The sequence below is a fragment of the Salmo trutta genome, chromosome 8 (assembly GCF_901001165.1).
Source record: "Salmo trutta chromosome 8, fSalTru1.1, whole genome shotgun sequence".
Taxonomy (NCBI): domain Eukaryota; kingdom Metazoa; phylum Chordata; class Actinopteri; order Salmoniformes; family Salmonidae; genus Salmo; species Salmo trutta.
Window position 1 is genome coordinate 16254469 of NC_042964.1, and position 71889 is coordinate 16326357.

At 43.8% G+C, this 71889-nt stretch overlaps 3 protein-coding genes across 8 annotated transcripts; 1 reads left to right on the forward strand and 2 right to left on the reverse strand.

Annotated features, from left to right (window-relative positions):
• Positions 1-5733: 5733 nt before the first annotated feature.
• On the reverse strand, positions 5734-16070 carry LOC115198271 (thyroid receptor-interacting protein 6-like). The gene is made up of 9 exons (XM_029760135.1): positions 15699-16070; positions 15261-15400; positions 14890-15003; positions 14254-14805; positions 14001-14088; positions 13672-13841; positions 13291-13469; positions 6081-6201; positions 5734-5927 (listed from the first exon to the last, which is right to left on the reverse strand). The coding sequence occupies exons 1-9, from the start codon at positions 15910-15912 to the stop codon at positions 5799-5801; spliced, it is 1707 nt and encodes a 568-aa protein (XP_029615995.1). The 5' UTR covers positions 15913-16070; the 3' UTR covers positions 5734-5798.
• A 6249-nt stretch (positions 16071-22319) lies between these two features.
• LOC115198270 (thyroid receptor-interacting protein 6) lies at positions 22320-42079 on the reverse strand. 6 transcript variants are annotated; one of them, XM_029760134.1, is made up of 11 exons: positions 41745-42079; positions 39932-40092; positions 39485-39692; positions 39038-39177; positions 26883-26996; positions 26156-26674; positions 25880-25973; positions 25554-25723; positions 25193-25371; positions 24380-24500; positions 22320-24232 (listed from the first exon to the last, which is right to left on the reverse strand). In XM_029760134.1, exons 3-11 carry the CDS (start codon positions 39681-39683, stop codon positions 24116-24118), a joined length of 1653 nt encoding a protein of 550 aa, XP_029615994.1. In that variant the 5' UTR covers positions 39684-39692; positions 39932-40092; positions 41745-42079; the 3' UTR covers positions 22320-24115. The 6 variants fall into 6 exon arrangements, with proteins under 6 accessions (XP_029615994.1, XP_029615993.1, XP_029615991.1 ...); XM_029760133.1 differs by having other exon boundaries at positions 39928-40092; XM_029760131.1 differs by lacking the exon at positions 39932-40092.
• Positions 42080-46816: 4737 nt separating this feature from the next.
• Positions 46817-51471, forward strand: LOC115198272 (B-cell CLL/lymphoma 6 member B protein). Its single transcript, XM_029760137.1, has 11 exons — positions 46817-46956; positions 47324-47410; positions 47543-47769; positions 47878-48123; positions 48445-48636; positions 48798-49190; positions 49328-49449; positions 49622-49759; positions 49968-50110; positions 50350-50487; positions 50774-51471. The coding sequence occupies exons 2-11, from the start codon at positions 47378-47380 to the stop codon at positions 50912-50914; spliced, it is 1773 nt and encodes a 590-aa protein (XP_029615997.1). The 5' UTR covers positions 46817-46956; positions 47324-47377; the 3' UTR covers positions 50915-51471.
• The last annotated feature ends 20418 nt before the right edge of the window (positions 51472-71889 follow it).

Genomic DNA, 71889 nt, shown 5'->3' on the forward strand with positions numbered 1-71889 from the left:
AATCTTCATCCCTAACTACAACATTTTCAGACAAGATAGAACAGCCAAAGGGGGCGGTGTTGCAATCTACTGCAGAGATAGCCTGCAGTGTTCTGTCCTACTATCCAGGTCTGTACCCAAACAATTTGAACTTCTACTTTTAAAAATCCATCTCTCTAAAAACAAGTCACTCACCGTTGCCGCCTGCTATAGACCACCCTCGGCCCCCAGCTGTGCTCTGGATACCATATGTGAACTGATTGCCCCCCATCTATCTTCAGAGCTCGTTCTACTAGGTGACCTAAACTGGGACATGCTTAACACCCCAGCCATCCTACAATCTAATCTTGATGCCCTCAATCTCACACAAATTATTAATGAACCCACCAGGTACCACCCCAAAGCCGTAAACACGGGCACCCTCATAGATATCATCCTAACCAATTTGCCCTCTAAATACACCTCTGCTGTTTTCAACCAAGATCTCAGCGATCACTGCCTCATTGCCTGCATCCGTAATGGGTCTGCGGTCAAACGACCTCCACTCATCACTGTCAAACACTCCCTGAAACATTTCAGTGAGCAAGCCTTTCTAATCGACCTGGCCCTGGTATCCTGGAATGATATTGACCTCATCCCGTCAGTAGAGGATGCCTGGTTATTTTTTTTAAATGCCTTCCTCACCATCTTAAATAAGCATGCCCCATTCAAGAAATTTAGAACCAGGAACAGATATAGCCCTTGTTTCTCCCCAGACCTGACTGCCCTTAACCAACACAAAAACATCCTATGGCATTCTGCATTAGCATCAAACAGCCCCTGTGCAATGCAACTTTTCAGGGAAGTTAGAAACCAATATACACAGGCAGTTAGAAAAGCTAAGGCTAGCTTTTTCAAGCAGAAATTTGCTTCCTGCAACACAAATTCTAAAAAGTTCTGGGACATTGTAAAGTCCATGGAGAATAAGAACACCTCCTCCCAACTGCCCACTGCACTGAGGATATGAAACTCTGTCACCATCGATAAGCCCACCATAATTGAGAATTTCAATAAGCATTTTTTTACAGCTGGCCATGCTTTCCACCTGGCTACCTCTATTGCAGTCAACAGCACTGCATCCCCCGCAGCTACTCGCCCAAGCCTTCCCTATTTCTCCTTCTCCCAAATCCATTCAGCTGATGTTCAGAAAGAGCTGCGAAGTCTGGACCACTACAAATCAGCCAGGCTAGACAATCTGGACCCTTTCTTTCTAAAATTATCTGCCGAAATTATTGCAACCCCTATTACTAGCCTGTTCAACCTCTCTTTCGTGTCGTCTGAGATTCCCATAGATTGGAAAGCAGCTGCTGTCATCCCCCTCTTCAAAGGAGGGAACACTCTTGACCCAAATTGCTATAGACCTATATCCATCCTACCCTGCCTTTCTAAGGTCTTCGAAAGCCAAGTCAACAAACAGATCACCAACCATTTCGAATCCCACCGCACCTTCTCCGCTATGCAATCTGGTTTCAGAGCTGGTCATGGGTGCACCTCAGCCACGCTCAAGGTCCTAAACGATATCATAACCGCCATCGATAAGAAACAATACTGTGCTGCCGTTTTCATTGACCTGGCCAAAGCTTTCGACTCTGTCAATCACCACATCCTCATCGGCAGACTCAATAGCCTTGGTTTCTCTAATGATTGCATTGCCTGGTTCACCAACTACTTCTCTGATACAGTTCAGTGTGTCAAATCGGAGGGCCTGTTGTCCGGACCTCTGGCAGTCTCTATGGGGGTGCCACAGGGTTCAAGTCTTGGGCCAACTCTTTTCTCTGTATACATCAATGATGTCGCTCTTGCTGCTGGTGAGTCTCTGATCCACCTCTACGCAGACGACACCATTCTGTATACTTCTGGCCCTTCTTTGGACACTGTGTTAACAACCCTCCAGACAAGCTTTAATGCCATACAACTCTCCTTCCGTGGCCTCCAACTGCTCCTAAATACAAGTAAAACTAAATGCATGCTCTTCAACCGATCGCTGCCTGCACCTGCCCGCCTGTCCTGCATCACTACTCTGGACGGTTCTGACTTAGAATATGTGGACAACTACAAATACCTAGGTGTCTGGTTAGACTGTAAACTCTCCTTCCAGACTCACATCAAACATCTCCAATCCAAAGTTAAATCAAGAATTGGCTTCCTATTTTGCAACAAAGCATCCTTCACTCATGCTGCCAAACATAAACTCGTAAAACTGACCATCCTACCGATCCTCGACTTTGGCGATGTCATTTACAAAATAGCCTCCAATACCCTACTCAACAAACTGGATGCAGTCTATCACAGTGCCATCCATTTTGTCACCAAAGCCCCATATACTACCCACCACTGCGACCTGTACGTTCTCGTTGGCTGGCCTTCGCTTCATAATCGTCGCCAAACCCACTGGCTCCAGGTCATCTACAAGACCCTGCTAGGTAAAGTCCCCCCTTATCTCCGCTCACTGGTCACCATAGCAGCACCCACCTGTAGCACGCGCTCCAGCAGGTATATCTCTCTGGTCACCCCCAAAGCCAATTCCTCCTTTGGCCGTCTCTCTTTCCAGTTCTCTGCTGCCAATGACTGGAACGAACTACAAAAATCTCTGAAACTGGAAACACTTATCTCCCTCACTAGCTTTAAGCATCAGCTGTCAGAGCAGCTCACAGATCACTGCATCTGTACATAGCCCATCTATAATTTAGCCCAAACAACTACCTCTTCCCCTACTGTATTTATTTTATTTATTTTATTTTGCTCCTTTGCACCCCATTATCTCTATTTCTACTTTGTACTTTCTACTACAAATCTACAATTCCAGTGTTTTACTTGCTATATTGTATTTACTTTGCCACCATGGACTTTTTTGCCTTTACCTCCCTTATCTCACCTCATTTGCTCACATTGTACATACTTATTTTTCTACTGTATTATTGACTGTATATTTGTTTTACTCCATGTGTAACTCTGTGTTGTATGTTGTCGAACTGCTTTGCTTTATCTTGGCCAGGTCGCAATTGTAAATGAGAACTTGTTCAACTTGCCTACCTGGTTAAATAAAGGTGAAATAAAAATAATAAATATCCAGATACAATTGGTGCCTACTTCCTCTGAAAGTGTTCAGGAAGATCTGAACACAATCAGATAATGCATCTTTTAATCGTCTACTCTATAAAAATGTGGAGAAAATCAGGACAAACGATTCATGTTAGGACTAATGTGAAGTGTTTCTATTCATTCTTGAAAGATAGTCATTGTCAACTCAGACTGTATAACATTTCTAGAAAACTGATCATATTAAATGATCATAACTTCTACTAGTATGTTAAATGAGTTCATGAAGCTTCTGATAATGTTTAAGTACTTGAATAACTGACAGAAGTGGTCCCATGAAAACCCATCATGTTATGGAGTCCAGCAACAAAGATCAAATATACATGGCCATATCCATGGTGCCAGTCAGGTAGTGGTATTTTATTCTGTTGTTTTCTACCCCATTCATTCCCTATAGGACCTCTCCCGCATCCTCCTGCTGAAGATGTTGGACCTGCTGACCACAGCAGCGGGGGAAAACGAGGCCCTCAGGGTGAGGTCGGATGTGGTGCTCCAGCTACCCCTCACCCAACGGGAACACAAGGCAGGATGCCGCAACTTCTTTTGAATGACTTTCACATCATGTTAGTGTGCCAGCACCAAGCAGCCTCTCTTCTTCTTGGATCATTTAAAAGACCCATTTCTTACAATGTCACACAGGTACTGTAAATGACAGCTACTTAATGTGTTGCATTGTTTAAGGTCTAGAAGGTTGGTTATGCTTGACCTCAAATCAAAAAACGTATTTTAAAGTTCTAAGTATGTTGCTTTTCCATAGGTTGGGGGTCTAGTACAGCGGTCTAGCAAAAGACATACACATGGTGTAGTTTGCTGGAAAAAAGGATGGTTTATTGTCTTTGATCATACTACAAATTGGCATTAGAGGGAAGAAAAAAAAAAAAACTACTCATTCACACACCTACTTCAAACACGAGTCAAATTGTACAAACCACCTGCTCAGTTTATTCCTCTCATGGACAAATATGATTATTCTACAGTACTTATCAATAGGATGCTGTGGAACATAAAATTACACAGTGAAAACCAAGTGATGACCCTTAACCTCAATATCACAGATGAACATCGATTTAGTGACAATAGCAATACAACATGAGTTGAAATAAATAAAGTGAAACTCATAGGGCTCAACACAGGGACCTTCATATCATTGTGCTCATTGACCTTTACTATGAGAAGAATCAAGTACTGAAACAAAACATGACTCTGGACAAAGGAAACAATAGAATTGATATTTTAAGGGTCTTGTAGTTGGAAGAGAAGCTTCAAACCCATTAAACCATACTAGCAGTTCTTATATTACAAGACAAAATGAGGACAGCAAGACAGAAACTAAATGGCCAAATTGCAATGTGAATAACTACGTCAGAGTTACTTAAACAAAAACCCATAAGAGGATGTTCTCAGCCCACGTGGCAAGCATGGAGATCCCAGTTTCTCAGCGATTTAAGGGCAAACACTTCATTGCACCTTATTCATCTTCATTGTAACGTATCAAATCAACCCAAATGTTAAAAAGGAAAAAATGTCTGAAAAATACATTCACATTTTAAAAGAGATGGTTTGGACTGGTATAAAAGTAACATATGATCTAAAATGCAGTACACAAATTGCTGTCCTGTGGAATAAAATATTAATGTTATGTTCTGCCATACGGTGCAAGATATATGACAGCCTACATATTGTATTAACATCCAAAAATAAAGCATTGACTTCAGTGATCTCCTTCTCTAACCAATCTTTCTTTCCGTCTACTTTCTAAAAGCTATTCACTGCACAACACTGACTACACCCACTTGGACTCCAATGAAAGGTCTCCAAACACATTCACTACACAACCAAAACCACCTGCAATATGTGAACTTTGCTTATGAGGCAGTTCAGCACAGTTATTGACTTTAGTGGTATACAAAATATATGTTCCATTATCTAGACTGGTCGTTAGCCCACAGCCAGGAACACATTGTATTCCTCGTCATTATCCTCCTCTTCCTCAATATTTATTTTCCATAGAGCTCCTTCCATGTCCCACCTGTGTCTGGCATGGTAGTGTGTGCAACATGCAGGATAGCGTGTGTGAGACAGTGTGCAACTTGAAGGATAGTGCGTGTGTGTGTGTGTGTGTGAGACAGTGTGCAACATGAAGGATAGTGTGTGAGTTGTGCAGTGCTGCAGTCAAGGGTTTGGGAGGGGGGTGCAGATCAGGGGCTCTATCCAGTACTGGTATGGGACTGAGGGGTTGGGAATAGGGTGTAGTGGGAAGGGAGTAGGAATAGAGAATATGTGATAGTATGATGCAGAGAATAGGGGTCAACTGTATTGTCAATCCATGTTTCAATACCCTGTACCAATAAACCTGGTCAAGTGATAATGACTTCATATTGAAGACGGTCAGATTGAGGTTCAATAGTAAGCCTACTACTACTGATTCCTCAGCTTCGGGCATCTGAAGAATAAAAAAAGGCTATGAAAGGATGAAAGTGAAGGGGGATGAAGTTGCCCTTCAAGACTGATCTCAAGTCAGGTTAACATTTCCCCCTTGTGGTTAAGGTTATGAATCAAAGGAGTAGGACTGATTCCAGATCTATTACTTAGGGCAACTTCTACCCCAGAGCAGGTGAAAGTAATGGAAGGGTTGAGGGATCATATGTTAAAGGTACGAGGTGACTTCCTATAGTTGGTGATCAGTCAGTGGAGATATTGTCAGAGAGGTCCTGGATGCGCCGGGCGCTGCAGCCCTTACACAGGATGTGACCGTCGAAGGGGTAACAGCCTCGCCCCTTAATCTCAGACGACAGGAGCAGACCACACTCCTGGAGGGGACAGAGAAAACACAGGGTCAATCCAGGAAAACTGGATTAGGTTCAACTGAGGGGGCTGTGTACATTTGATGTGATAGCCTGCCAACTGTAAACATTATTCAACTTGAGTGACCTGTTTAACTAACACACAGAGTGACCACTCACCTCACACACATAGCAGTTGACGTGGAAGCTGCGGTCCAGTGCCACTATACGGACCGCCGCATCCTGGCCCGGCTCAGGCATGATGGCCTGGCCACACACTGAGCAGCAAGAGGCAAACTTCCTGTGTGGGACAGAAAGCAGGAAGCACTAGTGTCACTTACAGAGCGTGGAAAACTAACAATCAGATATAATCCGTCCAATAGACTCATGTCTAGAACTTAAACTCAAAGTGTAATTCAAAGTTTAATTGATCAAGTCTCCCACTGATCAATTAATCTGTAATTACACTTTACGAGTTTAAGTTTTAGACATGGGTCTATTAGACAGATGATTACATCTGATTGTTGTGCTAGTGTTCTAGTTGATTGCATGCCTGAAGTATAGTCAGTGGCCTCCCGAGTAGTGCAAAGGTCTAAGGCACAGCTTGAGGCGTCACTACAGACCCGGGTTCGAGACCTGTGAGGCGGCACACAATTGGCCCAGCGTCGTCCGTTTTTTTTTATTTAACCAGGAAGGCCAGTTGAGAACAAGTTCTCATTTACAACTGCGACCTGAACAAGATAAAGGAAAGGAGTGAGGCAAAAACAACAGAGTTAACAATGGGGTAAACAAACGTACAGTCAATAACACAATAAGAAAATCTGTATACAGTGTGCGCAAATGAAGTAAGGAGGTAAGCCAATAAATAGGCTATAGTGGTGAAGTAATTACAATTTAGCAATTTACACTGGAGTGGCTGATGTGCAAGTAGAGCAGAAAAACAAAAAGGGGATGAGGCAGGTAGTTGGATGGGCTATTTACAGATGGGCTGTGTAAAGCTGCAGCAATCTGTAAGCTGCTCTGACAGCTGATGCTTGAAGTTAGTGAGGGAGATAAGACTCCAGCTTCAGTGATTTTTTGCAGTTCGTTCCAATCATTGGCAGCAGAGAACTGGACAGAAAGGCAGACAAAGTGTTGCCTTTCGGGATGACCAGTACAATAATCCTGCTGGAGAGCATGCTACGGGTGGGTGTTGGTATGGTGACCAGTGAGCTGAGATAAGGCAGGGCTTTACCTAGCAAAGACTTAGATGACCTGGACCCAGTGGATTTGGTGACGAATATGAAGCGAGGGCCAGCCAACGAGAGCATACAGGTCGCAGGGGTGGCTAGTATATGGGGCTTTGGTGACAAAACGGATGGCACTGTGATAGCAAATTGGATGCAGTCTGAGTAGGCTGTTGGAGGCCATTTTGTAAATGACGTCGCCGAAGTCAAGGATCGGTAGGATAGTCAGTTTTATGAGAGTATGTTTGGCAACATGAGTGAAGGTAGCTTTGTTGCAAAATAGGAAGTCGATTCTAGATTTAATTTTGGAATGGAGATGATTAATATGAGTCTGGAAGGAGAGTCTAGTCAGACACCTAGGTATTTATAGTTGCCCACAGTCTAAGTCAGAACCGTCCAGAGTATTGATGCTAGTCGGGCGAGTAGCTATCGGTTGAAGAGCATGCATTTAGTTTTACTAGCATTAAAGAGCAGTTGGAGGCCACGGAAGGAGAGTTGTATGGCATTGAAGCTCATCTGGAGCTTAGATAAGTGTCCAAAGTGCCAGAAGTATACAGAATGGTGTCATCTGCGTAGAGGTGGATCAGAGACTCACCAGCAGCAAGAGCGACATCATTGATGTATACAGAGAAAAGAGTCGGCCCGAGAATTGAACCCTGTGGCACCCCCATAGAGTCTGCCAGAGGTCCGGACAACAGGCCCTCCGATTTGACACATTGAACTCTATCAGAGAAGTAGTTGGTGAACCAGGCGAGGCAGTCATTAGAGAAACCAAGGCTGTTGAATCTGCCGATAAGAATACGGTGATTGACAGAGTCGAAAGCCTTGGCCAGGTCGATGAATACGGCAGCACAGTACTGTCTCTTATCGATAGTGGTTAAGATACCGTTTAGGACCTTGAGCGTGGCTGAGGTGCACCCATGACCAGCTCGGATACCGGATTGCAGAGCAGAGAATGTCCGGTGGGATTCGAAATGGTCGGTGATCTGCTTGTTCACTTGGCTTCCAAAGACTTTAGAAAGGCAGGGCAGGATGCATATAGGTCTGTAGCAGTTTGGGTCGAGTGTCTCCCCCTTTGAAGAGGGGGATGACGTTGAACAGACTAGTAATAGGGGTTGCAACAATGGCGGCGGATAATTTTAGGAAGAGAAGGTCCACATTGTCTAGCCCAGCTGATTTGTAGGGGTCCAGATTTTGCAGGTTTTCAGAACATCAGGTGTCTGGATTTTGGTGAAGGAGAAGCGGGGGGGGGGCTTGGGCTGCTGCGGGGGGTGCAGAACTGTTGGCCGGGGTAGCGAGGTGGAAAGCATGGCCAGCCGTAGAGATATGCTTACTGAAATTAGCAATTATCATGGATTTATCGGTGGTGACAGTGTTTCCTAGCCTCAGTGCAGTGGCAGCTGGTGCTCTTATTCTCCATTGACTGGTGTCCCAAAATGTTGGGGAATTAGTGCTACAGGATGCATTTGTTTGAAAAACAAGCCTTTGCTTTCCTTTGACTGTATATATTGGTTCCCGACTTCCCTGAAAAGTAGCATATCGCGGGGACTATTCGATGCTAGTGCAGTACACCAAAGGATGTTTTTGTGCTGGTCAAGGGCAGTCAAGTCTGGAGTGAACCAAGGGCTTTATCTGTTATTAGTTCAAATTTTTTTGAAAGGGTCATGCTTATTTAAGATGGTGAGGAAAGCACTTTAACCTGTTGGGGATAGGGGGCAGTATTTGCACGGCCGGCTAAAAAACACGTACCCAATTTAATCTGGTTACTACTCCTGCCCAGTAACTAGAATATGCATATAATTGTTGGCTTTGGATAGAAAACACCCTAATGTTTCTAAAACTGTTTGAATGGTGTCTGTGTATAACATAACTCATTTGGCAGGCCAAAACCTGAGAAGATTCCAAACAGGAAGCGCTCTGACTTTTTCTTGGCCTTCTTGATCATCTCTAACCAAAACAGGGGATCTCTGGCATGACGTGACATTTTCTAACGCTCCCATAGGCTCTCAGAAGGCGCCAGAACGATGAATGGTGGCTTTGCAGGCCCTGGCTGAAAAACATTAGCGCATTATGTAAGTGGTCGATCTGAGGACAATGGGACTGGAGGCGCGTGCACGAGCCGACACCACGTTTACTTTCTCTTTGAACGAAAACAACGACTCCCGGTTGGAATATTATCGCTTTTTTTACGAGAAAAATCGCATAAAAATTGATTTTAAACAGTGTTTGACATGCTTCGAAGTACGGTAATGGAATATTTTGACATTTTTTGTCACAAAACGCGTCGGGCGCGTCACCCTTCTTTACCCTTCGGATAGTGTCTTGAACGCATGAACAAAACGCCGCTATTTGGATATAACTATGGATTATTTGGAACCAAACCAACATTTGTTATTGAAGTAGAAGTCCTGGGAGTGCATTCTGACAAATAACAGCAAAGGTAATCAAACTTTTCTAATAGTAAATCGGAGTTTGGTGAGTACCACACTTGGTGGGTGTCAAAATAGCTAGCCTGTGATGGCCGGGCTATCTACTCAGAATATTGCAAAATGTGCTTTCACCGAAAAACTATTTAAAAAAATATTTAAAAAAAAAAAAAAAAAAAAAAAAAAAAAAAATCGGACATAGCGAGTGCATAAAGGACTTCTGTATCTATAATTCTTAAATTGTTTTTTGTGAATGTTTATCATGAGTAATTTAGTAAATTCACCGGAAGTGTTCGGTGGGAATGCTAGTCACATGCTAATGTAAAAAGCTGGTTTTTGATATAAATATGAACAAAACATGCATGTATTGTATAACATAATGTCCTAGGGTTGTCATCTGATGAAGATCAAAGGTTAGTGCTGCATTTAGCTGTGGTTTGGGTTTATGTGACATTATATGCTAGCTTGAAAAATGGGTGTCTGGGTACTCTGCTGACATAATCTAATGTTTTGCTTTCGTTGTAAAGCCTTTTTGAAATCGGACAGTGTGGTTAGATTAACGAGAGTCTTGTCTTTAAAATGGTGTAAAATAGTCATATGTTTGAGAAATTGAAGTAATAGCATTTCTAAGGTATTTGAATATCGCGCCAAGGGATTACACTAGCTGTTGAGTAGGTGGGCGTCCCACTGGCCCAGAGAGGTTAAAGAACAACCAGGCATCCTCTACAGATGGGATGAGGTCAAAATCCTTCCAGGATACCCGGGCCAGGTCGATTAGAAAGGCCTGATCACAGAAGTGTTTTAGGGAGCGTTTGACCGTGATGAGGGGTGGTAATTTGACCGCGGACCCATAACACTGAGGGAGTGATCGCTGAGATCCTGGTTGAAAACAGCAGAGCGGTATTTAGAGGCCAAGTTGGTCATGATGATACCTATGAGGGTACCCATGTTTACGTATTTGGGGTTGTATCTGGCATGTTCCTTGATAATTTGTGTGAGATTGAGGGCATCCATCTTAGGTTGTAGGACGGGCGGGGTGTTATGCAAATCCCAGTTTAGGTCACCTAGTAGCACGAGCTCTGACGATAGATGGGGGGGCAATCATTTCACATATGGTGCCCAGGGCACAGCTTGGAGCTGAGGGGGGGTGGGGGGGGGGGGGTGTCTATAACAAGTGGCAACAGTGGAGGACTTATTTCTGGACAGATGGATCTTCAAAACGTAGAAGCTGTTTGGGCATAAACCTGGAAAGTATGACAGAACTCTGCATCTCTAAAGTAGATAGAACTGCTGAAGGGGGCAGAATTGCAATCTTGACGGAAAATGTAATTGGGGATGGAAATTTCAGAAGTTTTGGTGGCCTTCCTAAGCCAGGATTCAGACAAGGCTAGGACATCAGGGTTGGAGGAGTGTGCTAAAGCAGTGAATAAAGCAAACTTAGGGAGGAGGCTTCTGATGAAAAACATGAATTAACCCGAATTACCCCATGGCTTTCATGGTTACAGAAGTCAACAAATGAGAGCGCCTGGGGACACAGGGCCTGGGTTAACCTCTACATCACCAGAGGAGGAGTAGGATGAGGGTACAGCTAAAGTCTATAAGAACTTGTCTAGTGCTTTGGGAACAGAATTAAAAGGAGCAGATTTCTGGGCGTGGTAGGCTAGAGTCAGGGCATAGTGTACAGGTAAGGGTATGGTAGGGTGCAAGTACAGTGGAGGTAAACCTAGGCATTGAGTGAAGATGAGGTTGCAGGCGTCAGTTAAGCTAGGTGCGGTCTCCGCATGTGTGACAAAAGGGCTCTGACGCATGATGAGCGGGAATAGGGGCGCCGCAGTAAAGGGCTAGGCATCCCACTAGCGGGACAACTTCCGGTGAAACTGGAGGGCGTGCAATTCAAATAAATAATCAGAATTACAGATATTAAACAATTAGGTACATACAAGTGTCTTATATCGGTTGAAAGCTTAAATTCTTGGTAATCTAACTGCACTGTCTGATTTACAGTAGCTACTACAGCGAAAGCATGTCATGCGATTGCTTGAGGATGGCGCCCCACATCACAATATTTTTCCACCGGCATAGGTTTCATAAATTCAAATAGCGATTACATATTCACTTTTTGAAAATCTTCCTCATTTGTCATCCAAAGTGTCCCAGATATAACATGTGTCGTTTTGTTAGATAAAATCCTTCTTTATATCCCAAAAAGTCAGTTTAGCTGGCGCCATTGATGAGTAATCCAGTCGTTCAACTGCAGAGAAAGGAATCTGACACTCTACTCCTAAACTTTGTTTCAACAAGTCAAAATACATTTATTTACTCCTCAGATACCTTAAAATGTAATCAAACTGCAATATTTCTTACGGAAAGTGGTATGTCTAAACCGACTTTAGCAGGTGCGTCTTGTCTTCATGGTGCGCACAAACACACATTTCCAAGACTGTCCCTGTAATACAACTGATATTTTTTATTCATTTTGGAAGTTACATCCTTGAACATAGACTGTTGACACCCTGTGGAAGCCATAGGAATTGCATCCTGGGAGCAAGAATTGAGTATGCCCTTATACTTGCCATTGTAAGAGCATGGTCTCAAAAACAAATTCTGGAAGGTTTTACTTTGGATTTGTTCCTACCATAACTATTGTGTTATATGCGCCTACATTATTTTAACATTTCTACAAACTTCAAAGTGTCTTCTTTCCAATGGTACCAATTATATGCATATCCTGGCTTCAGGGTCTGATCAACAGGCAGTTTACTTTGGGAATGTCATTCAGGCAGAAATGGAGCATAGCCCTAAGAAGATAAAACAATGAGAGCTGCCCTAAACAACAGTATACAAGGCATATTGACATTACAGAGAGGCATAAAGCAATCACAGGTGTTGATTAGGAGAGCAAAGACAAAGGGTAAATGGCGATGAAGGGGCAAAGAGGGTCAGTTAGCTACACACAGGGCCTGAGTTCGAGGCTGGTAAACAAAATTAAGTACCGTGTTAATGAACAGTCCAGCAGGCATCAGCTGTGTAGCCGAGTGATCATAGGGTCCAATGAGCAGCAATAGATGAAACTGGGAGCCGTTTGGTAGTCGTTACTATGCTAGGCGAGCGGGAGACAAGGTGTAGAGGAAGCTAGCGGGCCGGGGATAGCAGATGGGTCTTCAACATCCACGACGCAGAGGCACATCGGCCGAATTACTTCAGCAGACCAGCCGTGATGGATCGGCAAGGCTCCATGTCGACAAAGGGTCCAGGCCAATTGGCAAGAGAGGTACTGTAGTTGGTGTACTTCGTTTGCTAGCCGGGAGATGGGCCTAGCTCGTGCAACTTCTGGACAAGGGCGTTAGCCACCACAACCAATCAGTTACAGCTAGCTAGCTGCGATGATCCGGTGTAATGGTCCAGAGCTTGCAGCTGGAATCCGGTGATGTAGTGAGGGTAAAAAAAAAAGCAGTCCGATATGCTCAGGGCTGATATCACGCTGTGCAGACTGGCAGGTATTATCCGCGCTGAAGCGGCTGATGTCTGAGCTAAAAAGGTAAAGACCGCTAGCAGTAGCTAACAATGACTAATTAGCTGTCTAGCTTCTGATGGAGGTTCCAGTTACAAGGTCTAAAAAAATCTGTATGGGAGTTGAAGCGATGGGACAAGACTAACTACCAATTGGATATCATGAAATAATTAAGAGTCAAGTCAGTATCTGGCACCGAGTAAGTGTGTTCAATCCGTGTTGCTAACCTGTGGAAATCGTCTAGGCAGTAGATCTGGTAGGTGGCGTCCACGGTGAAGGGCATGCCCTCCAGGCAGCAGCCACAGACCACGCAGTTGAAGCAGGACGGGTGGTAGGCCTTGCCCATGAACCGCAGGATATGGTCCCGGATAAGTTTGGAGCACATGGAGCAGCGCTCTAGGGTACTCTGAGGGGTGAGGGAGAGGGGCAGCACAGGTTCAGACAGAAGTGTGTGCGCTAGAGAGAATCCAATAGATGGAGATAGACGGTGAAAAAGAGCAAAAGATCAACTGATGAATTGAGAATACTGCTAAAAAGAAATGTAGAACAAAAAGAGGGAGAAGAGCCTTCTCAATACAGAAAGAGGACAGTCAGTGACAGCCACTCACAATGTAACAGCTCTTGCAGTAGCTCTGCTTGTCCAGGGCATAGAACAGTTGCCACCCGAGACGGGTGTGGCATTTGACGCAAGTTAAACACTCGACGTGGAACACCTGCTCCATGGCGATACAGCCGCTGCCGTCGGCAAGGATGTTGTCACCGCAACGCGCACAGCGACCTGGTAGTATGGAGGGAAAGGGGAGAAGAGATGAGACAAATGGGAGGGACATAGTGTCATTGAAATGAACTGTGTCGCCCAAGGCGAAATTCAGATGTGTTGACTGGACTGTTATTTACAAAGGACATACAATTTTATTTGAAAGATAGCGAAACGTACCAAAGTATTCTTCTGTAGGGGGATGATTTATGTCATACACCAACTTTTGGTCCAACTCCTCCTCTGATCTCAAAGCTGCTGACCCCTGCTGGACAAATAAATGCACATTTTCCAGAATAATCAGCATAGAGATTTTACTTTCCCATTTAGATCAGTGAAACCAAGAGGCAGAAGATACAAGTACTCAAAAAGGACCATAGTTTATCTTAAAGAGGCACCACAAACAGTTGACGTTTGAACTCCAGACACTCACCTTACTGGGCTGACAGGCGAAGCTTGGTGCTGAGCATAACACTGATTTTTTAGTCTCTGGGCCTCTATTGGACGTGGGGCACTGGGTGACTCTCCCTCCAGACCCTGCGGCACTCCCCTTATAACCCCTCGCAGAGTGCAGCTCCTGGGCTTGGGAAGCGGGGTTGGAAGGGTACCAGCCATGGGGGACAGTCTGATTCTGGGGCGAGGGCCGCAAAGCATGCTGGTGGTGTGGGGGAGGGGAGTAACCCTGCTCAGCTTGCCTACCCATCTGGGAGTAGGTTACAGGCTGGGCTGTTTTGTCCTGGACGCTAAACCTCGGGCCAGTAGGGGTGGAGGAAGGGACAGGCTTGGGGTAGGGTTTGGAGACCTGGGCGTCGGCGTAGTCTGGCTGGGGAAAGTACAGGGGATGTCTGGGGAACGGGGGTGTAGGACGGTACTGGGGTTGGGGGAGACCCATGAACAACCTGCTCTGAGAGGGTGCTCCTGTCTGGGCTGAGGGTTTGTAGCGGTCCCCTGTGATGCGTTTGTTGTAAGGCACGTTGTCGTACAGCTGCGAAAGAATGGAAAGGGAACATTTATATACACATTCTTTACGCATTCCTCACAGTCCCATGTAGTCAGCCAGGTAGCCTACCTGTGTGCTGTTTTGTGAATAGCTGTCCAGATCATCCAGCATGCAGGTGAGCGAGGCAATCTCTGCATCGGTGATGGAATGGTGTCCAACCGGCTTCTCAGGAGGTCCCCGGTGCTGAAATAAATTGAGCAGGATCACATGAAGATGGGTGACTTTATAAAATGTCACAACAGGAAGAGATGGATAGGTAGAAAATGTAGAAATCTGAAAGTGTGTTGTCCCAACACATTTCAATATTGGATATTATGAGCGATTTCTGGCTTCATAACAAAATTAGTACAAATCTTTGCCTAGAAACTACACTAAACACTATGGTGAAATGGACCAATAGTCAGTGTGAAATCCAGGCTACAGAAGCAATTACAACCTACCATCAGCTGGAATCGGTCCATATGAGGGTTCAAGGACTGGTCTTCTTTGAGACCGTGGGGAGGTGGTTGGTGGTAGTAGAGGTCATTAGATTTAGGGTGAAACCTTGGGTCCTCTTGGTGGTGCTGCTGCATGGGCCCAGCTGTAGAACACATACAAAACAGTGCACTTTACATACAAGTCTTACTAATGACAGGGTACACACTTAACATTAACCACATGACAAACATGTATTTACATCAAGATGTTTATTTACGTCAAGTGCTAATCGCCAAAGGTGTTGGTGTACTCAGTAGTGTGTCAGGTCCAACGCTCTACTCCAAGGCTTGAGCTACAGAACTGACTTCTGATTTTCACAATAGTCCATCACAAGTTCATTATAGCAAGGTTTCACACAAGACAAGCCCAGTGTAATGTAAGGCCCACCACCATGTTCTTACCTGTGTGTCCAGATGCCATGTACCTAGAGGCCATTCCTCCTCCTCCTCCTCCTCCTCCTCTGTTCTGGCCATGGACCACATACTTGGGCCGGGTGTCCGAGGAGACCTTCTTGGGCAGCTGTCTGTTCACGGCTGATCCAGAGTCGGATATCTGGGGGACGGGTCTCTCTGGGCTACCCGGAGTCTTCGGAGGAGGCCAGGTAGGACCAGACATGTCAGGGTTCTGAAAAAAAGGTTGTTGTGATTAAACTGTTATACTTTAAAACTATAACAAAACACTTGCATGTTGGTATTAAGGTTCTTATTTTTTTTTTTTAAAGAAAACAGCTGCACTGTCCTATTTTGGCAAGAAGATTTGCCACACCAACATACATTTTTTGTTTTTTGTTATTTTTTCCTTAGCAATACACATCTGATACAAATTATCAAAGCTTGATGAGTTGGTTATTTGAATCAGCTGTGTAGTGCTAGAGCAAAAGCCAAAACATGCACCTGGGGGGTGGGGTCATGACCGAGTTTGGGAAACCCTGGTCTAATTGACTCAGCAACCGAAGAAACATATCTAAGTTTAACTTCCTTAATTTTAATGAACCATTAAATCTTTAGTTATTTCTGGTTGTTTATCAAAGTAGCTGGCTAACTCATTGATCCAGCTATGTAGTATATCACTCTGTTCCACAGAGTGCGCCAACACACACACACTCAAAAACCAAAACACACTCACAAATCCCACATACTCGAGACCTATGGCTTGTCCCACAAGGACAAAGGATGCATGTTAGAACCAGGTATAAACAGGGTTAATGTGTATAGCGTTTTTATTCATTCTTGAAAGATATTCTGTAAAATATTATTTAACCAGGTAGGCCAGTTGAGAACAAGTTCTCATTTACAACTGCGACCTAGCCAAGATAAAGCAAAGCAGTGCGACAAAAACAACAGAGTTTCACGTGGGATAAACAAACCTACAGTCAATAACACAATAGAAAAATCTGTATACAGTGTGTGCAAATGAAGTAAGGAGGTAAGGCAATAAATAGGCCAATAGTGGCAAAGTAATTACAATTTAACAATTTACACTGGAGTGATATATGTGCAGATGAGGATGTGCAAGTAGAAATACTGGTGTGCAAAAGAGCAGAGAAACAAAAACAAATATGGGGATGAGGTAGGTAGTTGGTTGGATGGGTTATTTCCTCCAAAGTTATACAATTTCAAGAGGACTGGTCAGATTAAATAACCATAACTTCTACTTGTATGTTAAATGATTTGATGAAGCTTCTAATGTTTTGGTCCTTGAGTAACTGACAGGGGTCCCATGAAAAACATGTTATGGAGTCCAGCAACAAAGAAGTTCAAATATCCACCGTAATGTCCATGGTAATTGCCATGGTACCAGTCAGTTAGTTGTTTTTGTAGTTATATTTTATTCTATTATTTTCTACTCTATTCGTTACTTACAGGACCTCTCCCACATCCTCCTGCTGAAGATGTTGGACCTGATGACCACAGCCGCGGGGGAGAACGAGGTACTACCGGACCTGGAGGAGGCACTCGGGGTGAGGTCGGAGGTGGTGCGCCAGCTACCCCTCTCCCAATGGGAACGCAAGGCAGGATGCCGGAACTTCTATTGGAAGACCTTCCCATCATGTTAGCGCGCCTCCTCAACATCACCAAGCAGCCCATTTTCTTCTTGTTGGATCACTTAAATACCTATTTCTTACACTGTCACACATGTACCGTAAATGACAGCTACTTAATTGTTTGCGTTGTTTAAGGTCTAGAATGTTGGTGTATGCTTGACGTCAAATCAAATAAACTTAATGTTCTACTAAGTATTCTGCTTTTCAAATCAAACTATTTTTATTTGTCACATGTGCCAAATACAACTTGTGTAGACCTTAAAGTGAAATGCTTACTTACAAGCCCTTAACCTTAAGCCCTTAACCAACAATGCTTTAAGAAAATATGTGAAATAAAAAATAAAATGAACAAATAATTCGACAGCAGCAGTAAAATAACAAGCAAGGCTGTATACAGGTAATACCGGTGCAGAGTCAATGTGCGGGGGCACTGGTTAGTTGAGGTAATTTGTACATGTAGGTAGAGTTAAAGTGACTATGCATAGACTATAAACAGAGAGTAGCAGCAGTATAAAAGAGGAGTCTGGGTAGCGCTTTGACTAGTAGTTCAGGAGTTTTATGACTTGGGGATAGAAGCTGTTTCGGTACCACTTGCCGTGCGGTAGTAGAGAAAAGTCTATGACTAGGGTGGCTGGAGTCTTTGACAATTTTTAGGGCCTTCCTCTGACACCACCTGGTATAGAGGTCCTGGAAGGCAGGAAGCTTGGCCCCAGTGATGTACTGGGACGTACACACTACCCTCTGTAGTGCCTTGCGGTCGGAGGCCGAGCAGTTCAAATCAAATTTTATTTGTCACATACACATGGTTAGCAGATGTTAACGCGAGTGAAGCGAAATGCTTGTGCTTCTAGTTCCGACCATGCAGTAATATCGAACAAGTAATCTAACAATTTCACAACAACTACCTTATACACACACACACGTGTAAAGGAATGAATAAGAATCTGTACATATAAATATATGAATGAGCGATGGCCGAACGGCATAGTCAAGATGCAGTAGATGGTATAGAGTACAGTATATACATATGAGATGAGTAATGTAGGGTATGTAAACATTATATAAAGTGGCATTATTTAAAGTGTCTAATGATACATTTTTTACATCAATTTTTCATTATTAGTGGCTAGAGATGAGTCAGTATGTTGGCAGCAGCCACTCAATGTTAATGATGGCTGTTTAACAGTCTAATGGCCTTGAGATAAACAGCTTCTATCGGTCTCTCGGTCCCTGCTTTGATGCACCTGTACTGACCTCGCCTTCTGGGTGATAGCGGGGTGAACAGGCAGTGGCTCGGGTGGTTGTTGTCCTTGATCTTTTTGGCCTTCCTGTGACATCGGGTGGTGTAGGTGTCCTGGAGGGCAGGTAGTTTGCCCCCGGTGATGCGTTGTGCAGACCTCACTACCCTCTGGAGAGCCTTACGGTTGTGGGCGGAGCAGTTGCCGTACCAGGCGGTGATACAGCTCGACAGGATGCTCTCGATTGTGCATCTGTAAAAATTTGTGAGTGGTTTTGGTGACAAGCCGAATTTCTTCAGCCTCCTGAGGTTGAAGAGGCGCAGCTGCGCCTTCTTCATCACGCTGTCTGTGTGGGTGGACCATTTCAGTTTGTCCGTGATGTGTATGCCGAGGAACTTAAAACTTTCCACCTTCTCCACTACTGTCCCGTCGATGTGGATAGGGGGCTGCTCCCTCTGCAGTTTCCTGAAGTCCACAATCATCTCCTTTGTTTTGTTGACATTGAGTGTGAGGTTATTTTCCTGACACCACACTCCGAGGGCCCTCACCTCCTCCCTGTAGGCCGTCTCGTCGTTGTTGGTAATCAAGCCTACCACTGTAGTGTCGTCTGCAAACTTGATGATTGAGTTGGAGGCGTGCATGGCCACGCAGTCATGGGTGAACAGGGAGTACAGGAGAGGGCTGAGAACGCACCCTTGTTGGGCCGCAGTGTTGAGGATCAGTGGGGTGGAGATGTTGTTACCTACCCTCACCACCTGGCGGCGGCCCGTCAGGAAGTTCAGGACCCAGGGTCTTAAGCTTAATAACGAGTTTGGAGGGTTCTATGGTGTTAAATGCTGAGCTGTAGTCGATGAACAGCATTCTTACATAGGTATTCCTCGTGTCCAGATGGGTTAGGGCAGTGTGCACTGTGATTGCGTCGTCTGTGGACCTATTTGGGCGGTAAGCAAATTGGAGTGGGTCTAGGGTGTCAGGTATATGGTCCTTGACTAGTCTCTCAAAGCACTTCATGATGACGAAAGTGAGTGCTACGGGGCGATAGTCATTTAGCTCAGTTACCTTCGCTTTCTTGGGAACAGGAACAATGGTGGACCTCTTGAAGCATGTGGGAACAGCAGACTGGGATAAGGATTGATTGATTGAATATGTCTGTAAACACATTGCCTTGCGGAGGGAACAGCTACACTGTTTGTATTCGGTCATGTTTCCGGTCACCTTACCCTGATTAAAAGCAGTGGTTCGCGCTTTCAGTTTTGCGCAAATGCTGCCATCAATCCACCGTTTCTGGTTGGGGAATGTTTTAATAGACGCTGTGGGTACAACATTACCGATGCACTTGCTAATAAACTCGCTCACCGAATCAGCGTATTCATCAATGTTATTGTCCGACGCTATGCGGAGCATATCCCAGTCCACGTGATTGAAGCAATCTTGAAGCGTGGAATCCGATTGTTCGGCCCAGCGTTGAACAGACCTGAGCATGGGTGCTTCCTGTTTTAGTTTCTGTCTATAGGCTGGGAGCAACAAAATGGAGTCGTGGTCAGATTTTCCAAAAGGAGAGCGGGGGAGGGCTTTATATGCGTCACGGAAGTTAGAATAACAGTGATCCAGGGTTTTGCCAGCCCGGGTCACACATTTGATATACTGATAAAATTTAGGGAGCCTTGTTTTCAGATTAACCTTGTTAAAATCCACAGCTACAATAAATGCAGCCTCAAGATCTGGTTTCCAGTTTGCATAGAGTCAAATGAAGTTCTTTCAGGGCCAACGATGTGTCTTATTGGGGCGGGATATACACGACTGTGATTATGATCGAAGAGAATTCTCTTGGTAGATAATGCGGTCGGCATTTGATTGTAAGGAATTCTAGGTCAGGTGAACAAAAGGACTTGAGTTCCTGAATGTTGTTATGATCACACCACGTCTCGTTAATCATAAGGCATACACCCCCGCCCTTCTTCTTACCAGAGAGATGTTTGTTTCTGTCGGCACGATGAAGCCGGGTGGCTGTACTGACTCTGATGACGTATCACGAGTGAGCCATGTTTCCGTGAAACACAGAACGTTACAATCTCTGATGTCTCTCTGGAAGGCAACCCTTGCTCGGATTTCATCTACCTTGTCAAGAGACTGGACATTTGCGAGTAGTTTTCTCGGGAGCGGTGCGCGATGTGCCAGATTATGGAGCCTGACCAGAAGACTGCTCCATCTGCCCCTTCTGCGGCGCCTTTGTTTTGGGTCGCCGGCTGTAATCCGATCCATTGTCCTGGATGGTGGACCAAACAGAGGATCTGCTTCGGGAAAGTCGTATTCCTAGTCGTAATGTTGGTGAGTTGACGTTGGTCTTATATCCAATAGTTCCTCCCGACTGTGTAATAAAACCTAATATTTCCTGGGGTAACAATGTAAGAAATAACAAAAAAAACTAAATACTGCAAAGTTTCCTAGGAATACGAAGCGAGGCAGCCATCTCTGTCGGCGCCGGAAGTACAGGCAGTGATGCAATCAGTCAGGATACTCTTGATGGTGCAGCTGTAGAACCTTTTGAGGATCTGAGGACCGATGCCAAATTTTTTCAGTCACTTGAGGGGGAATAGGCTTTGTCGTGCCCTCTTTACAACTGTGTGTTTGGACAATGACAAGTCGTTGGTGATGTGGACACCAAGGAACTTGAAGCTCTCAATCTGTTCCACTAAAGCCTGTCGATGAGAATGGGTGTGTGCTCAGTCCTTTTCCTGTAGTCCACAATAATCTCCTTTGTCTTGATCACATTGAGCGAGAGGTTGTCCTGGCATCACACAACTAGGTCTCTGACCTCCTCCCTATAGGCCGTCTCATCATTGTCGGTGATCAGGACTACCACTGTCATCAGCAAACTTGGTTTTGGAGTCGTGCCTGGCCATGCAGTCATGAGTGAACAAGGAGTACAGGACAGGACTAAGCACGCACACCTGAGAGCCCCCAGTGTTGAGGATCAGCATGGCGTATGTGTTGTTCCCTACCTTTACCACCTGGGGGCAACCCGTCAGGAAGTTCAGGATCCAGTTGCAGAGGGAGGTGTTTAGTCCCAGGGTCCTTATCTTGGTGTTGAGCTTTGAGGGCTCTATGGTGTTGATTGCTGAGCTGTAGTCAATGAGCAGCATTCTCACATAGGTGTTCCTTTTGTTCTGGTGGGAAAGGGCAGTGTGGAGTGCAATAGGGATTGCATCTGTGGATCTGTTGGTGCGGTATGCAAATTAGGAGTGGGTCTAGGGTGTCTGGGATAATGGTGTTGATGTGAGCCATGACCAGCCTTTCAAAGAATTTCATGCCTACAAATTTAAGTGCTACGGTCAGTAGTCATTGACAGGTTACCTTAGTTTTCTTGGGCAAAGGGTATATGGTGGTCTGCTTGAAGCATGGTTTTACACACAGACAAAGAACGGTTGAAAAGGTCAATGAAGACACTTGCCAGTTGGTCAGTGCATGCTCGGAGTACACGTCCTGGTAAGCCGTCTGACCCTGCAGCCTTGTGAATGTTGACCTGTTTGAAAGTTTCTCACATCAGCTACGGTGATCGTGATCACAATTGTCAAATCAAATTGTGCGGAACTGCTGGTGCTCTCACGCATGCTTCAGTGTTACTTGCCTCGAAGCAAGCATAGAAGTAATTTAGCTTGTCTGGTAAGTTTGGGACAGGTGGTCCTGTGTAATGATACTGAATAGGTACAGCATTCTAGCAAAAGAAATACACGGTGTAGTTTGCTGAAAAAAAAGGATGGTTTATTGTATTGATCACATTCTACAATTGGCATTATGGAAGAAAAATAGCTAATCACACACACTTCAAACTCAAATCAAACTGTGCAAACCACCTGCGCGGTCTATTCCCCGGCATGGACAAATACAATTATGCTGCAGTACTTTTCAATAGGATGTTGTGGAAGACAAAACAATTACAGTGAACACAGTGATGACCCTTAACCTCAATATCACAGATAAACACCGTTTTAGTGACAATAGCAAGCAGTACAACAGGAGTTGAAATAAATAAAGTGGAAAATTCAACTCACAGGGCTCACAGGGACCTTCATATCATTGTGCTCATTGAACGATACTCTGAGAAGAATCAAATACTGAAACAAAACATGATTCTGGACAAAGTAAACCAAGTAAATTAAAAGCACAAATCAAACTCTAAGGCTAAACTTAAACATAAATCCATAATGAACACAAGAGGATGTTCTGAGCCCATGTGGCCAGCATAGAGAAACCGGTTTCTCAGTAAGACAAAAGCAAACATAATTCATTGTGCCTTATTGATTTTCATTGTAAAGTAGCAAATCAACCCAAATGATGAAAAGGAAAAATATCTAAAAAGCACCTTCACATTTTAAAAGAGGGGGTTTGGACTGGTATACAAGTAACATTCTCTGAAATGCAATAATTATTATACAAATCACTGTCCTGTGGAATACAATATTGATGTTATGTTCTGACATGTGGTGCAAGATATTATAAGACAGCCTACATACTGTATTAACATCAATGAGAGCAAAGCATTGACTTTACTGATCTTGTTCTCTAACCGATCTTTCCTTCCTTCTACTTTCTAAAAATTATATTCTTATTCACTGCACAACACTGACTACACCCACTTGCTCTCCAATGAAAGGTCTCCAAACACATTCACTCCACAACCAAAACCACCTGCAATATAAACAGTCACAGAAATACCTTGCATATGTGAACTTTGCTTATGAGGCAGTTCAGCACTGTTATTGACTTTAGTGGTATACAAAAATATATGTTCCATTATCTGGACTGGTCAGTTACCCCACAGCCAGGAAGACTTTGTATTCCTCATTATACGCCTCAAGATCCCCTCATTTTCCTACTTATCCTCCACATTGTCAATATCTATCAATCATTTTCCATAGAGCTCCTTCCATGTCCCACCTGTGTCAGGCAGGATAGTGTGTGTGAAAGTATGCAACACGCAGGATAGTGTGGTTGAGACAAGCAGTGGTGCAGCCCCTGCTGCCTGCAAGTCAGGGGCTCTATACAGTACTGCTATGGGACTGAGGGGAAGGAGGTTGGGTGGAAAGCATAGTGGAAAGGGAGTAGGGGTAGAGGATAGCGTAAAGCAGAAGATAAGGAATATGGGTTGAACTATTGTCCATACATGTTTCAATACCCTGTCTTGAACCTGTACCAACAATCCTGGTCAAGTGATATTAAAGAATGACTTCATATTGAAGACTGTCAGGTTGAGGTTCAATAGTAAGCCTACTACTACTGATTCCTCAGCTTTGGGCATCTAAAGAATAAAGAAAGGCTATGAGAGGATGAAAGTGAAGGGGGATGAAGTTGCCCTTCAAGACTGATCTCAAGTCAGGTTAACATTTCCCCCTTGTGGTTAAGGTTGTGCATTAGAGAGGGGTAGAAGTGATCCCAGATTTGTTCCCTAGGGCAACTTTTACCCCAGAGCAGGTGAAAGTAATGGAAGGGTTGACAGGTCATAGGTAAGAGGTGATTTTCCCTGGTTGGTTAGCAGTCAGTGGAGATTGACGGAGAAGTCCTGGATGCGCCGGGCGCTGCAGCCCTTACACAGAATGTGACCGTCCAGGGGGTAACAGCGTTGCCCCTCAGGCGACAGGAGCAGACCACACTCCTGGAGGGGACAGAAATCACAGGGTCAATCCAGGAACACTGGATTAGGTTCAACAGATTGGGCTGTGAACATAACATGGCCTGCCAAACTGTAAACATTATTCAACTTGAGTGACCTGTTTTACTATCACACACAGTGACCACTCACCTCACACACATAGCACTTCACGTGAAAGTTGCGGCCCAGCGCCACTATACTGACCGTCTCCTCCTGGCCCGGCTCGGGGATTATGACCTGGCCACACACTGAGCAGCGAGGGGCAAACTTCCTGTGTGGGACAGGAAGCACCAACGCTAACATTAAGAGCTCAGAGGGTGGAAAACTATCAATCAGATATAGTAATCCATCCGATAGACTCACGTCTCAAACTTGAACTCAAAGCGTAATTGATCAAGTAATCTCTGAATTACAATGGGAGACTTGATCAATTAAAACTTTAAATTACGCTTTGAGTTCAAGTTTTAGACATGAGTCTATTGGACAGACTATTAGATCTGATTGTTGTGCTAGTGTTCCAGTTCATTACATGCCTAAAGTACAGTCAGTGGCCTCCCAAGTAGCACAGCGGTCTAAAGCACTGCTTGAGATGTCACTACAAACCCGGGTTCGAGATTCGTGAGGCGGCACACAATTGGCCCAGTGTCATTCGGTTTAAGGGAGGGTTTGGCTAGCCGAGATATCCTTATCCCATTGCGCTCTAGCGACTCCTGTAGCAGGCCGGGAGCATACACGCCGACACCCTTGCCAGTTCTACGGTGTTTCCTCCGACACATTGGTGAGGCTTGCTTCCGCGAGCAGTGTGTCAAGAAGCAGTGCGGCTTGGCGGGGTTGTGATTGAGGACGCACGGCTCTCGATGGGACAAAACTACCAATTGGATATCATGAAATTGGGTAAAAAAAATAATATAAGTACAGTCAGTATTTGGCGCCGAGTAAGTGTGTCCTAGCCGTGTTGCTGACCTGTGGAAGTCGTCTAGGCAGTGAATCTGGGAGGTGGTGTCCACGGTGAAGGGAACGCCGTCCAGGCAGCAGCCACACACCACGCAGTTGAAGCAGCGCGGGTGGTAGGCATTGCCCATGGCCCGCAGGATACGGTCCAGGATGGGCTTGGAGCACATGAAGCAGCGCTCTAGGATACTCTGAGGGGGGAGGAAGAGGGGCAGCACAGGCTCAAACAGAATAGTGTGAGAGAATCCAATAATTATGGAGAAAGAGAGCAACTGATGAATTGAGAGACAACTGCTAAAAAGAAATGTAGAACAAAAAGAGGGCGAAGAGCCTTCTCAATACAGAAAGAGGACAGTCAGTGACAGCCACTCACAATGTAACAGCTCTTGCAGTAGCTCTGCTTGTCCAGGTCATAGAACGGTTGCCCCCGGAAAGGGGTGTGGCAGGTGACGCAAGTGAAACACTCCACGTGGAACACCTGCTCCATGGCGATACAGCCACTGCCGTCGCCAAGGACATTGTCACCGCAACGAGCACAGCGACCTGGTAGTATGGAGGGAAAGGGGAGGAAGAGATGAGAAATGGGAGGGACATATTGTGGAATTTAAATTAACTGTGTCGCCCAATGGGTAATTAAGATGTGTTGACTGGACTGTTATTTACAAAGGACATACAATTTTATTAGAAAGTGGAACGTACCAAAGTATTCCTCTGTAGGGGGATTATTCAAGTCATACACAAACTTCTTTATGAGCCCGTCCAACTCCTCTTGTCTCGGAGCTGCTGTCCCCTGCTGGACAAATAGATGAACATTTCCCAGGAAAAAAATTAAAATCTACTTTTAGATTTCACTTTCCCATTTAGATCAGTGAAACCAAGAGACTGGAGATAGTAATATTAAAAAAGGACCATAGTTTACCTTAAAATAAAGAGGCACCACAAACAGTAGTAGATGTTTTAACTCCAGACACTCACCTTGCTGGGCTGATAGGTAGAGCTTGGTGCCAAGCCTGACCCTGATTGGTGAGTCTCTGGGCCTCTTTTGGGACTGGGACTGTGGGAGGCCCTCACTCCAGACCCGGCAGCACTCCCCTTGTAGCTCCCCTCAGAGTCCAGCTCCTGAGCTTGGGAAGCGAGATTCTGGGGCAGGGTCCGCAACGTGTGCTGGCATTGTGGGGGAGGGGAGCAACCCTGCTCAGCTTGCCTACCAGTCTGGGAGTAGGTGACAGGCTGAGCTGTTTTGACCTGGACACTGAACCTCGGGCCAGTAGGGGTGGAGGCGGTAGTGTAGGAGGCAGGGACAGGCTGGGGGTAGGGTTTGGAGACCTGGGCGTCGTCTGGCTCGGGGAAGTACTGGAGACCCTGGTGGGGATCACTAGGGTTTGGGGGTGTAGGATGGTCCGTGGACAGAGGTGGGAAACCCATAGACGGCTCTCCCTGAGATGGGGCTCCTGGCTGGGCTGAGGGTTTGTTGTAAGGCACGTTGTCATACAGCTGCAAAAGAATGGAAAGGGACCATAAATATATACATTTCTATATCCATTACTTACAATGTAACTAACAACTGAGGCCTAAATATTCAGAGGGACCAGTGATACTGTGTTCATATCTGTCTGAAAGTGTAAACAAAGTCATAGGTTTCTGTATTAAGTCTAAGAAATCCTTTATTCCTCAGTCCCATGTAGTCAGTCAGGTAGCCTACCTGTGTGCAGTTTTGTGAATAGCTGTCCAGATCAGCCAGCGTGCAGGTGAGCGAGTCAATCGCTCCATCATTGTTGGAGTGTTTTCCAGTCAGCTTCTCAGGAGGTGCAAGGTGCTTTAAAAAAAATTGAGCAGGATCACATAATAAAGAAAGGTGCCTTTATAAAATGTCACAACAGAAGGAGATGGATAGGTATAAAAAAAAAGTAGGAATGTGCAAGTGTGTCCTTTAAACCAATACATTTTTATATGAAAATTGGACATTGAGCAATTTCTGTCTTCATAAAAAAAAATTACATTACTACAAATCTTTGCCTAGAAACTACACTAAAAACCATGGAAAAGTGGACCAATAGTCAGTGGGAATTCCAGGCTACAGAAGCAATTACAACCTACCATCAGCTGGAATCGGTCCATATGAGGGTTCAAGGACTGGTCTTCTTTGAGACAGTGGGGAGGTGGTTGGTAGTAGAGGTCATTAGATTTAGGGTGAAACCTTGGGTCCTCTTGGTGGTGCTGCATGGGCCCAGCTGTAGAACACATACAAAACAGTGCACTTTACATACAAGACTTACTAATCACGGGGTACACACTTAACATTAACCACATGACAAACATTTACATCAAGATGTTTATTTACATCAATTGCTAATTACCAAAGGTGTTGATGTACTCAATAGTGTGTCAGGTTCAACGCTCTACTCCAAGGCTTGAGCTACAGAACTGACTTCTGAGTTTCACAATAGTCCATCACAAGTCCTCGTAATAGCAAGGTTTCACACAAGACAAGCCCAGTGTAACGTACGGCCCACCACCATGTTCGTACCTGTGGGTCCGGTAGCCATGTACCTAGTGGCCATTCCTCCCCCTCCTGTGATCTGGTCATGGACCACATACTTGGGCCGGGTGTCCGAGGAGACCTTCTTGGGCGGCTGTCTGTTCACGGCTGATCCAGAGTCGGACATCTGGGGGACGGGTCTCTCTGGGCTACCCGGAGGCTTCGGAGGCAGCCAGGTAGGACCAGACATGTCAGGGTTCTGAAAAAAAAAGGTTGTCGTGATTAAACTGTTATGCAAGTGTTTTGTTATAGCTTTAAAGTATGTTGGTATTAATAAGTTTCTCATACAAAAAAATAAAACAGGTACACTGTCCTATTTTTGGTCACAGGTAAGCCCAATGATGCTTCAACCTGGATTTCCTGTGTCAACGCAGATTAACAATAGTCTTATAGTTGAGAAGCAGCAAGAGAGCACCATTACCAACCATAAGGGAATTCCAGCAGACAAAGACACAAGAGGGTTATACCACAAAGCAGGATCAATGAGTTAGCCAGCTAACTTGAATAATTATTCAGAAAGAACTGTATTCTTTGGAAAGAAACTTAAAATGCGCGTGGCCTGATTCAGGGATGCCCTGGGTGCACGTTTTTCTTATTGCTCTAGCAATACACAGCTGATTCAAATTAACAAAGCTTGATGAGTTAGTTATTTGAATCAGCTGTGTAGTGCTAGGGCAAAAGCCAAAACATGCACCTGGAGGGGGAGGGCTGGGGGGGAGGGGGCATGACGAGTTTGGGAAACCCTGGTCTAATTGACTCAACAACTGAAAAAACGAATCAAAGTTTAACTTCCTTAATGAACCAGAAAATCAATAGTTATTTCTGGATGTTCATTACATTTGGCTGGCTAACTCATTGATACAGCTATGTAGCATACCACTATGTTCCACATAGTTCACACACACTCAAAAAACAAAACAAGCGCACAATCCCACAGGTGCGAGATCTATGGCTTGTCCCACAACAAAAAAGGACACATATTAGAAGCAGGTATAAACAGGGCTAATGTGCATAGTGTTTTTATTCATTCTTGGAAGATTTTCTGATATATTGTCAGCTCAAAAGTTATACAATTTCAAGGGGACTGGTCAGATTAACTGGCCATAACTTCTACTTGCTAAATGATTTGATGAAGCTTCTGATAATTTTGTCCTTGAATAACTGACAGAAGAAGTGGTCCCATGAAAACCCTCATGTTAACAAAGAAGTTCAAATATCCATGGTACCTGTCAGGTAGCTCTGTTTCTGTAGTTATATTTTAATCTATTGTTTTCTCCTCCATTCATTCCCGAAAGGACCCCTCCCGCATCCTCCTGCTGAAGATGTTGGACCTGATGACCACCAGCGGGGGAGAACGAGGTACTACCGGACCTGGAGGAGGCACTCGGGGTGATGTCGGAGGTGGTGCGCCAGCTACCCCTCTCCCAAAGGGAACGCAAGGCAGGACGCCGGAACTTCTTTTGGAAGACCTTCACATCATGTAAGCGCACCTCCTCACCATCACCAAGCAGCCCCTCTTCTTCCTGTTGGATCACTTAAAGACCTATTTCTTACAATGTCACACATGTACTGTAAAATGGTACCTACTTATGTTTTTGCATTGATTAAGGTCTGGAATGTTGGTGTATGATTGACGTCAAAAATCAAATAAACTTATTGTAATGTTCTAAGTATGTCGCTTTCTCATAGGTTGTCATGTGTAATAATACTGAATAGTTTTAAGGTTGGGGTCTAGTACAGCAGTCTGTACTAGACAGGTATCATTTTACCCCGAGTGCCTCCTCCAAAAGACATACAGTTGAAGTCGGACGTTTACATACACCTTGGCCAAATACATTTAAATTGAGTTTTTCACAATTCCTGACATTTAATCCAAGTAAAAATCCAAGTCTTAGGTCAGTTAGGATCACCACGTTATTTTAAGAATGTGAAACGTGCAGAATAATAGTACAGAGAATGATTTATTTCATCTTTTATCTCTTTCATCACATTCCCAGTGGGTCATAAGTTAACATACAGTACACTCAATTAGTATTTGGTAGCATTGCCTTTAAATTGTTTAACTTGGGTCAAACGTTTCGGGTAGACTTCCACAAGCTTCCCACAATAAGTTGGGTGAATTTCGGCTCATTCCTCCTGACAGAGCTGGTGTAACTGAGTCAGGTTTGTAAGCCTCCTTGTTTGCACACGCTTTTTCAGTTCTGCCCACACATTTTCTACGGGATTGAGGTCAGGGCTTTGTGATGGCCACTCCAATACCTTGACTTTGTTGTCCTTAAGCCATTTTGCCACAACTTTGGAAGTATGCTTGGGGTCATTGTCCATTTGGAAGACCCATTTGCGACCAAGCTTTAACTTCCTGACTGATGTCTTGAGATGTTGCTTCAATATTTCCACATAATTTTCCTTCCTCATCATGCCATCTATTTTGTGAAGTGCACCAGTCCTTCCTGCAGCCAAACACCCCCACAACATGATGCTGCCACCCCCGTGCTTCACGGTTGGGATGGTGTTCTTCGGCTTGCAAGCCTCCCCCTTTTTATCCAAACATAACGATGGTCATTATGGCCAAACAGTTCTAAATTTGTTTCATCAGACCAGAGGACAGTATGACGGCTGCGTGGTCCCATGGTGTTTATACTTGCGTAGTATTGTTTGTACAGATGAATGTGGTACCTTCAGGCTTTTGGAAATTGCTCCCAAGGATGAACCAGACTTGTGGAAGTCTACAATTGTTTTTCTGAGGTCTTGGCTGATTTCTTTTGATTTTCCCATGATGTCAAGCAGAGGCACTGAGTTTGAAGGTAGGCCTTCAAATACATCCACAGGTACATCTCCAATTGGCTGAAATAATGTCAATTAGCCTATCAGAAGCTTCTGAAGCCATGACATAATTTTCTGGAATTTTCCAAGCTGTTTGAAGGCAGTCAACTTAGTGTTTGTAAACTTCTGACCCACTGGAATCGTGATACAGTGAATTATAAGTGAAATAATCTGTCTGTAAACAATTGTTGGAAAAATGACTTGTGTCATGCACAAAGTACATGTCCTAACCGACTTCCAAAAACTATAGTTTGCTAACAAGAAACTTGTGGAGTGTTTGAAAAACTAGTTTTAATAACTTCAACCTAAGTGTATGTAAACTTCTGACTTCAATGGCGTAGTTTGCTGGGAAAAAAGTATGGTTTATTGAATTGATCATATACTACAATTGGCATGAGAGAAGAAAGATAATCATTCACACATACCTACTTCAAACTCGAGTCAAATTGTACAAACACCTGCTCAGTCTATTCCGCTCATGGACAAATAAGATTATTCTGCACTTATCTGTACGATGCTGTGGAACATAAAACAATTACACACAGTGAAAACAGTGATGACCCTTAACCTCAATATCACAGATAAACATCAACTTAGTGACAATAGCAGTACAACATGAGTTGAAATAAATATAAAGTGGAAAATGCAACTCACAGGGCTCAACACAGAGACCTTCATATCATTGTGCTCATTGACCTATACTCTGAGAAGAATCAAATACTGAAACAAAACATGATTCTGGACAAAGGAAACAATTGGTATTTTAAGGGTCCTGTAGTTGGAAGAGAAGCTTCAAAACCGTGAAATCATACTACCAGTTTTTACATTACAAAACAAAATGAAGACAGCGGGACGGAGAATCTTAAGGACAAATTACATCAACACAATGTGTGAATAATTCCAATGTCGCAGAGTTACTTAAACATGGCCGATAGTGCTATGAGGGAAGGGATTAGCAACACAAATCAAAGCTAAGCTTAAACAAAAACCCATAATGAACACAAGAGGATGTTCTCAGCCCAAGTGGCAAACATAAAGATCCCAGTTTCTCATTAACCTCTACGGGATCGGTGACCCCCCCCCCCCCCCCCACCGATTAACAAGAACATTTCCCAGGACATAGACAAATCTGATATGGTCAGAAAGCTTCAATTCTTGTTAATCTAACTGCACTGTCCAATTTACAGTAGCTATTACAGTGAAAGAATATCATGCTATTGTTTGAGAGTGCATAGTTATGAACTTGAAAATGTATCAATAAACCAAATAGGCACATATGGGCAGATGTGATTTTTTTTTTTAAATACAGAAATGCAATGGTTCATTGGATCAGTCTAAAACTTTGCCCATACATTGCTGCCATCTCGTGGCCCAAATATACATTTTGCCTAAACTGGAAAAATACTTTTTGGGTTTCTCTTGCATTTCAAAGATGGAACAAAAAAATATTTAAAGAATCGCATGTTTTTTTCTTTGTATTATCTTTTACCAGATCTAATGTGTTATATTCTCCTACATTAATTTCACAATTCCACCAACTTCAAAGTGTTTACTTTGAAATTGTATCAAGAACATGCATATCCTTGCTACAGGCAGTTAGATTTGGGTATGTCATTTTAGGCGAAAATTGAGAGGTTTAAGACAATGGCAAGCATACTTCATTGCACCTTATTCATCTTCATTGTAATGTATCAAATCAACCCAAATGTTAAAAAGGAAAAACATCTGAAAAGCATATTCACATTTTAAAAGAGTGGGTTTGGACTGGTATACAAGTAACATTCTCTGAAATGCAGTACCAATTATCATTATACAAAACGCTGTCCTGTGGAATACAATATTGATGTTATGTTCTGACATGTGGTGCCAGATACCATTATATGACAGGCTACAGTGCATAAGGGCTCCCGAGTGGCGCAGCGGTCTAAGGCACTGCATGAGGCGTCACTACAGTCCCTGGTTTGATTCCAGGCTGTATCACATCCAGCCGTGATTGGGAGTCCTATAGGGCGGCGCACAACTGGCCCAGCGTCGTCCGGTTCAGCTGGGGTAGGCCGTCATTGTAAATAAGAATTTGTTCTTTACTGCCTTGCCTAGTTAAAAAAAAGGTTGCATTTAAAAAAAATATATATATTGTATTAACATCCAATGAGAGCAAAGCATTGACTTTACTGATCTTGTTCTCTAACCAATCTTTCTTTCCGTCTACTTTCTAAAAATTCTATTCTTATTCACTGCACAACACACTGACTACACCCACTTGCTCTCCAATGAAAGGTCTCCAAACACATTCACTCCACAACCAAAACCACCTGCAATATAAACTCAGTCACAGAAATACCTTGCATATGTGAACTTTGTTTATGAGGCAGCTCAGCACGGTTATTGACTTTAGTGGCATACAAAATATATGTTCCATTATCTGGACTGGTCAGTTACCCCACAGCCAGGAAAACTTTGTATTCCTCGTCATTATCCTATTCTTCCTCAATATCACCTAATGTTCCTACTTATCCTCCACATCGTCAATATATATCAATCATTATTTTCCATAGAGCTCCTTCCATGTCCCACATGCAGGATCGTGTGTGTGAGACATGATCTGTGTTCGAAATACCCACACTAACATACTGTATAGTACATACTTAATGAGTATGTACAAACGATTAGTTAATTTCAGTATACTGTAAACGAAACGAATCCTTACAGTTGAGGGTACTAGCTCTTCGCCTGTCTACCGGAAGTTGTGAATGTTGCAACCTCTTACTAGCTAGTTATAATACATTTCTAGTTAGACATTTTACGACTTCGGGTGTGTTCTTAAACTCAATCTGGAGTGGCAGACTGCGCTCGTAAATTCAGAGCATCGCGCTCTTGGAGCGCACACTGGATGCTCGGGCCAAGGAGTAGGGTTTATTTCAGCGTTCTGACTAGAGGTCGACCGATTAATCGGAATGGCCGATTAATTAGGGCTGATTTCAAGTTTTCATAACAATCGGTAATTGGTATTTTTGGACGCCGATTTGCCTTTTTTATTTTTTTATTTTTTTACACCTTTATGTAACTAGGCATGTCAGTTAAGAACACATTCTTATTTTCAATGATGGCCTAGGAACGGTGGGTTAACTGCCTTGTTCAGGGGCAGAACGACAGATTTTTACCTTGTCAGCTTGGGGATGCAACCTTATGGTTAACTAGTCCAACGCTCTAACCACCTGCTTTACGTTGCACTCCACGAGGAGCCTGCCTGTTACGCGAATGCAGTAAGAAGCCAAGGTAAGTTGCTAGCTAGCATTAAACTTATCTTATAAAAAACAATCAATCAATCATAATCACTAGTTAACTACACATGGTTGACAATATTACTAGTTTATCTAGCCTGTCCAGCGTTGCATATAATCGATGCGGTGCGCATTCGCGAAAAAGGACTGTCATTGCTCCAACGTGTACCTAAGCATAAACATCAATGTCTATCTTAAAATGAATACACAAATATATATTTTTAAACCTGCATATTTAGCTAAAAGAAATCCAGGTTAGCAGGCAATATTAACCAGGTGAAATAGTGTCACTTCTCTTGCGTTCATTGCACACAGAGTCAGGGTATATGCAACAGTTTGGGCCGCCTGGCTCGTTGCGAACTAATTTGCCAGACTTTTACGTAATTATGACATAACATTGAAGGTTGTGCAATGTAACAGGAATATTTAGACTTATGGATGCCACCCGTTAGATAAAATAAGGAACGGTTCTGTGTTTCACTGAAAGAAAAAAAAAAAAATTGTTTACGAGATGATAGTTTCCATATTCGACCATATTAATGACATAAGGCTCGTATTTCTGTGTGTTTATTATATTATAATTAAGTCTATGATTTGATAGAGCAGTCTGACTGAGCGGTAATAGGCATCAGCAGGCTCGTAAGCATTCATTCAAACAGCACTTTCGTGCATTTTGCCAGCAGCTCTTCGCAATGCTTCAAGCATTGCGCTGTTTATGACTTCAAGCCTATCAACTCCCAAGATTAGGCTGGTGTAACCGATGTTAAATGGCTAGCTAGTTAGCGGGTGCGCGCTAACACCGTTTCAAACGTCACTCGCTCTGAGACTTGGAGTAGTTGTTCCCCTTGCTCTGCATGGGTAACGCTGCTTCGAGGGTGGCTGTTGTCGATGTGTTCCTGGTTCGAGCCCAGGTAGGAGCGAGGAGAGGGACGGAAGCTATACTGTTACACTGGCAATACTAAAGTGCATATAAGAACATCCAATAGTCAAAGGTATATGAAATACAAATCGTATAGAGAGAAATAGTCCTATAACAACTACAACCTAAAACTTCTTACCTGGGAATATTGAAGACTCATGTTAAAAGGAACCACCAGCTTTCATACGTTCTCATGTTCTGAGCAAGGCACTTAAACGTTAGCTTTCTTACATGGCACATATTGCACTTTTACTTTCTTCAACACTTTGTTTTTGAACATGTTTCATTATTTATTTGAGGCTAAATAGATTTTATTGATGTATTATATTAAGTTAAAATAAGTGTTCATTCAGTATTGTTGTAATTGTCATTAATAAAAAAATGTAAATAAGAAAAATCTTATTTACAATGACGGCCTACAGGGGAACAGTGGGTTAACTGCCTTGTTCAGGGGCAGAAAGACAGATTTTTACATTGTCAGCTCGGGGATTCGATCCAGCAACCTTTCGTTTACTAGCCCAACACTAACCTCTAGGCTACCTGACACCCATGTGCTATGTGGGCCAGCGTATCTAACAAATTGGCGGCCAACATAAGGTGTAAGGTAACTATTTAAAAAGTAATTACATTGATCAACATTTGTCATAATTAGTTATAGCAATGAATTTGTATCCGCTCTCACTGTACTTCGGCTGCATATTTTCTGCCATTTTCTTCAAATCTGAAAACGATGTGAAGCCACGCCCATTTCATGAATTGCATTATGGGCCTTAAAGTACGGGAACCATGTCCTCTGCGTGTATACTTCTTATTTTGGTGCAATATACCATTTAGTATTTAGTAAGACATCCAGGAACATTTGGCATACTAACTATATCCATACTATGACCAATAAGCATACTATATACACAATTCATGTGACAAATAGTATGGTTAGTATGAGTACTCAAACACAGCTATAGTGTGCAACATGCAGGATAGTGTGTGAGATGAGCAGTGGTACAGTCAAGGGTTTAGGGTAGTGCAGCCCCTGCTGCCTGCAGGTCAGGGGCTCTATACAGTACTGGTATGAGACTGAGGGGTAGGGGATAGGGTGTAGTGGAAAGGGAGTAGGGGTAGAGAATATAGAGGATAGGTGATAGTGTAAAGCAGAGGATAAGGAAAGGGGATAGGGGTTGAACTTACTGTCAATCCATGTTTCAATACCCTGTCTTGAACCTGTACAAATAAACCTGGTCAAGTGAAATTAAATAATGACTTCATATTGAAGACGGTCAGATTGAGGTTCAATAGTAAGCCTACTACTACTGATTCCTCAGCTTTGGGCATCTAAAGAATAAAGAAAGGCTATGAGAGGATGAAAGTGAAGGGGTATGAAGTTGCCCTTCAAGACTGATCTCAAGTCAGGTTAACATTTCCCCCTTGTGGTTAAGATTATGAGTCAGAGGGGTAGAACTGATTCCAGATCTGTTCCTTACGGCAACTTCTACCGCAGAGCAGGTTAAAGTAATGGAAGGGTTGAGGGGGTTAAAGGTAAGATGTGACTTCCCCTGGTCAGTTAGCAGTCAGTGGAGATTTTAGCAGAGAGGTCCTTGATGCGCCGGGCACTGCAGCCCTTACACAGGATGTGACCGTCCAAGGGGTAACAGGGGGTAACACTCCTGGAGGGGACAGAAATCACACAGGGTCAATCCAGGAACACTGGATTGGGTTCAACTGATTGGGCTGTGAACATTTGACTTGATGGCCTGCCAAACTGTAAACATCACTCAACTAGAATGAGATGAATAACTAACACACACACAGTGACTACTCACCTCACACACATAGCAGTTGACATGGAAGCTGCGGTCCAGCGCCACTATCCTGACCGTCTCCTCCTGGCCCGGCTCGGGCATGATGGCCTGGCCACACACTGAGCAGCGAGGGGCAAACTTCCTGTGTGGGACAGGAGGCAGAAAACTAACAAATCAGATATAATATTCTGTCCAATAGACTCATGTCTAAAACTTAAACTCAAAGTGTAATTCAAAGTTTAATTGATCAAGTCACCCATTGATTAATTAATTAATCTCCGAATTACACTTTGAGTTTAAGCTTTAGACATGGGTCTATTGGACAGATGATTATATCTGATTGTTGTGCTAGTGCTCTATTTGATTACATGCCTAATTTACAGTCAGTGGCCTCCTGAGTGGCGCAGCGGTCTAAGGCACTGCTTGAGGCGACACTACAGACCCGGGTTCAAGACCCATATGATGGCGCACAATTGGTCCAGCGTCGTCCGGGTTAGGGGAGGGTTTGGCTGGCCAGGATGTCCTTGTCCCATCTCGCTCTAGCGACTCCTGCAGCAGGCTGGGAGCATGCACGCTGACACGGTTGCCAGTTCTACGGTGTTTCTTCCGACACATTGGTGCGGATGGCTTCCGGGTTCCGCGAGCAGTGTGTCAAGAAGCAGGGAGTCTTGGCGGGGTCGTGTTTTGGAGGACGCATGGCTCTCAACCTTCACCTCTCCCGAGTTCGTACAGGAGTTGCAGAGATGGGACAAGACTAACTACCAATCGGATATCAAGAAATTGGGGGTAAAAAAATAAAAATACAGTCAGTATCTGGCGCCGAGTAAGTGTGTTCTGTGTTGCTGACCTGTGGAAGTCGTCTATGCAGTAGATCTGGTACACTCCACGTGGAACACCTGCTCCATGGCGATACAGCCGCTGCCGTCGCCAAGGACGTTGTCACCGCAACGAGCACAGCAACCTGGTAGTATGGAGGGAAAGGGTAGAAGAGATGAGGCAAATGGGAGGGACATATTGTGGCATTGAAAGGAACTGTGTCACCCAGGGGGAAATTAAGATGTAAATAACAGTCCAGTCAACAGAAAGGACATCCATTTTATTAGAAAGAAAGCGGAACGTACCAAAGTATTCCTCTGTAGGGGGATGACTCATGTCATACACCAACTTCTTGGTCAGCTGGTCCAACTCCTCCTCTGGCCTCGGAGCTGCTGTCCCCTGCTGGACAAATATGAACTTTTTCCATAAAGATCAACAGAGATTTTACTTTCCCATTTAGATCAGTGAAACCAAGAGACTGAAGATACGTATTCAAAAAGGACCATAGTTTACCTTAAAAATAAAATAAAAAAGGCACCACAAACAGTAGTAGATGTTTTAACTCCACAGACACTCACCTTGCTGGGCTGATAGGCGGAGCTTGGTGCCGAGCCTGACCCTGATTGGTGAGTCTCTGGGCCTCTATTGGATGTGGGGCACTGGGTAGCTCTCCCTCCAGACCCTGCGGCACTCGCCTTGTAACCCCTCTCAGAGTGCAGCTCCTGGGCTTGGGAAGCGGGGTGGGGAGGGTACCAGCTCTGGGGACCAGTCTGATTCTGGGACGGGGGCCACAACGCATGCTGGCGTTGTGGGGGAGGGGTGTAAGCCTGCTCGGCTTGCCTACCAGTCTGGGAGTAGGTGACAGGCTGGGCTGTTTTGACCTGGACACTGAACCTTGAGCCAGTAGGGGTGGAGGCGGTAGTGTAGGAGGCAGGGACAGGCTGGGGGTAGCGTTTGGAGACCTGGGTGTCGATGTAGTCTGGCTGGGGGAAGTACTGGAGACCCTGGTGGGGATCGCTGGGGTATGAGGGTGCAGGAGGGTCCTGGGACTGGGGTTGGGGGTAAGGGGGGAATCCCATGGACGACCTGCTCTGAGAAGGTTCTCCTGGCTGGGCTGAGGGTTTGTAGCAGTCCCCTGAGATGTGTTTGTTGTAAGGCACGTTGTTGTACAGCTGCGAAAGAATGGAAAGGGACTAATATATAATATATATATATATATACATACACACACACACACACACACACTTTTAAAGCATTCCTCAGTCCCATGTAGTCAGTCAGGTAGCCTACCTGTGCGCTGTTTTGTGGATGGCTGTCCAGATCAGCCAGCATGCAGGTGAGCGAGTTAATCTCTGCATCGATGTTGGAGTGGTGTCCAATCGGCTTCTCAGGATGTCCCCGGTGCTTTAGAAAATTGAGCAGGATCACATAATAAAGATGGGTACATTTATAAAATGTAACAGAAGGAGATAGATAGGTAGACCAAATGTAGAAATGTGCAAATGTGTTTGTCCTTTGTCCCAATACATTTTTATTTGAATATTGGATATTAATGAGCAATTTCTGGCTTCAATACAAAATTACATTACAACAAATCTTTGCCTAGAAACTACACTAAACACCATGGAGAAGTGGACCAATAGTCAGTGGGAATTCCAGGCTACAGAAGCAATTACAACCTACCATCAGCTGGAATCGGTCCATATGAGGGTTCAAGGACTGGTCTTCTTTGAGACAGTGGGGAGGTGGTTGGTGGTAGTAGAGGTCATTAGATTTAGGGTAAAACCTTGGGTCCTCTTGGTGGTGCTGCTGCATGGGCCCAGCTGTAGAACACATACAAAACAGTGCACTTTACATTTACAAACAAGACTTACTAATGACAGGGTACACACTTAACATTAACCACATGACAAACATTTATTTACATCAAGATGTTTATTTACATCAAGAACTAATCACCAAAGGTGTTGGTGTACTCAATAGTGTGTCAGGTCCAACGCTCTACTCCAAGGCTTGAGCTACAGAATAACAGACTTCTGATTTTCACAATAGTCAATCACAAGTTCATTATAGCAAGGTTTCACACAAGACAAGCCCAGTGTAATGTAAGGCCCACCACCATGTTCTTACCTGTGGGTCCAGATGCCATGTACCTAGTGGCCATTCCTCCCCCTCCGTTCTGGTCATAAACCACATATTTGGGCCAGGGGTCCAAAGAAACCTTCTTGGGCGGCTGTCTGTTCACGGCTGGTCCAGATTGGGACATCTGGGGGACGGGTCTCTCTGGGCTACCCGGAGTCTTCGTAGGCGGCCAGGTAGGACCAGACATGTCAGGGTTCTGAAAGAAAGGTTGTCGTGATTAAACTGTTACAATTTAAAACTATACCAAAACACTTACATGTCGGTATTAATAAGGTTCTTATAATAAAAAGAAAACAGGTGCACTGTCCAATTTTGGCAATTAGATTTTTTTAAACTGCCACACCAACATACTTTCTGTTTGCATATTTATGTCACAGGTAAGCACTGTAAACCCAGAGATACTTCAACCTGGATTTCCTATGTCAACTCACATACGTGGTTTAACAATAGGCTTATAGTTGAGAAGCAAGAAGATCCTGACACGTTGCATCACCGCCTGGTATGGCAACTGCTCGGCATCGGACCCTAAGGCGCTACACAGGGTAGTGCATACGGCCCAGTACATCACTGTGGCCAAGCTTCCTGCCATCCAGGACCTATATAATAGGCAGTGTCAGAGGAAAAAAACATAAAATTGTCAGAGGCTCCAGCAAGCGGTACCAGAGCGTGAAGTCTAGGACCGAAAGAGGCTCCTTTACAGCTTCCACCCCCAAGCCATAAGACTGCTGAACAATTAATCAAATGGCCACCGGACAATTACATTGACCCCCCCCCCCCCCCCCTCTCTATTGGTTTTGTACACCGCTGCTACTCGCTGTTTATTATCTATGCATAGTCACTTCACCCCTACCTACATCTACAGATTACCTCAACTAACCTGTACCCTCCCACACTGACTCAGTCCTGGTTATTGTGTTACTTTTTATTACCTTTTACTTTAGTTTATTTGGTGAATATTTTCTTAATGTCTACACTTGTTGTATTCGGCACATGTGACTTATAAAGTTGGATAGTGCCATTCCCAACCATAAGGGAATTCCAGCCAACAGAGACACCAGGGGGGTATACTACAAAGCAGGATCAATGAGTTAGCCAGCTAACTTGCCTAAATATTCAGAAAAGACTGCATTCTTTGGAAAGAAACTTGAAATGCACGTGTCCTGATTCATGGTTGTACGTTTTTCTTTTTGCCCTAGCAATACACAGCTGATTCAAATAATCAAAGCTTGATGAGTCGGTTATTTGAATCAGCTGTGTAGTGCTAGGGCAAAAGCCAAAATTTGCACCTGAGGGGTCCATTTAACTTTTTTTAATGAAGCAGAAATCTATAGTAATTTCTGGTTGTTTATCAAAGGTAGCTGGGTAACTCATTGATCCAGCTATGTAGTATACCACTCTGTTCCAGAGTGCGCCAACACATGCACACTCAGAAACGCACACAAATCCCACAGGTGTTAGACTTATGGCTTGTCCCACTATTACCCATGGGTCTGTATCCACTACAATAGTTATTGTCTCTGATGTTTACACTCAACTCTAAATGATCCCAAACTAAGTTGTAGCAACAAAAACAAGGAAATGTTGTGTAATGATGCCTCTGCTTAGGCACCTGGACCTGGTTCATAACAATATACACATTACACAAGGCAGTGGAAAAAACAAAACCACTGACTGGTAGGGTACAGCTGTAAGGATGGGACTGTCATTAGGCCTACAATCTTATTAGGATACAAGACATTCTTCTCCAAACTTTGACCATGACAGCCCCTATGGTGATAATCTACCTTACGCCTCATATTTATAAACTATAAAATGTATCTAACGTAGTTCGCATTATGATAACTACAAGTTAATGACTGGAGTCATATGTTACGGAGTAACTGTCCTTCCTCCCACCGATCTGATTTAAACCTAAATCCGGCTGAGCCCACACTCAAATCCGAGGATTCCTGGGCCGGAAAATGTATCACGGCGGCGTTATCATTCTGTGATTTAAAGCAATTTGTTTTAGTCTTACGGTGGATCACAAGACCACTAACCAAATTGATATCAGTTGCCTAATCGTGATAACCGCACTTTTGATTTCAGCGAACTGTCAAACGTAAATTGAATTGGAGAGCTAGAGTTGATACATTGTTGCAATTCCAGCCTACCAAAATGTAGGCAATTAAAACAATAACACGACTACTGCCATTGGGACGTAGGTATTGGAGGCTACGACGAATAGGCTGGAATTAAGATGTCCTACCTCATAAAATCCCAAAGCATTCGGTCTCCTCGTCTTCATACTCATTTACAAACGAAACATATTTCAGTGAATATGAGGCTAGATCACGTACAAGCAATGTTAAATCTTATAGCCTACTTGCACCGCAACTTTATACACGATCAAATGCAGAAACTATTGCTTTGTCAAATTACGCTGAGGCAAAGACCATGGATCAAATGTAGAAACTATTGCTATGTCAAATTACGCTGAGGCAAAGACCATGTGTAGGCTAACCTATTTATGTCTAGAAAATGATTCACTTTTTCAGTTTTAAACCAATTTCGGTTGCTGCAACGTCAATGTCGCCTAGCTAGGGATTTCAAATTGGTCAGTTGCACTGACGTCTACATGCGAGAATGCATGGACATTAAAACAATTACCGTAATGATATGTTTGTTTACTTGTTTGGGCTCCACATGAAGGATAGCCTACACTTGTTGAACACAAGCACGCGAAATTAAACGTTGAGTTATTCGGTGTACAATAAAAGTAGCTCTTTAAAGTTAGCTACTTCTTTTTTTCGTCTAGTAACCTACTTTCTCATTGATCCTGCTTTTATCACAGGCCTTCAGCTGGCTACGTCATCATAGCCTTTCAAATGTGTGACGTGCGTCAGCCTAGTGGTCGAACTTCGTGGTGAACCATGATTGTGTTGATTTATTATTCATAAAAAATGTAAATACAAAAATGGTGGACCATGAGCACATTCCTGAAGTAGGAGGATGGGGTATGACGTGCTGCATGTTGTACTGTACATTACAGAGGGATTAGCCAGTTGTGAAGATGAAAATGTACTACTTCAAAATGGAGATTACCTCAACTGCACTGCTCATGCTGTCACAGACGCTGTAATATTAGAGACTCTCCATGGCACAGTCTTTGATCAGTTATGACCCAATGCATAGCCCATGTCCATTTTGTTAGCTGATCCTGCTTTAGGACACCCCTCTCTTACAAAAAAAACTACTTAAAAAAACTTGTGAGTTGATTCAGATTCTTAGAATCTAAATTAAATTCTTAGCCTTACATCTGCACCTGATAGGCTTATAGGAATTTGCAATTGACAAACAATGTTCTTCATGTTGCAAAGAAGCCTTTGCAAAAAGGTAGATAGATAGATGCAGTGCATTCGGAAAGTATCCAAACACCTTCACCTTTTTCACAGTTTGTTACATTACAGCCTTATTCTGAAATGTATTAAGTATATGTTTTTCCTCATCAATCTACACACAATGTCCTATAAACAAAGCGAAAACAGAAATACCTTATTTATATAAATATTCAGACCCTTTGCTATCAGACTCGAAATTGAGCTCAGGTGCATCATGCTTCCATTGATCATCTTTGAGATGTTTCTACAACTTGATTGGAGTCCACCTGTGGTAAATGTAATTGATTGGACATGACTTGGAAAGGCACACACCTGTCTATATAATGTCCCACAGTTCAAAGTGCATTTCAGAGCAAAAACCAAGCCATGAGGTCAAAGGAATTGTGTGTAGATTGATGAGGGACTATTTAATACATTTTAAAATAAGGCTGTAACGTAACAAAACGTGGAAAAAGTAAAGGGGTCTGAATACTGTCCGAAGGCACTGTATCTCGCTCTCTGTCTCGCCCACTCTGGTCACCCCCAAAGCCAATTCCTCCTTTGGCCGTCTCTTCTTCCAGTTCTCTGCTGCCAATGACTGGAACGAACTACAAAAATCTCTGAAACTGGAAACACTTATCTCCCTCACTAGCTTTAAGCACCAGCTGTCAGAGCAGCACACGGATCACTGCACCTGCACATAGCCTATCTATAATTTAGCCCAAACAACTACCTCTTCCCCTACTGTATTCATTTATTTATTTTGCTCCTTTGCACCCCATTATTTCTACTTTGCACTTTCTTCCACTATAGATCTACCATTCCAGTGTTTTATTTGCTATATTGTATTTACTTTGCCGCCATGGCCTTTTTTGCCTTTACCTCCCTTATCTCACCTCATTTGGTCACATTGTACATAGACTTATTTTTCTATTGTATTATTGACTGTATGTTTGTTTTACTCCATGTGTAACTCTGTTGTTGTATGTGTCGAACTGCTTTGCTTTATCTTGGCCAGGTTGCAATTGTAAATGAGAACTTGTTCTCAACTTGCCTACCTGGTTAAATAAAGGCGAAAAAAAGAAGAAAAAAATGTCCCCAGACAGTGCTTCAAAGGAAGGTCTTTTTCAATATGTTATGCTTTTTTGTTTTTAATTGCACCGGTTTTCTGTTACTTTTTTCTAATTCCTACCACCATCTAAAGGAGACAAAATTCCTAATCCCCTCCCTACCACCCCTCCCTCCCTCCCCAACCTCTAACCTCCTCTATCAGGATAGTGCTTACAGCTTGCCCTTATTTGTCCAGAGTGCTCGGCAAGCACAGGAAGACACAGTTTATATGAATCTGTGTTATTGTTTCAGGCGCTTGTTGTCAACACTTTTGCATCAGCTATTGAATTAGACTGTCGGTGATTGAGTATCCGCGTTTGCCTTTTAAGGTATGCAGTAAAGTAGTTACCCAAGCAACAAAGCGACAGCCCAATCAAGGGTTTCCCCGCTATTGCATTTTTTGTGCTTTAGAACCAGAAGCAAAATAGGAAATATAGTCAAACTTGGAATATTTCATTGTCAAATGCATTATGAAAAATATGCATAATCAAAAAGCTATGTATTTTAGAGTGATCTTTAAATTGTACTCTTGAACTCTGTCTTGTTTTATTTGGTGAGATTCTTGACCTTTGTCCTTGATTATATAACCATAATGTTACTGTCCGGGGGTGATGTTTCACCCAACCGGTCTCTAGTCCTGTACATACAGTGTCAGAACGATAACCATAGCACACCACAATAACCACAACACTCCAAATTGACGTTTTTATGAAGCTCCTATCACTTACATGGGCATAGTAGTGGAGACTGACAGATTGGGTGAACAAGGGGAAGTCTCCATTAGCTTAGCAGAGCCTTGCCAACTGGACAGACTGAATGGCTTCCGCTCATTGGCGAACCTGTTAGTAATGTTCTCACTTTTCCTCAACCGCCCCCCTCTTCCGTTCCTCTCACAATGCCTGGAAGTATCTTAGACCCAGGCTACATACATTTTCTCTGTTTTCTTAAATGTTGTTTTTCTTTCATCTTTTTTTTTCTGGCCTCCTTCAAAACAAACACAAGCACAAGGACACACACACACGCACTCAACACCCCTCGCAAAACACTCTGCTTCCGACTCGCATTTACACTATGGGTTTATACCCAAACATGGCCATATTGGTTGATTTGTCGTTGTTTGCAGCTTGTACACATATATTTAAACTCCTACAAAATTATTTTTCACTGACAGAAAAATGGGATTAACATTGGTCTCCTTTTAAAGGGAAGTATTTTTCTTCTATTTGATTTGGGTTGGCTTCAACAGTTCATGAAATAAGTAGAATTTGTTGTTTCATGCATAATAACTTTAACACCCTATTACAGAGATTCAATAATACGAATCAGGGAGTATTATCTGTATCATCTTGACAGATTCAAAGCTTGTTTTGCTTAAATGGTGGAAAACCTACCCTCGCTCACTGCTTATAAAACCACGAAACGATAAAAAGAAATACACATTCAACAGAAACTGAAATCTCAGGTTTGCAGTTCGCATCATCCCTGTGGACTCTCTGCTGTTTCTGCAGGGGCGGGCCTCTCTCTCTCTTGACTCTTATCTCCTTCTGGTCTTGACTGACCGACAGATGCCTTGAAACTCGCTCAAGGTCCTCCAGTTCTGTCAGAATTATTTGATCTGAAGGAAATGCAAGTTCATGGTGCACTGAAGAAGCCCGTCTATTAGATCTGTGTGTTGTAATGTCATGCACCTCTTTGTGAACCAAGGCTGTGCTTGTGATGGTCACTTTTCCACTTGTTTTTTAGTTAATGCTGACCTTTGTCGTCGTCCCCCCTTGCATCCCTCCCTCGTCCCCTCCCCATGTCTCCTGCTTCACTTATTATTGACGGATGTCCTGCGCAGGCATTTTCCTCCTCTTCTCGGTGCGCCTCGCAGGATGCATTCATATATGGTGTGTGTGTGTGTGTGTGTGTGTGTGTGTGTTTCGGCAGTTCCTGCGCATCTGTCCTCTGCTTTTCTAACAGTCTTGGCGGTTGTTGTTTTGCAAGCCAGGGAGAGAGTATCTCCCATATCGCACCCCTGCCTCCCTCCTCCCCACACTCTCCCGTTTCCTTCCTCTAAGTTCCCATAACACGTTGGCCCCTCCCCTCAGGCAGTAGGCCAGAAGCTTCCGGAAGACTTTATGGAGCGCTCATAACTTTACGTTCACCTGGATCTGTCACCTCAGAAATATACTCTTTATGACTGCATGACTAAGAGGTATACATGTCATTTAGAGTCTCTGTCTGTAAAATAGCACAGGTTTTGCTGTATGCTCACCCTAAGTTGCAGTGAGTTGAGTAAGGATACTATATGCGTCTGGTGTGAAAGAAAATGTTCCAGCCTGATGTATGTGGAAGTGCAACATTAAATCCATCAAGTCAATGGCTTCTGCTCTGTCTATACAATGTAACATTTCAAGAATGATCCCTTCTCTGACTTCTGAAGAGCCTCAGTCCCCGAGGGGCACGTTTTGAGTTTGCAACAAGGTTTGTTTATCTAACATGTAGGTGTTCTTTAACTTCCTGGAGAGGGTTCATGGGGAGGAAGGCGTTGGTGGTGGAGGATGGAGGACGGTCTTCTCTGACCCCAAGGTCCAGCTCCTGGAGAGCCTCACCCTCAGCAACATAATCCCTATTCCCTTCGGATCCTCATATATATTTGTTCTACTCACACCACTTTCCTGCCATTACTTTGTTTGCAGAGACTATGGGGTTAGAAAAACTAATAGTCCACTAAAAATACCCTACCCGGCTGGCCTTTTCCTGCAGGCAGCACAGCTTCCAGGGTACGTGTGGGCCGTTGAGGGAAGAGGACATGAGTGGAGCTGGTCTGCATGCGGCTTCCTGCTCTATGTTATAAAGACTCCCCTCCCTCCGGCTAACCTCCACAGTCTTTCTCGGACAACTGTGGTAGGTGATATCTTGAGCTAGCTATATTGAGGTACCTGACAGTTGAACTGAGGGTTGCGAGGTCAGCATTGTGCACATTGGTTCTCGTCCCTGCTGGTCGGGGTGAGTGGTTACCTAGATGTTTTGTTGATGTTATTTAAGGGTTCGATCGTGCTTCATGATGTTTGATAACGTTTAGGGATTGCCTGGATTGGTGTGATTGAAACCGGCGTCAGGGATGTTCGTTGTACCGCTTTTCTGTCTAAAAGTACACTCTTTCAACATGGTTTCACCTGGAGGGCGAATTGTGTTGTCGATAAGAATCTATTTTTGTGGCTACAGTTTTCCTACAACATGACAGATATTTAATCCTATAAATGGGGATGTATTGACATTTCAAAGGTATTTTTCATGATGTAATGAGATCCATGTCTTGTGCATGAAGTGTTTCGCATTATGTTTCAGTGTCGTCATATTTTGCTTCCTGCAGGTACGAGTAGGGAGCTGGTCTCACCTAACAGAGGCGTCCAGGAGACTGCCCTCTATGTATTCTCTAGCTGGTGCCTTCCTCAACAAGGTAGGTCAATGTGAGGGAGCTGCACTTTGACTGGGACAGTACATTGTACATTTTAGAAACTTCAATAAAATACATAGTCCCATTGCAACTCTACCGTTATATATTTTTTTTCCTTCCTCTCCAAAACAAAAGATGAGCAAGATCCAGGTGGTGGAGGGATACCAGGTTGGAGGAAGGCGTGCGGTGGTGGCGTCTGATGCGGCTGCTGCGGAGGGATATGTGAAGGAGTTTACGCGCCACTCCAACGACGTCCTGCTGAATCTGAATGAGCTGAGGCACCGGAACATTCTGACCGATGCCACCCTCATGGTGGGCACTGCCCAACTGCAGGCACACTGTGCTGTGCTCATTGCCTGCAGGTCAGCTCAGTTGATAATATGCACTGTAATTTTCTTGTTCTTGTTCTTCTTGTTCTTTTTCTTCTTGTTCTTGCACTAAATTGCACATTCTGTCTCTCTCTCTCTCAGTGGGTTCTTCTACTCCCTGTACAGCCATCGGGTGTCCTCCCCCGTACAGAGTGGTGCTGGAGGCCAGGCCCTAACCCTGTCTCTCCCTGACTCCCTGGACCCCTCCAGCGTCTCCCTGCTCCTGGACTTCATGTACACCTCCCGGCTGCCCCTCACATCACACACCGTCCCCGGGGTGCTCGCCGTCGCCACCTACCTGCAGATGGACCACGTGGCCGACACCTGCAGAGCTTTCATGTTACACATGTGAGCCCCTTTTTTCTATAAGTCTATGGGTGAGCCTTGGGGGGTGGGAGGCAAGAGAGTGGTGATGCTAGCTAACAGGATAACTAAAATCACCCATGGGGAAAGGAATTTACTGAAATACCATGTCAGCTAGAGACTTTGGGGTAGACTTGAATAGGCAGTTAGCTGTAAACGTTTTAAGCTTTAAATAGGCTTCTAAATCTGTCCTACAGGTGCCATGGCTGCTGGTCGAAACTATGTTAAAGAATCAATGACCTATGGTCTATAGTTAATTGGTTTTGACTGGCGTTACCTGACAGTTCCTTTTGTTTCCGAACACAGTGAGAGGATGAGAGGGACACCCCCTCAAGTGGAGCTGGACTCCACGGTGTCTGCAGTGTCTGAGGCACCCTCAGGGGGAGTTCCTCCCAATCCCGCTATCAATGGAAGACCCCGCCCATCTGTTCTCGCTGTCTCCACCCCCTCACAGCCCGCAGCGGATGCTGAGGGCCACATTTGCCCTGACTCAGCCAGGTGAGAGAGAGAGAGAGAGAGAGAGAGAGAGAGAGAGAGAGAGAGAGTGTGTGTACATGTGTCTGCTTATCTCTTTGTCAGTACCGTGTGTGTGTTTGTCTCTATGTGCCATTGTCTATGTTCAGTTCGCTCATTACATGAGTTCCTTTTTTCTCCTGCAGGGTCCCTGGAGACATCCGGGCCTCTCTGCAGCCAGGAACTTTCCTGACCCGTAAGCCCAGGTCAAAGGAACTAAAGCTGGAGCCTGAATCCCCTCTCCCCACGCCCTCTCCAGAAAGCCCATCCCGCTCCAGCTGCCAGCCCAACTCTCCTGCTGAGTCCAAAACCTGTAACCTGGGTGAACCCAAGAGCAGCCCTTACCCTAAGGCTTGCAACTGGAAGAAATACAAGTACATCGTCCTCAATCCCCTCTGTGCCATAACCACGGTGAAGGAGGATGAGCCTGAGGAGGTCCAGCAGCAGCTTAGGCACACCCCCACCTCTGATAGGATGGAGGTGACATTGAAGCCAACTATAGAAGCGTGGCCAGGGGAAGGATCCGGCCAAAATGACAGGTGTGTTGTCAATATTATGCAATACTGGTATTTTAAAACCAACAAGTCATATTGACCAAATAAACTATCCAAGGAGATAGTTTAAGTGGGCTAACTTGGCACTGATGTTGACAATATGACTATGTTCTGTCTTCCAGGCAGGGGCACGTCTCCTGCTATGAGGTCCCTGGCCATAGCCCTCTTCTGGTGCCCCTCACAGGGCTGTCAGCACACTCTGCGGACCTCCCCATGGAGCCTCCCACCCACAAGGAAGGAACAGGTACTACAACCTTACTACCTCGGCAGCAGCAGATATGACATGTCAAATACTTATTTTCTCCAGCTAAACAGTGAGAGATCATACTTGTGTTGTATGATTACAATGTACATACGTGTCACATGTAAATATATGAGATACGTATTGGTATATATTCTCTGCCCCTCCCTCTCAGCCTCGCCTTGCTATCTGGCACCCCACCCATTGGAGCCAGAGGCCGTCCATCACCGCCAACACCCAATCAAGCGCAAGAATAACGGCTTGCCATTCCGTTACTCTGGCAACCTGAGCGTGATAAAGGCTGTCTGCACAGGTGAGGCAGTTAACCAATGACATCTGATGATGTGGTCATTTGACACACACACCTCCATGACATGATGTTTGAGTGCCATTTATCATCATAGTAACGAACGGAGGCATTGCAGCAGTTTGGACAGTTAGGCATTATGACTACAGTTGATTATCTCCACAGGTAGTTGATGTGCGTGTTTCATTGAACTTCTCTTTCCCTTCTATTCCAGCCCCTGCTGCAGGCAACAAGCCGTACCGCTGCGAAGTGTGTGGCGCCCAGTTCAACCGGCCCGCCAATTTGAAGACTCACTCCCGCATCCACTCTGGAGAGAAGCCCTACCACTGTGATACCTGCGGGACCCGATTCGTTCAGGTGAGGATCCACCACAGATGAGGGACAGGTGTTGAACAGAGGGTGTGTGTGTGTGTGTGTGTGTGTGTGTGTGTGTGTGTGTGTGTGTGTGTGTGTGTGTGTGTGTGTGTGTGTGTGCAGGAACAAAGTGTAAGGTCGAAGTCAAAGTTGTTGGTTTATGTTATAGCTATACCTTGTTATGTTATACGTTATTTATCAATGTTCACTTGGCTGACCCGTGCATGTATGTTATCCTACAGGTGGCCCACCTGCGAGCCCATGTTCTGATTCACACAGGGGAGAAGCCCTATCCCTGTCACACCTGTGGCACTCGCTTCCGTCACCTGCAGACCCTGAAGAGCCACCTGCGTATTCACACTGGCGAGAAGCCTTACACTGTGAGTATATCACTCACACATTACAAAGAACTGCATTGTTGGTTTGAGAGTAAGTATTTCATGGTAAGGTTGTATGCGGCACATGTGACAAATCCAATTTGATTTGACACACACATACGTGTGCAGACAGACACACATATGCACGCAGGCACGCACACCTCTTGTGTTTGACCTCTTGCAATACAAACAGTTGTTCCATTTCGAAATAGATCATTTGTCTGTTTACAACCATCAACAACATTATGATGCCATGACATTGCCCTCTTCCCTCTTCTCTCTCTCCCAGTGTGAGAAGTGTGACCTGCACGTCCGCCACAAGAGCCAGCTGCGTCTCCACCTGAGGCAGAAGCACGGCGCCGTCACCAACAACAAGATCCACTACAAGGTCCTGGCCGACCCCTACCAGTCCATCCTGCAGGCCTGTTAAATGTTTTCCCTTTGAACCCGGACCTTTAACCCCTAACCCCAAACCCAATAGATACCAGCCATGACCCTAACATTTCTGTCAATCAAATCCTGATCGTTTATCTGTTTCCACCCTAGTTTCTCCTGTGTTATTATGGTCCATGGCTGAATCCCAAATGGCACTCTATACCTTATATAGGGCACTATTTTTTACCAGGGCTGGGTGCCGTTCGAGACTGCCTGTCTGTATTTTTCTCAAGTATGTTTCACCCACTGCCTAGGGAGGCCATTATAACACCTAAACATATAGTTTGAAGTACATGTGTCCTGTATGTGATTAGCCAATCAAGCCATGATGTTCTAATATGATTTGGGGAAAGACGGCAGGACCAGAGATCTGAGCTGATATGTAGATAGCATGCTGATGCCTTTCCTCTACATGCTGTCAGTGAGGTATTGGGCTCGTATGAGTTAGGTCAGTATGACGTGGATCTTGTCAAGAGAGCTGACGAGAGTTACTGGGAGTAGTATGGAATGTTTTTGTAACCCATCAGTTTGAGAGAGAGAGAGAGAGAGAGAGAGAGAGAGAGAGAGAGAGAGAGAGAGAGAGAGAGAGAGAGAGAGAGAGAGAGAGAGAGAGAGAGAGAGAGAGAGAGAGAGAGAGAGAGAGAGAGAGAGAATGACAGTTAAGAACATGAAATTGGGATTTGACTGTATTAGAGTGATAGAGAGAATGATGTAGTAAATTGCTATGAGGTTGGGAGCTGTAGAAATGGATAGAGCAAGTGAAAGAAAGTTTTCTGTGCCATTGTTTTATTTATTTTCCAGTCCCACAGCTATTTTTAGGGACTGGGACACATTGAGGATCCGTTGAGTATTTGGAAGGGATACTACAAAGATGTCATTGCGTAACAATATAGACAGAGATAGGTCAAAGGTTATAATGCCCTCAGCACTAACGTGTGAATAGACTACCCCGATTGTGACAGCTTTAAATAGCTTTTTTTAACTAATGTTTCTTTTTTACATACTTGGGGCCTTTGTATAATGTGACGTGTCATATTGGTTCAGATATTTTGCCCGTTACATCCCTGCTGTGTTTTTCTAAAGCTTTTTATTTAAATGTAAGATTATAATCCGTGATTAATTATGCTATTTCGGAGTCCAAGCAGGCAAAGGACTTCCGTCTCTTGTATATGAAGGAATATGTGCTCTCAGAGCATAAAAGCTAGATAATGCTACTGTAAAAAAATGGATGAGAGATGATATTGATATCTGAAATTGTATGGTGTTCTTTTGCTGGACAAAGACAAGGACTGTTTTATACGAATTAAATGAAATTGATTGCCATTAACTACAAACGAGTTGTATCTTTTTAAGTTGTACTGTGTTGAACGTGTGAGGACTAAATAATATAACCCCTGGAGATGGCTTGTGTATGCCTAAGTACCTGTACCACCGTTAAGGAAACAACGATATCGTACTACTGTATTTATCTGAAAAGATTCAGACATAAGATATGGATGCAACCTAAATATTCAATATCATTTTGGACTCATTCTACCTGCCATACTAATATTGAGTGATTTAGGAATTAGGGATGTAGGACTTTCTAAATCCACACATACACCCACACATTTGTTTTACTATCCTTGTGGGAAACAAACAATTGATTCCCATTTAAAATCTTATTTTCCCCTAACCCTTAGCCTAACCCTAACCCTAAACCCCTAACCCCTAACCTAATTGTAACCCTAAACCTAACCCCGAAGTCTAAAACAATAATTTTCCTTGTGGGGACTGGCAAAATGTTTTACTATCCTTGCAAGGACTACTGGTCCCCACAAGGATAGCAAAACCAAAAACACACACATCTCCTCCCTAGACTTCCTTCCTCCCATTAACTCACCCTTCAAACCCCCATGACTCACTTCTTGTGCAGAGGTGCCAACAATGACTCAAACCGCTCTCTGGGTCCGGCTGTTGGTGAGGGAAGGAACAATAGAGTCCTGGGCACCTGTTTCCGGCAGGGCTGTAATGCGGAGTGCACACTGCCATCCACTATGTGATAGCATACTGCTTCCTGTGGTGAAGGGGGCAGTGGCCCCTGCTGAACTCTCCAACCCTCTGTCACCCTCAGTTCCTGCTCTATGATGGGCTTGTGGCAGGCAGAAGGACCTGATGATCTCATCTGTGACACCCTATACAGTGCACTACTTTTGACCAAGCCCTAGTCTGACCAGAGCCCTGGTCAAAAGTAGCGCACTGTAGGGGATTGAGTGCTATTTCGGGTGCAACCTGTGTGAATACAAGCTGTCTAATCCTTGTTTCCACCTTCCTTGATTCCTCTCAAAGCTCATTGGAGGACGAGGTCTGAGGGAGGGACCTTAGATCCACTCCTCCAATGCGCTCCTTTGAGAGTCATTGAGGAAACATGGATGGCGGATGCATTACGTTTGCAGACACAGCCATTGTCTGTGAGGGAACGGCAGCGAGGAGAAGAGACATTTGGAGAAATGTTGGAAATGAGACGGGACTTTCCAACCCCTCCCCCCAGCATTTCCATCAACGAGATAGTCACTGACACGCCATGGCCTACCATCTGTAAATCAACAGACATTTCATCTGCTAACCCATATTAGTTCTTGACACTGGCAGCATCCTCACACGTCAATGCATGTTTCACACGTTACAGGCTATCTATCAATTCATCATTCATTCTATACTCCATAACCAGTGCTGACTATTCTGTTACCCATTTTTTTCAATCACGTTTGCACATTTTTCAGATGTAAGTGGTATATTTTAAAGACTCTAAGTACAAAACTCTAAACCGATAACACTACCCACTGTGCAAAAAGTGATTGAATCAACGTGGAAAACTGACTGGATTTGCAAGAAGTCATCAACTTAAGGGAATTTTGTCTTTTTTTTTCACCCAACTTTTTCCAAGGACATGGTGACATTTATTTTTTGTTGATTACATTTTTAATTCACGTTGACATCTCAACCAAATGTAAATCAAAATAAGAAGTTGAACTGACATCTGTGCCCAGTGGTTAGTAATGTCCCCTATCTTATGTGCAGAACCTTTGGTTGTGCATTCATGGGGGTTTCACACATCTTTCACCCCTGAGACATTCATACAAAAGTTTTCCGTGAAATACCATGAGCATGGGCCTCCCGAGTGGCGCAGTGGTCTAAGGCACTACATCGCGGTGCTAGCTGTGCCACTAGAGATCTGTGTTCGAGTCAAGGCTCTGTCGCAGTTGACCGGGAGACCCATGGGGTGGTGCACAATTGGCCCAGCGTCATTAGGGGAAGGTTTGGCTGGCAGGGATGTCCTTGTCCTATCGCGCACTAGCGACTCCTGGCACAGTGCACGCTGACACAGTCATCAGGTGTACGATGTTTCTTCCAACACATTGGTGCTTCTGGGTTAAGTGGGCATTGTGTCAAGAAGCAGTGCAGTTGTGTTTTGGAGGACGCACGGCTCTCAACCTATTTCTGTCCTGAGTCTGTATGGGAGCTGCAGCGATGAGACAAGACTGTAACTACCAATTGGGGAGAAAAGGGAGTAGAAGAAATACCATGAGCACATTTTGTTTAGTCATCAATACATAATTTAATTATAGGCTCACCATTTTGTCATTTTAACTACCATTTAATCCCATAGCAAAAAAATACAGATATACATGTACTGCTGAATAGAAAGAATAGTAAATTGTAAATATAATTGTCCATACAGTATTTGACTAGAACTTGACATTTTATCCTATAGCAGGATGTGTGCATGGTGAGAAATATGTCAGTCTTTCAGTTTCATTATTCTTATGTAGCACGGCATTGTATGGCATTTCTGCCCCCCCATGCAACATTGTACAAGATCACCTTTTTTTTACTTGACTTGTCAACTGATACAGTATCGCCTGTCTCTCTGCTTGAAATTCATCAGCTTACAGTGAATGAAATGCATAAAATATGACTGGTCGGTAGGGTAACCTCCATGATAACGCTTCTTCACGGTCCAGTGCTCTATGCCAGCCAGTTACCGGAACGCATCTTACCACCGAGTTCACGGGTGTTCAAAGTGTTGTCTCCTGTATGTGAGCTCGATGAAAAGTGTTCCTTCTCCACACATGGTTGTCAAGAGTGGTGGAAATGGAACAAGAACCAATCTCTCCCAGTCCACAAGGTGGCAGCCCACCCTTTCAGATGGCACTTCACGGGTGTCTCGCTGTCTGCTCCGACCAATGGCACGCCTGAGCAGTGTCGCCCTGGATCATGCCAACTGTGATGTCAGGATACAGGCTACAATTTGTTGTGTCCCCCATGCTTCTGCAGCGTCATCACGCTGACGGTTCCTGAGGCCTCAGTGGCCATTTTGAGGGAGGAATATCCTCCCGTATCCAGAAGCAGGCAATCCGAGTGGTTCCCATGTCGAAATCCGGGACTGCTGGATCTTCAACTTTGTCTCCCATTCTAGCAAGCACCTCAGTCTATAAACTCAGAATGCTCAAGAACCACTGGTGGCTGCGAGGGGGCAAGCAGTGTTACACACATCCATTCTACTGTCCCATATTCAGACTCTAGGCTTCATAAGAAACCAGAAAAGGAGCTGTCTGACTCCATCTCGGCGCATTCCGTTTCTGGGTCTCGAGCTAGACTCACTCACGTATCACGCTTTTCTATCCCCACAGAGGGTGTCCGGGTTCGGGCTCTGCCAAATTTTGTTTGTGTCACACAGTGCGTTTTTTGCCAGTGCCTATGCCTACTGGGGATGATGGTTTCTGTGAAGGAAGTTGTTCCCGTGGGGCTATTGTTGATATGGCCCTTCTAGCGCTGTGCTAGCCACTCACCTGGACGCATCTCACAGTCTAAGTCGGTCACTTCGAGTGTCCCTGTCAGGCCTACGGGCTATGGCCCAGTGGTGGGACCCTCTGCTATTGTCAGGGGGCTCCCATGGGCTGAGTTGTATCCTGCAAGGTGATCATGCCAGAAGCATCCTCCCCGGAGGGTGGGGTGAGCTGTACGAAGGCAACTCAATTTGGGTGGTTTGGACACTGGTGAGGAGCGCACTGTATTTCAATTACCCAGAGTATCTGGTGCTCAGGCGCTTCCCCCTGTTTTTGTCAGGCCGGCTTGTGCTGGTCAGAACCAACAATGTGTCACTGGTGGTGGGTATCAACAGATGGGGACAGACTATCTCTCTCCCGCCTAACATTGACTCGCTCCCTATCGCTGGGCAGCAGTGCACACATGCTTTCGGTTTGGGCAACGCATGTCTCCGGTTGCCTCAACTTGGATGCAGAGGTTTTATCCAGGTGGGACGCTCTCTCTCAGGAGTGGAAGCTCTCCCAGGTATGTGACATTTTCGGCAGGTCCAAAGTAGATCTTTATGCATCACAAGAAAATGTGCAGTCTAGTTTTCTCGACGAGGGACCCGAGTGGCCCGTTGGGAACGGACGCACTGGCGATTCTTGTGGTTCACCATTGGCCCAGGCAGCCTTGGTTCATGCAGATAATTTGCCTTTTATGTGGGGACCCGTGAAAACTCCCGTTGCACAGGGATCTGTTGTCCCAGGCGCACGGCATGTTTGGCTAGCGAGGCCAGAGATTTGATTCCTTTGGGCCTGGCCCCTAAGAGGGCCAAACTGATGGCTAGAGATTTACCTCTGAATGTTATTGTTACCATTCAGTCTGGAAGGGCGCCCTCCACGAGAGGGCTGTATTCATATAAGTGGCAAGCGTTTGAGCTCTGGAACCAAGATAAAGGTCTTGTTCCTTTTCAGTGCTCTGTGCATTCTTCACTTAAAAGTGTACATGGCCGCATCTCAGCGAGTCATGTGGAAATTGATTGAAACTTACCGGGGGCTCACCCCCTGGTGGTGTGGTTCCTGAAATGTCTACGTCATCTCAGACCAGTCTCTAAACCTATTGCACCCACATGGGATTTGGCGCTGGTATGGAGGCACCGTTCCTTTCCCACAAAACTTCCCTGCTCAGCGCTTTGGCATCGACTAAACGTGTTGGGGACCTCCACGAGTTATCCGTACACCCTTCCTGTACTCAATTCGCCCCGGGCGACTATGGTTATGTTGTGTCCAAATGTGGCCTTCAATATACAAGTTCCCATAGTATATTGTACCGAAGTTGAATGACTAAAAAGGGAACGTAGCGTTATAGCTACTGTTCCCTGCAGGAGGGCAATGAGGTACAACACCTGTTTGGCCCCGCACCAACCATTCCTGGGCTCGGTGAAAAGCGGTATTAAATGAAGGAATGAATCTGAGCCTCACGCTTACAGTTTCACCTGTACGGATTTCATTGGCCTTGTCAGGCGCGGTGGTGTAAAGTACTTAAGTAAAAATACTTTCAAGTGCTACTTTTTGGCGTATCTGTACTTTACTATTCATATTTTTGACAACTTTTACTTTTACTTCACTACACTCCGAATGAAAATTATGTACTTTTTACTCCATTCATTTTCCATGACACCCAAAACTACTCATTACATTTTAATTGCTTAGCAGGACAGGAAAATGGTCCAATTCACACACTTATCAAGAGAACATAACTGGTCATCCCTACTGCCTCTGATCTGGTGGACTCACTGAACACAAATGCTTCGTTTGTAAATTATGTCTGCGTGTTGGAGTGTGCCCCTGACTATCCATAAATAACAAAAACAGAACATCTGGTTTGCTTAATGTAAGCAATTTGAAATTATTTTTACTTTTACTTTTGATACTTAAGTATATTTAAAACCAAATACTTTTAGACTTTCACTCAAGTAGTATTTTACTTTCACTTTTTTGAGTTATTTTCTATTAAGGAATCTTTACTTTTACTGAAGTATGACAAATGGGTACTTTTTCCACCACTGATCAGGAGTGATTGTATATCCTTCAACCGAAGCCGCGAGAGTGTGACTCCCCATAGTATATGGTACCTCGATTCCCTCCGTCAGGGAACATTAGTTATAGTCATAACGCTACGTTATGAAACTATATACAGTACCAGTCAAAAGTTTGAACACACCTACTCACTTTTTCTTTATTTTTACTATTATCTACATTGTAGAATAATAGTGAAGACATCAAAACTATGAAATAACACATATGGAATCATGTAGTAACCAAAAAAAAGTGTTAAACAAACCAAATAGATTTGAGATTTGAGATTCTTCAAATAGCCACCCTTTGCCTTGATGACAGCTTTGCACACTCTTGGCATTCTCTCAACCAGCTTCATGAGAAAAGCTTTTCTAACAGTCTTGAAGGATTTCCCACATATGCTGAGCACTTGTTGGCTGCTTTTCTTTCACTCTGCAGTGGCTCAAACGCATTAAGAAGCAAAGAAATTCCACACATTATCTTTTAACAAGGCACGCCTGTTAATTTGAAATGCATTGAAGCTGGTTGAAAGAATGCCAAGAGTGTGCAAAGTTGTCATCAAGGCAAAGGGTGGCTACTTTGAAAAATATAGTTAAAAATATATTTTAATTTGTTTAACACTTTTTTGGTCACTACATGATTCCATATGTGTTTTTCCATAGTTTTGATGTCTTCACTATTATTCTACAATGTAGAAAACTGTAAAATTAAGAAAAACCCTTGAATTAGTAGGTGTGTCCATACTTTTGACTGGTACTGTAGGCACCTCATCATTTCGGTTTAGTAGCTATCAATTTTGAGCAGATTAATGAAGTGATAGTTAATTGTATTATTAACAAATTACAAGAGAATCATTGAAAAAATGAATTGAATTTTGCATTTTTAATAGCAGATACTTAGATTGAATACCTATTCAAATTGAAAGACTGATTTGATACAGTGGATTCATGAATTTCTTTGTTGTACTCAGTAAATTGAAAATGTGCTCAAAGTTTTGAAACTTGAGACATTTTGATGATCTGCTTTTATTTTTGTGCTTAGAGTTGGAAATGTACCACATACTTGCAAAAATTAAACAAAAACGTATAGAAAAAAATATAGATTTTTTTAAATTGCACTGCTTATTGTTTTGCCAGTCTGATAGAATTGAGGTTGGGGCCAATTGACAAAGGTGAAAATGTACATCATTTTTCTGGGAGGCAAATCCACTTGTTGGTTGTGATGTTGGAGAAGTGTGTGTGTGTGTGTGTGTGTGTGTGCGCGTGTGCATGTATGTGTACCCAACAGTACAGGACACAATGGGTTGAGTTACTCTCTACATGAGTTAAAGTGTTCTTTTACTTCCCTCTAGTGTTGGTTTCAGTTAGTTGGTAAAACTGCATTTTAGAGTCACAACTAATCTCGGTTAACCCCATAGAGAGTGATAGAGGACTGTTGTGCTCAAAAGTCTATTTTAACATGGGCAGCGTCATTGAGGAATTCCAAATTTTTTACGTAGTCAACTGGGTGGGACTTCCTATGGGTTAAGAAAGAATCACATAATTTCATCCAGGTCATCAGGAGGGACAAGCCAATGAATTATACTCGAGATCAAACATTACATAACTGCAGGTGGCAGGAAATGGCCAATCTTGGCTTTATATCTGTTCAAACAACACACTCCAGGTGGCATTATGCACCATTTCAGTTTGTTCACCAACTCAGAGGTAGTAGAAAAAGGAAATGGACTACTTAAAAATGGAGATGGGCTCAATCAATGGTGCTGCCCGTGTGCTCACAAACACCATAATGGGACAGATACAATGATGAGTCCTCTATCATTCTTTACGCTTAACCCAGAACTAAAGTCTGGTTCCTCTGGTTGGTTGGCCATTCCTATGGTAGAAATTAATGGGGAAAAAAGTTGGGTTTTGGGATATATGCCGAAAATAAGGTCTGAGGTTAAGGTTTAGGATATCTTATTTGTTTTGTTCTATGAGATAATATCAGTCATTTTAGCATGACCTTTATGAATGATGAAGCCTTTATGTCATTTATGTACTTGTTTTGATTACATAAATGCTTCAACATTCACAAAAAGTTAGCTGATGAAGATTATACCATAAAATGTATAAGAGCTAAGAGGGGACTTGAGTTTAAGTGACTTGAGCTTTCAGACAAGTAAAAAGATCAGTCCTACTTGTCAGACTAATGAGTTAATGTCAAGCCAATGTCAATGTCTCTAGCCACCGCTCAGCCACAAGCAGCGACCCAGTAGGACTTGACAGACGCCTACCATTGGATCCCACCCACCATTGGATCCCAGCACCACAACCAGAAAAACTCACGGTAAAGAACACTTAACCAATTCAAATGAATATACAGACTCACACAGGAGAGAAATCATTTAGCTGTGGTGACTGTGGAAAAAGTTGAATCAGAAGGGACACCTGAAATTGAACATATGGATTCACACAGGAGAGAAACTCTTTAGCTTTGGTGACTGTGGGAAAAGCTTTAGTCAGAAAGCTTATCTGCTGAAGCATATGAATAACGTCCACAAAGAAAGAAAACAGAATGAAAACAGAAAGAACAAAGAAAATGAGGATAAAAAGGTCTTCTGTTAGAAGATGGGACTAAAAAGGTCTTCTGTTAGAAGATGGGACTAAAAAGGTCTTCTGTTAGAAGATGGGACTAAAAAGGTCTTCTGTTAGAAGATGGGACTAAAAAGGTCTTCTGTTAGAAGATGGGACTAAAAAGGTCTTCTGTTAGAAGATGGGACTAAAAAGGTCTTCTGTTAGAAGATGGGACTAAAAAGGTCTTCTGTTAGAAGATGGGACTAAAAAGGTCTTCTGTTAGAAGATGGGACTAAAAAGGTCTTCTGTTAGAAGATGGGACTAAAAAGGTCTTCTGTTAGAAGATGGGACTAAAAAGGTCTTCTGTTAGAAGATGGGACTAAAAAGGTCTTCTGTTAGAAGATGGGACTAAAAAGGCAGGATGTGGATTTTGATTTAATTTGATTTATTAGGATCGCCATTAGCTGACGCCAACGGCGACAGCTAGTCTTACTGGGGTCCGAAACAAAACAAAAAAGACATTACAGAAAAAAGACTACAATTTACATAACACGTAGAATGTGTGTGTATCTATCAGTTACACATGTCAGCACAGTCGTGGCCACATGTTTTGAGAATGACATAAATATTAATTTCCACAAAGTTTGCTGCTTCAGTGTCTTTAGATATTTTTGTCAGATGTTACTATGGAATACTGAAGTATAATTACAAGCATTTCATAAGTGTCAAAGGCTTTTATTGACAATTACATGAAGTTGATGCAAAGAGTCAATATTTGCGGTGTTGACCCTTCTTTTTCAAGACCTCTGCAATCCGCCCTGGCATGCTGTCAATTAACTTCTGTGTCAAATCCTGACTGATGGCAGCCCATTCTTGCATAATCAATGCTTGGAGTTTGTCAGAATTTGTGGGTTTTTGTTTGTCCACTTTCCTCTTGAGGATTGACCACAAGTTCTCAATGGGATTAAGGTCTGGGGAGTTTCCTGGCCATGGATCCAAAATGTTGATGTTTTGTTCCCCGAGCCACTTAGTTATCACTTTTGCCTTATGGCAAGGTGCTCCATCATGCTGGAAAAGGCATTGTTCGTCACCAAACTGTTCCTGGATGGTTGGGAGAAGTTGCTCTCGGAGGATGTGTTGATACCATTCTTTATTCATGGCTGTATTCTTAGGCAAAATTGTGAGTGAGCCCACTCCCTTGGCTGAGAAGCAACCCCACACATGAATGGTCTCAGGATGCTTTACTGTTGGCATGACACAGGACTGATGGTAGCGCTCACCTTGTCTTCTCCGGACAAGCTTTTTTCCGGATGCCCCAAACAATCGGAAAGGGGATTCATCAGAGAAAATGACTTTACCCCAGTCCTCAGCAGTCCAATCCCTGTACCTTTTGCAGAATATCAGTCTGTCCCTGATGTTTTTCCTGGAGAGAAGTGGCTTCTTTGCTGCCCTTCTTGACACCAGGCCATCTTCCAAAAGTCTTCGCCTCACTGTGCGTGCAGATGCACTCACACCTGCCTGCTGCCATTCCTGAGCAAGCTCTGTACTGGTGGTGCCCCGATCCTGCAGCTGAATCAACATTAGGAGACGGTCCTGGCGCTTGCTGGACTTTCTTGGGCACCCTGAAGCCTTCTTCACAACAATTGAACCGCTCTCCTTGAAGTTCTTGATGATCCAATAAATGGTTGATTTACGTGCATTCTTACTGGCAGCAATATCCTTGCTTGTGAAGCCCTTTTTGTGCAAAGCAATGACAACGGCACGTGTTTCCTTGCAGGTAACCATCATTGACAGAGAAAGAACAATGATTCCAAGCACCACCCTCATTTTGAAGATTCCAGTCTGTTTTTTGAACTCAATCAGCATGACAGAGTGATCTCCAGCCTTGTCCTCGTCAACACTCACACCTGTGTTAATGAGAGAATCACTGACATAATGTCAGCTGGTCCTTTTGTGGCAGGGCTGAAATGCAGTGGAAATGTTTTTGGGGGATTCAGTTAATTTGCATGGCAAAGAGGGACTTTGCAATTAATTGCAATTCATCTGATCACTCTTCATAACCTTCTGGAGTATATGCAAATTGCCATCATACAAACTGAGGCAGCAGACTTTGTGAAAATGTATATTTGTGTCATTCTCAAAACTTTTGGCCACGACTGTACATACACACAACAAGTAGGTCACATGTCAGTACATACACACAACAAGTAGGTCACATGGGGGAGAGGCGTTGTGCCGTGAGGTCTTGCTTTATTTGTTTTTTGAAACCAGGTTTGCGGTTCACTTGCGCTATATAAGGTGGAAGGGAGTTTCATGCACTAATGGCTCTGTATAATACTGTACGTTTCCTTGAATTTGTTCTCGACCTGGGGACTGTGAAAAGCCCCCTGGTGGCATGTCTGGTGGGGTAAATGTGTGTCAGTGCTGTGTGTAAGTTGACTATGCAAACAATTTGGAATTTCCAACACATTCATCTTTCTTATAAAAACAATAAGTGACGCAGTCAGTCTTTCCTCAACTCTTAGCCAAGAGAGACTGGCATGCAGAGTATTAATTAATATTAGCCCTCTGATTACAATGGAGAGCGAGATGTTCCGGCCCTGTTCTGGGCCATCTGCAGCTTAACTAGGTCTTTCTTTGCAGCACTTGACCATATGACTGGACAATAATCAAGATAAGATTCAACTAGAGCCTGCAGGACTTGCTTTGTGGAGTGTGGTGTCAAAAAGCAGTGCACCTCGTTATTATGAACAGACCTCTCACCATCTTTACAACCATTGCATCTATATGTTTTGACCACGACAGTTGACAATCTAAGGTAACACCAAGTAATCTAGTCTCCTCAACTTGTTCAACAGCCACTCCATTCATGACCAGATTCAACTGAGGTCTAGAACTTAGGGAATTATTTGTATTTTGTACCAAATACAATGTACTTAGATTTAGAGATGTTCAGGACCAGTTTATTACTGGCCACCCATTCCAAAACTGACTGCAACTCTTTGTTAAGGGATTCAGTGACATCATTAGCTGTGGTTGCTGATGCGTATGTGGTTGAATCATTAGCATACATGGACACACATGCTAAGACAACACTATTATAGGGAAGCAAAGCAACTCTGGATCATTCATAATGTATATTTCAAATTCATAGATGTGTGATGGATTCACTTTTGTAAAATGTTCTATGAATAACGGTTTATTTTAATGATGATGTAATGATTAAAGAGTACAGAGTATTGCAGGAATCTCACATGCCTGCTGTTTAAAGTCTGGATGTTTTCAAGTTCTTAAAAACAGGAATATCTGTTTTTTGTTTTGGAATGTCTCTCAGGGTGATGAGAGAATGGTCTGACTGATGTTGTTATGGGTATGTTAAGCTCTTAAAAACCAATGAGGAGATGGCACGTGGGTATATGCTCCTAAAAAACAACGAGGAGATGGGAGAGGCAGGACTTGCAGCATGTTAAGCGTCACAAATAGAACCAAGTTCTATTTTAGCGCCTGGCTACACAGATGCTTGTTGACGTGCTCGAACAGTGTTGGTGCAATGATTGAATGTGTTCATTTATTTTGCAACGCTCGCGCACGCAACGCTCATATTACATGCTGACCAGACCGCACACATGCCATTGCGCGCATGTTGACTTTGTCCACCCACAACAAACGTGATCAGGACACGCAGGTTTAAATATCAAAGCAAACTCTGAACCAACTATATTAATTTGGGGACAGGTCGAAAAGCATTGAACATGTATGGCAATTTAGCTAGCTAGCTTGCTGTTGCTAGCTAATTTGTGCTGGGATATAAACATTGGGTTGTTATTTTACCTGAAATGCACAAGGTCCTCTACTCTGACAATTAATCCACAGAAAAAAGGGTAAAACGATTTCGTTTCTAGTAATCTCTCCTCCTTCAGTCTTCTTCTTCTTTGAACTTTTTATGACGGTTGGCAACCAACTTTAAGGTGCTTTACCACTACCAACTGGATTGGAGTGTGGATCTCAGTTAATCTTTCAATCACCCACGTGGGTATATGCTCCTAAAGACCAATTGAGGAGATGGGAGAGGCAGAACTTGCAGTGCGTCAAGCGTCACAAATAGGACCAAGATCTATTTTAGCGCCTGGCTACGCAGATGCTTATTGACGCACGTGAGCAGTGTGGGTGCAATGATTGAATAACATGTGCACATTTATTTTGAGACGCTCGCGCACGCGACACAAGCTGTGTGGTCAGCAGGTTAGTCTCCTAGTGAGGAGACTATAAAACGTAGCTAGATTCATAAACATATTTCTGGGAACTTGACCAAACTATAATGACCAAACTATAAAACTAGCTAGCCAGCGATGGGTAACTGTAGCTAGCTACCTGACAGGAGTGTTATCTAGATACGTTAGATGACTAGGTACATTAATAGCTTTAGGTTGTTTGTTTTTAAGCTCAACTTCAAGATGTCCACCAAGGATGTTGCCTCTCCGATTAACGATTACAAGCATACATAACATAACATGAAGCAGTCCCACTTTGCTTGAAAATATGGAGAGTGGTACTCAGTAACGTGTTGTATTGGCTTCCTTCTTTTCACTCTGTCATTTAGGTTATTCTCAGGAGGGAGGATGGAACATAAGTTTAGGAGCCACACAAATAATTGTCAGTTCCCTGATCCACGCCTGCGTGACTGGTAGCCTATATTATGTCTGCCTCACCGCTCACAGAATGGGTTTGTAAAAAATATATTGTCTTGATAAAATGTTTCGACCCGCAATATAATTGTTCTGAACGGTGAGCCGACCTGCGGGTTGAAATAAAGATTTAATTCCACCCGCAAGCGGATTTATTTGAGGGTCAACTGCGGGGGAACCGTGGATATCTGACCCAATACAGGACTCTGTGCATCATCTTTCAGGTGACTTTTTTTTTGCTGTTGTGGGACATTAAATAAATGGAATTGTACATTCAGGTATGTCTAACGGCTGTATAGATAACCTTTGCTCCTCCTCTCCTTCCTTCCAGTCTCCCTTCAGCTCTCTCTAGCTGTCTCTGAAGAGGAGGTTCCCCCTGAGCAGCAGCACTGTGAGCAGGAGTAGAACCCCAGTCTGAGGCAGGAGGACCCAGAGCCCACACAGATTAAAAAGAAACAGGAGGAACTCGGGACGAATTTGGAGGAAGAGTGGCTTCAAGGGCTCTTTGATACCAAAGACTCCAATTTCACTTCGTCCTGTCTGAAAAGTGAATGTGATCAGGAGGACCCACTTTGGTCCTTGACTTTTCCCCAAACCCAGACTGTGAAAAACAGAGAGAGTGACTCTAAACCAGTAGATCTTAAACCTTTTGGCACTGTGACTCATCTAAAGGGTCTCAACAATCCCTGTGACCCTCCAGATAATCAAAACAATGTCTCCAGCCACAGCTCAGCTGTAAGCAGCGACCCAGAAAGATTTGACAACAGCCCACCATTGGATCCCAACCCACCATTGGATCCCAGCCCACCATCGCAGAAACACTGTTCCAAACCCAGCATCATGTCTAGAAAAATGCACCGTTGCCATGACTGTGGTGAAACGCTTGATTTGAAAGCTGACACACAGAGACATGTTACTCTCACCAAGAAGAAACTACAACTCCACCTGTAAACTGAATCCTGTGGAGAAATCCTGCACCTGCCCTGTTTGTTGCAAGACCTTGAATTACAAAATATACTGCTCAAAAAAATAAAGGGAACACTTAAACAACACAATGTAACTCCAAGTCAATCACACTTCTGTGAAATCAAACTGTCCACTTAGGAAGCAACACTGATTGACAATAAATGTCACATGCTGTTGTGCAAATGGAATAGACAACAGGTGGAAATTATAGGCAATAAGCAAGACACCCCCAATAAAGGAGTGGTTCAGCAGGTGGTGACCACAGACCACTTCTCAGTTCCTATGCTTCCTGGCTGATGTTTTGGTCACTTTTGAATGCTGGCGGTGCTTTCACTCTAGTGGTAGCATGAGACGGAGTCTACAACCCACACAAGTGGCTCAGGTAATGCAGCTCATCCAGGATGGCACATCAATGGGAGCTGTGGCAAGAAGGTTTGCTGTGTCTGTCAGCGTAGTGTCCAGAGCATGGAGGCGCTACCAGGAGACAGGCCAGTACATGAGGAGACGTGGAGGAGGCCGTAGGAGGGCAACAACCCAGCAGCAGGACCGCTACCTCTGCCTTTGTGCAAGGAGGAACAGGAGAAGCACTGCCAGAGCCCTGCAAAATGACCTCCAGCAGGCCACAAATGTGCATGTGTCTGCTCAAACTGTCAGAAACAGACTCCATGAGTGTGGTATGAGGGCCCGACGTCCACAGGTGGGGGACGTTTGGCATTTGCCAGAGAACACCAAGATTGGCAAATTCCCCACTGGTGCCCTGTGCTTTTCACAGATGAAAGCAGGTTCACACTGAGCGCGTGACAGAGACTGGAGACGCCGTGGAGAACGTTCTGCTGCCTGCAACATCCTCCAGCATGACCGGTTTGGCGGTGGGTCAGTCATGGTGTGGGGTGGCATTTCTTTGGGGGGCCGCACAGCCCTCCATGTGCTCGCCAGAGGTAGCCTGACTGCCATTAGGTACCAAGATGAGATCCTCAGACCCCTTGTGAGACCATATGCTGGTGCGGTTGGCCCTGGGTTCCTCCTAATGCAAGACAATGCTAGACCTCATGTGGCTGGAGTGTGTCAGCAGTTCCTGCAAGAGGAAGGCATTGATGCTATGGACTGGCCCGCCCGTTCCCCAGACCTGAATCCAATTGAGCACATCTGGGACATCATGTCTCACTCCATCCACCAACGCCACGTTGCACCACAGAATGTCCAGGAGTTGGCGGATGCTTTAGTCCAGGTCTGGGAGGAGATCCCACAGGAAACCATCCGCCACATCATCAGGAGCATGCCCAGGCGTTGTAGGGAGGTCATACAGGCACGTGGAGGCCACACACACTACTGAGCCTCATTTTGACTTGTTTTAAGGACATTACATCAAAGTTGGATCAGCCTGTAGTGTGGTTTTCCACTTTCATTTTGAGTGTGACTCCAAATCCAGACCTCCATGGGTTGATAAATTGGATTTCGATTGATTATTTGTGTGATTTTGTTGTCAGCACATTCAACTATGTAAATAAACAAGTATTTAATAAGATCATTTATTTCATTCAGATCTAGGATGTGTTGTTTAAGTGTTCCCTTTATTTTTTTGAGCAGTGTATATCTGTCCAAGCACATGAAGAATCACACAGGAGAGAAACTTTTTAGCTGTGTTGACTGTGGGAAAAGCTTAAATCGAAGGTGGAACCTAACCATGTACAAACTGACTCACACAGGAGAGAAATCATTTAGTTGTGGTGACTGTGGGAAAAGCTTCAATCGGAAGGGGCACCTAACATGCATAAACTGATTCACAAAGGTGAGAAAAGTTTTAGCTGAGATGACTGTGGGAATAGCTTCAGTCTCATGAATAATCTATCCATGCATAAACTGATTCCCACAGGAGAGAACTCATTTAGTTGTGATGACTGTGGGATTATCTTCAGTCTCAAGAAGAACTTAATCAGGCATAAAAGGAACTTGTACGGATTCACACAGGCGAGAAATCATTATCTGGGGTGACTGGGAAAAGCTTCAGTCAGCACGGAGACGTACAGAAGCATGAACGGATTCACACAGGAGAGAAATAATTTTGCTGTGGTGACTGTGGGAAGAGCTTCGATCAGAAGGGAAAACTAACCAATCATATTCGGATTCACACAGGAGAAAAAAACATTTAGCTGTGCTGACTGTGGGAAAAGCTTCAATGTCAAGGGGAACCTAAATGCTCATAAACTGTCTCAACAGAAACAACATGGCTACTCAGTCTGGTGAAAGTTTCACTAAGAAGACCAATCTGCTGAAGCATGTAAAAAATCCACAAAGAAAGAAAACAAGACAAACAAAGACATTCAGGAGACGGACACAGAGAGTGGACTAAGCAAAGCATTTTTAGTTTTTTTCTATCGTTCACTGCCCTGTAAAGTAGGTGACAGCTATATACACCTTATAGGTTGTAGTCTCCCAATAAACCCCAAAAGAAGACACTTGGAAAAGACTGAAATTACTGTTTTGATTTCATTCCTAAAGAAAGACCTACTGAACTAAATAAGCTACCCAACTCTCATTAGATTTGAAATGTCCAAACTACAGTTGTTGCGTGTGTTTTTAAAGGTTTAACATTTTTCCGGTATTTTACAAATGTTCCATTCCGAAAATAGTGTCTGCAGGTTTTTGCTCCTCCCTAATTCGTAAGAAACTCCCCTCACCTGGTTGTCTATGTCTTAATTGAAAGGAAAACCCCAAAACCCGCAGACTTTAGGACCTCCATGGAAATAATTTGACACCCCTGAAATAAAGCATATAACTAGGTCTGGATTTGATTAGAGCTTTGATCGGCATGAAAATTCAAGCTTGATGCTATGTACTGTACCTGAGCCTGATGAGCCATACATTAAAATACATTTCATGAGCCCAAATGATTGTACCGTTAATAGGCTACCTACCGCACATTACACAAGACAGAAAAACACAAAAGCACATAGATGTAGCTATGCTCTCTTGGGTACATAAATTATACAAGCTCCAGTAGGCTAATATTTGTGGATTGTATTACTGTACCGTTGTCACAATCTTCTTCATCATCCGATGATATAGCGAAATCGTCATCTGAAAATGTGGACCAATACGCAGTAGAGTTGGTGTTCATTTTCTTAATTTATTAAAGACCGTTGAACACGAGAAAACACGAGAAAACAATAAGCACGACGAATGACAGTTTTGCAGGCTCACAAAAACACGCAATGCAAAAACAATCTCCCACAAAAACACGCAATGCAAAAACAATCTCCCACAAAAGACACATAAACACACCCTAATATATGGGACTCTCAATCAAAGGCAAATGGACAACACCTGCCTTCAATTGAGAGTCCCAACCCCAATTAACCACACATAGACATACAACAGCTAGATCAATCATAGACATACATAACAAGGAACAGTGCCCAAAAACCCCGGAATACACAAATCAAATCCCCTACAACAAACACACCACCCCGAATACCATAAAACAAATACCCTCTGCCACGCCCTGACCAAACTACAATACCAATTAACCCTTATACTGGCCAGGATGTGACAACCGTATTGTATTATACTGTATAATATGGACTGGAATTACGCACCTCGTTCAAACCATGAAGCTGGGAGAGAACATGCAATGCTGGTGCAGGACATGCAGCCTACAAAGTTACAATTATAGGATAGGGGCTATTTTAAACTGAACAAAAATATAAACGCAACGTGCAACAATTTCAAAGATTTTACTGAGTTACAGTTCATAGAAGGAAATTTATTAATTAGAACCTAATCTATGGATTTCACATGACTGGGCAGGGGCGCAGCCATGGGTGGGCCTGGGAGGACATAGGCCCATCCACTTGGGAGCCAGGCCCAGCCAATCAGAATGAGTTTTTCCACACAAAAGGGCTTTATTTCAGACAGAAATACTCCTCAGCACCCCTTCAGATGATCCCGCAGGTGGAGAAGCCGGATATGGAGTTCCTGGGCTGGCGTGTTTACACATGGTCTGCGGTTGTGAGGCCGGTTGGACTTGCTGCCAAATTCTCTAAAACTACGTTGGAGGCGGCTTATGGTAGAAAAATGAACATTAAATTATCTGGCAGCAGCTCTGGTGGACATTAATGCAGTCAGCATGCCAATTGCATGCTCCATCAAAACTTGAGACATCTGTGGCATTGTGTTGAGTGACAAAACTGCACATATTTGTGGCATTTTATTGTTTGCAGAACAAGATGCACCTGGGTAATGATCATGCTGATTCATCTGCTTCTTGATATGCCACACCTGTCAGTTGGATGGATTATTTTAGCAAAGGAGAAATTATCAATAACAGGGATGTAAACAAATTTGTGCAAACATTTGAGAGAAATAACCTTTTTGTGCATTTAGAAAATTTCTGGGATCTTTATATGTTTGTTTATTGTACATTTGTATAATTAGCAGGCTGACGTGTGTATATACGTATTCAGACACCTTGATAGATTAGATTGAAGAGGGGAAAAACAATTTAATACATTTAGAATAAGGCTGTAACGTAACAAAATGTGGAAAAAGTCAAGGGGTCTGAATACTTTCTGAATGCACTGTATACACATATACACAATATGTGACAAAAGTATGTGGACACCTGCTCATCGAACATCTCATTCTAAAATCATGAGCATTAATATGGTGTTGGTCCCCCCTTTGCTGCTATAACAGCCTCCACTCTTCTGGGAAGTCTTTACACTAGATGTTGGAACATTGCTGTGGGGACTTGCGTCCATTCAGCCACAAGAGGATTTATGAGGTCAGGCACTGATGTAGGGCGATTAGGCCATTGCTGTAGGGCGATTAGGCCGTTCCAATTCATCCCAAAGATGTTCATTGGGGTTGAGATCAGGGCTCAGTGCAGGTCTTCCAAACCGATCTCGACAAACCATTTCTGTTTGGACCTCGCTTTGTGCACAGGGGCAATGTCATGCTGAAACAGCAAAGGGCTTTCCCCAAACTGTTGCCACAAAGTTGGAAGCACAGACTCGTCTAGCATGTCATTGTATGCTGTAGCGTGATGAGTTCCCTTCACTGTAACTAAGGGGCCAAGCCTAGCCATGAAAAACAGCCCTACACCATTATTCATCCTCCACCAAACTTTACAGTTGCACTATGCATTGGGGCAGGAAGCGTTCTCCTGCCAAACCCAGATTCGCCAGTCAGATGGTAAAGCGTGATTCATGCTCCAGAGTCCGACAGTGGCGAGCTTTACACTACTCAAGCTGACGCTTGGGACTGCGCATGGTGATCTTAGGCTTGTGTGCAGCTGCTCGGCCATGGAAACACATTTCATTAAGCTCCCGACGAAGAGTTATTGTGCTGACTTTACTTCCATAGGCTTTATTGAACTCAGTAGTGAGTTTTACATCCGAGGACAGATTATTTTTATCTTGTGTGGCCTGGCCTACCATTTCGCGGCTGAGCCGTTGTTGCGCCTAGACATTTCCACTTCACAATAACCAGGGCAGCTCTAGCAGGGCAGACATTTGGTTAACTAACTTGTTGGAAAGGTGGCATCCTTTAACTGCCAATGTTTGTCTATGGAGATTGCATGGCTGTGTGCTCGATTTTATACACTTGTCAGCAACAGGTGTGGCTGAAATAGCCGAATCCACTAATTTGAAGGGGTGTCCACATATTTTTGTATATATAGTGTACATACAGTACCAGTCAAATGTTTGGACACACCTACTCATTCTAGAGTTTTTATTTATTTTCACTATTTTATACATTGTAGAATAATAGTGAAGACATCAAACTATGAAATAACACATATGGAATGATGTAGTAACCAAAAAAGTGTTAAACAAATCAAAATGTATTTTATATTTCAGATTCTTCAAAGTAGCCACCCTTGCCTTGATGACA

Coding starts and splice junctions, on each gene's coding strand:
- LOC115198271 (XM_029760135.1), bottom strand. CDS start 15,912: ATGTCTGGTCCTACCTGGCCTCCTCCGAAGACTCCGGGTAGCCCAGAG. Junction 15,004..15,260: donor TGGACCGATTCCAGCTGATG/GTAGGTTGTAAT, acceptor AATTTATTTCAG/CACCGGGGACCTCCTGAGAA. Junction 5,928..6,080: donor TCAACTGCTATGTGTGTGAG/GTGAGTGGTCAC, acceptor TGTCCCCTCCAG/GAGTGTGGTCTGCTCCTGTC.
- LOC115198270 (XM_029760129.1), bottom strand. CDS start 28,005: ATGAGAAACTTATTAATACCAACATACTTTAAAGCTATAACAAAACAC. Junction 27,412..27,707: donor CATGGCTACCGGACCCACAG/GTACGAACATGG, acceptor TGTGTTCTACAG/CTGGGCCCATGCAGCACCAC. Junction 24,233..24,379: donor TGAAGTGCTATGTGTGTGAG/GTGAGTGGTCAC, acceptor TGTCCCCTCCAG/GAGTGTGGTCTGCTCCTGTC.
- LOC115198272 (XM_029760137.1), top strand. CDS start 47,378: ATGTATTCTCTAGCTGGTGCCTTCCTCAACAAG. Junction 47,770..47,877: donor GCTGTGCTCATTGCCTGCAG/GTCAGCTCAGTT, acceptor TCTCTCTCTCAG/TGGGTTCTTCTACTCCCTGT. Junction 48,124..48,444: donor AGAGCTTTCATGTTACACAT/GTGAGCCCCTTT, acceptor TTCCGAACACAG/TGAGAGGATGAGAGGGACAC.